Source organism: Cavia porcellus, unplaced genomic scaffold, assembly GCF_034190915.1.
Source record: "Cavia porcellus strain 051 isolate PalLab524CR breed Dunkin Hartley unplaced genomic scaffold, mCavPor4.1 scaffold_3, whole genome shotgun sequence".
NCBI lineage: Eukaryota > Metazoa > Chordata > Mammalia > Rodentia > Caviidae > Cavia > Cavia porcellus.
In genome coordinates, this window is record NW_026947486.1 from 3,898,870 (window position 1) to 3,970,958 (window position 72,089).

The following is a 72,089-nucleotide window of genomic DNA, read 5'->3' on the forward strand; positions in this document are numbered from 1 at the left end:
GATTATAGGCATGAGCGACCATGCCAAGCATGTGCACAGAGATTCTTACATAATTTGTGAAATCCCACTACTGGTCTATAGGTAGTTTCTGTGCTTCAGGCTTTAGGAATATGCCTCTCTTTGTTGTGGCTCCCCTTGTTCAGGTGTCCATTTCTATTGTGATAAGCTCCAAGGCCCCAGGCAAGGGAGTGGCTGCCCTTCCTCTGGTGTGTCCTTGGATGATTACAGCCCAGGTGAACAGGGTTCAAATATATTGGATCCTGTGCATTTGAAGAGGAAATGAGTAAAGATTCATGAGTTAATGTGGACATGCCAGGGAATTGAGGGGCCATGATAGAGACAAAACTTCAGGCCATGGACCCAAGGCTGAGGATTCTCTACCTCTAGCTTCTTGAATAGTGGGCCTGCTGAGCAATTGTGTGCTCTCAAATGTAATTTGATGGGTTTTGTTTTAATTTATTTTGTTTTTTGCTTTGGTTTTTTACATGGAAGGAACTGTACCATGGTTTAAAGAAGCTGGAGTGTCTTACCTAAGAGAAATTTGCAAAAAGGGACAATTCAGCAGCCAAGAATTTCTCAAATGCCCTTGGCGTTTTAAAAAAAGTGACATAAAGTTGAGCGTGTCATGTCCATGTCTCTTTACAAAAGATTTTACCTCCTATTTGATAGGAATTACTGTTTCTTTGAAAGGTCAACCTGCACTGAAATAAAGATAATCCCTCCTTTCCTCATTCTGCTTGAAACCACATTCTTTGTTAGTTATATTTTCTTACACAGAAACACTTGGAGATGACTACAGCAAGAGTTTCCCATTGGTGGAATTTCCACGGAGACACATGAAGTAATACTGCACAACTTTAAGTGAATTGCACTGTCCCTTGACAATGGCAAGTCTGGGCAAACCTCTAGTAACTGAAAATCTTAGAAAGTCTAAAAGTGAGTGAATGAAAATGGGCCTCTCCACATTTGGACAGGGCCTCTCCTGAAGCACACATTTGTGGAAAAAGTAATTATGAGAGACGCATGAACTCCCAAAACGGAATGGAAATTTTCTTGTTTAGGCCTGGAACGCTATGGCCTGGAGCCCTGTGTTTCTAACTGGATGAGCAAAGTGTGAGCAGAGATCAAAGTAAAACACACAGCATTTAGGGAACTCGATATTTAACCAGGTGTCCAGAGTAGTGGCAAACTGTACTTGTGTCAATTTGCTCAAATCCTGTCTTCACAAGAAAGTAAATTCCAGCACGACCAGTGACTAGAGGAGGACACATTTCAAAGGACTTGTAAAAAGTCCAACCCTGAAGTTAGGCCAACACTGAATTTAGATGAAAAGTAGCAGAGTCTGTTAGTCTTTCAAGTTTTAATAGGAGAAACTTATAGCATGTAATAGCTGTTACATGAATAACTTCAGAGCTTTTGGAGAGGTCGAAATCACTATGAGTGAGGGCTTCCCTGACTCACAAAGTTAAAAATAGTAAAACACACAATTTGAAAAACCAATCAACCAATTAAATACAAACACTAAGTCCAAAGGGTTTCACTGGTTTTAAAACCACTTATGGAATGCACAACAATTGATGAGGCTTACTCTGCATTCTGCTTTACCCAGGCCCGGTACATGAGCAACTGTGAAAGCAAAATTCAAAATGTTATGTGAAGTGACCATTTCATTGTTGAAACCATGACCCAATAGACATTTTCTCTTTTGAAACTTCGTACATTATCCATATATGTTCTCAAAGGGAAGGAATACACAGGATTTAGGCTGAATTTTTTTTTCAGTATTTTGTGTTCCACCAGATTTATTTGAAGATCTCCTGTCCTGCATCCACTGCCCAATGCAGAAGGCCACACATAGGACAACCCACATGAGAACTTCACTTCTACAGCCTGATTAAATCATCATGAGAATATAATTTTCCTTTCATCATCAAAGATTTTTACATCAGATTAACCAGCTCTCTTGCTTTCCCATGTTTTTCCCTGGTTTTTGTACCTTGAAATGGGTGTGCACTCTTCTCAGCCTTGATCTCCATCTTCCCCCGTATTTCCAAACATATTCATCTGGGAAACATGTAAAGATCTTATTCGGGGCTTGTTTCATTGTTTTCAAATATCTGCCCTTGAAATTCAACTTCCACCACTGTCTCTCCTATCCAAAGCTATGTACTTGCAGAGGATTTCTGCTGAGAAATTTCACAGAAAGCTCTTATACTGCAGGTGAATGATGCCAGCAAGTCTTGACTGAATAGCTTAGGGAACAGGACTCAGCCAAATGACAGACATGACAAGGGAAAAGCATATGCTCAAGGATAGGACATGGCAGAGATCATCGTCCAGGCCCTGGCATATTTCATATCCCATTGAAAGTACATCCATGTGTAGATTGGCTAGCATTTCCATCCACAAATTCTGAGCAGTGAAGCCTTCAGAGAGAATATTGTGGCATACCAGGCCAAGAATATTCATCCTATTTAAATATTGCCCTACAAGGTCCTCTGTGCCACTGAGGTCTCCATGGCAATGCCCAGCATTGTGACTCAGGTCTCCTACTGCACACTTGTATCCTAGAGCCTAAAGTCCAGCTCACAATGGTGCTCAGCCAATCACAGCCCATTGTGGTTTTCTGGCAACCACAAGCTTGTGGATTTCTGTGAACTGTTTCAGCCCAACTCTGCAGCTTTCCACCTCATACAACCACAGCCATTCCAATCATGCAGTATTTGATTAGCCTCTCTATGTTGCATCAGAATTTTTTTTTACAGTTGTAGTGATCAAGAAAATTTGACATATTTTGAGAAGTGGAGGGAAGTCATTGGAAAACCTTTTGGTATGTCTGAGGTCTATGGGTTCCAAACTTGACTACCCCAGTCTTTTAAATTTTCAAGCCTAGAGCCTAAAATCCCCCTCACAGTGATGTTCAGCCAATCTCAGCCCAGTGTGGTTGCCTGGCAACCACAAGCCTGTGGATTTCTGTGAACAGTTTCAGCCCAACTCTGCAGCTTTCCACCTCATACAACCACAGCCATTCCAATCATGCAGTATTTGATTAACCTCTCTAAGTTGCCTCAGAATTTTCTTTGAAGTTGTGGTGATCAAGCAAATTTGACATATTTTGACAAGTGGAGGGAAGTAATTGGGTCTGTCTTTAGCTCTGTTTGTGGTATATGGGGTCCAAACGTGACTAGCCCAGTCTATTCAATTATCAAACTTAGAAAGCCAAATGTTTCAAGGGAGGAAAGAAAATGCCACAATGATTTTGGTTCTACCAAGTTTCTGGTGGCTTGGGAAGCAAACCTGCAAACCATACATGCAGTCTCTGCTGGATTACTGCCACCATGGTAGTATCAGTTAGCACTAAAAGCCAGCAACCAGAAGATGAGACCCAAAATGAAAGTGAATCCTTGCAGTGCATGAATATGTGGAGTGCCTGCTTCAACTATCCAGCTTCCTTGTTCACTTGTCTGCAATCGCTATTTCAAGGAGGTCTGCAGCCATTCCAGCATAACCCTGAACACTAAACATGAGGTATTAGCACAATACCTTATCACCAGCAGGTTTTCCCAGAATTCAAATGTAACATGGTGAAAGGGAAACCCTTAGAAAAGGGATGCAAATGCCCCTTTCACTAAAAATCCCAGGTATTTTCTCATGGCATGGAATATTTAGACTCCACAACTCATGTAGTGAACCCAGGGACCTAGACCAAGTGTGTCTAGTTTAATGTTGTCCTCTTTTTGGAAACAGCATCTTATGTAGTTGTTGAAAGAGGCCTTGAGATAAATTCGTAGCCCAAGATGGACTGGAACTCCCAAGGATCCATCCACCTCAGCCCCCAGATTGCTGGGATTATAGGCATGAGCGACCATGCCAAGCATGTGCACAGAGATTCTTACATAATTTGTGAAATCCCACTACTGGTCTATAGGTAGTTTCTGTGCTTCAGGCTTTAGGAATATGCCTCTCTTTGTTGTGGCTCCCCTTGTTCAGGTGTCCATTTCTATTGTGATAAGCTCCAAGGCCCCAGGCAAGGGAGTGGCTGCCCTTCCTCTGGTGTGTCCTTGGATGATTACAGCCCAGGTGAACAGGGTTCAAATATATTGGATCCTGTGCATTTGAAGAGGAAATGAGTAAAGATTCATGAGTTAATGTGGACATGCCAGGGAATTGAGGGGCCATGATAGAGACAAAACTTCAGGCCATGGACCCAAGGCTGAGGATTCTCTACCTCTAGCTTCTTGAATAGTGGGCCTGCTGAGCAATTGTGTGCTCTCAAATGTAATTTGATGGGTTTTGTTTTAATTTATTTTGTTTTTTGCTTTGGTTTTTTACATGGAAGGAACTGTACCATGGTTTAAAGAAGCTGGAGTGTCTTACCTAAGAGAAATTTGCAAAAAGGGACAATTCAGCAGCCAAGAATTTCTCAAATGCCCTTGGCGTTTTAAAAAAAGTGACATAAAGTTGAGCGTGTCATGTCCATGTCTCTTTACAAAAGATTTTACCTCCTATTTGATAGGAATTACTGTTTCTTTGAAAGGTCAACCTGCACTGAAATAAAGATAATCCCTCCTTTCCTCATTCTGCTTGAAACCACATTCTTTGTTAGTTATATTTTCTTACACAGAAACACTTGGAGATGACTACAGCAAGAGTTTCCCATTGGTGGAATTTCCACGGAGACACATGAAGTAATACTGCACAACTTTAAGTGAATTGCACTGTCCCTTGACAATGGCAAGTCTGGGCAAACCTCTAGTAACTGAAAATCTTAGAAAGTCTAAAAGTGAGTGAATGAAAATGGGCCTCTCCACATTTGGACAGGGCCTCTCCTGAAGCACACATTTGTGGAAAAAGTAATTATGAGAGACGCATGAACTCCCAAAACGGAATGGAAATTTTCTTGTTTAGGCCTGGAACGCTATGGCCTGGAGCCCTGTGTTTCTAACTGGATGAGCAAAGTGTGAGCAGAGATCAAAGTAAAACACACAGCATTTAGGGAACTCGATATTTAACCAGGTGTCCAGAGTAGTGGCAAACTGTACTTGTGTCAATTTGCTCAAATCCTGTCTTCACAAGAAAGTAAATTCCAGCACGACCAGTGACTAGAGGAGGACACATTTCAAAGGACTTGTAAAAAGTCCAACCCTGAAGTTAGGCCAACACTGAATTTAGATGAAAAGAAGCAGAGTCTGTTAGTCTTTCAAGTTTTAATAGGAGAAACTTATAGCATGTAATAGCTGTTACATGAATAACTTCAGAGCTTTTGGAGAGGTCGAAATCACTATGAGTGAGGGCTTCCCTGACTCACAAAGTTAAAAATAGTAAAACACACAATTTGAAAAACCAATCAACCAATTAAATACAAACACTAAGTCCAAAGGGTTTCACTGGTTTTAAAACCACTTATGGAATGCACAACAATTGATGAGGCTTACTCTGCATTCTGCTTTACTCAGGCCCGGTACATGAGCAACTGTGAAAGCAAAATTCAAAATGTTATGTGAAGTGACCATTTCATTGTTGAAACCATGACCCAATAGACATTTTCTCTTTTGAAACTTCGTACATTATCCATATATGTTCTCAAAGTGAAGGAATACACAGGATTTAGGCTGAATTTTTTTTTCAGTATTTTGTGTTCCACCAGATTTATTTGAAGATCTCCTGTCCTGCATCCACTGCCCAATGCAGAAGGCCACACATAGGACAACCCACATGAGAACTTCACTTCTACAGCCTGATTAAATCATCATGAGAATATAATTTTCCTTTCATCATCAAAGATTTTTACATCAGATTAACCAGCTCTCTTGCTTTCCCATGTTTTTCCCTGGTTTTTGTACCTTGAAATGGGTGTGCACTCTTCTCAGCCTTGATCTCCATCTTCCCCCGTATTTCCAAACATATTCATCTGGGAAACATGTAAAGATCTTATTCGGGGCTTGTTTCATTGTTTTCAAATATCTGCCCTTGAAATTCAACTTCCACCACTGTCTCTCCTATCCAAAGCTATGTACTTGCAGAGGATTTCTGCTGAGAAATTTCACAGAAAGCTCTTATACTGCAGGTGAATGATGCCAGCAAGTCTTGACTGAATAGCTTAGGGAACAGGACTCAGCCAAATGACAGACATGACAAGGGAAAAGCATATGCTCAAGGATAGGACATGGCAGAGATCATCGTCCAGGCCCTGGCATATTTCATATCCCATTGAAAGTACATCCATGTGTAGATTGGCTAGCATTTCCATCCACAAATTCTGAGCAGTGAAGCCTTCAGAGAGAATATTGTGGCATACCAGACCAAGAATATTCATCCTATTTAAATATTGCCCTACAAGGTCCTCTGTGCCACTGAGGTCTCCATGGCAATGCCCAGCATTGTGACTCAGGTCTCCTACTGCACACTTGTATCCTAGAGCCTAAAGTCCAGCTCACAATGGTGCTCAGCCAATCACAGCCCATTGTGGTTTTCTGGCAACCACAAGCTTGTGGATTTCTGTGAACTGTTTCAGCCCAACTCTGCAGCTTTCCACCTCATACAACCACAGCCATTCCAATCATGCAGTATTTGATTAGCCTCTCTATGTTGCATCAGAATTTTTTTTTACAGTTGTAGTGATCAAGAAAATTTGACATATTTTGAGAAGTGGAGGGAAGTCATTGGAAAACCTTTTGGTATGTCTGAGGTCTATGGGTTCCAAACTTGACTACCCCAGTCTTTTAAATTTTCAAGCCTAGAGCCTAAAATCCCCCTCACAGTGATGTTCAGCCAATCTCAGCCCAGTGTGGTTGCCTGGCAACCACAAGCCTGTGGATTTCTGTGAACAGTTTCAGCCCAACTCTGCAGCTTTCCACCTCATACAACCACAGCCATTCCAATCATGCAGTATTTGATTAACCTCTCTAAGTTGCCTCAGAATTTTCTTTGAAGTTGTGGTGATCAAGCAAATTTGACATATTTTGACAAGTGGAGGGAAGTAATTGGGTCTGTCTTTAGCTCTGTTTGTGGTATATGGGGTCCAAACGTGACTAGCCCAGTCTATTCAATTATCAAACTTAGAAAGCCAAATGTTTCAAGGGAGGAAAGAAAATGCCACAATGATTTGGGTTCTACCAAGTTTCTGGTGGCTTGGGAAGCAAACCTGCAAACCATACATGCAGTCTCTGCTGGATTACTGCCACCATGGTAGTATCAGTTAGCACTAAAAGCCAGCAACCAGAAGATGAGACCCAAAATGAAAGTGAATCCTTGCAGTGCATGAATATTTGGAGTGCCTGCTTCAACTATCCAGCTTCCTTGGGGTTCACTTGTCTGCAATCGCTATTTCAAGGAGGTCTGCAGCCATTCCAGCATAACCCTGAACACTAAACATGAGGTATTAGCACTATACCTTATCGCCAGCAGGTTTTCCCAGAATTCAACTGTAACATGGTGAAAGGGAAACCCTTAGAAAAGGGATGCAAATGCCCCTTTCACTAAAAATCCCAGGTATTTTCTCATGGCATGAAATATTTAGACTCCACAACTCATGTAGTGAACCCAGGGACCTAGACCAAGTGTGTCTAGTTTAATGTTGTCCTCTTTTTGGAAACAGCATGTTATGTAGTTGTTGAAAGAGGCCTTGAGATAAATTCGTAGCCCAAGATGGACTGGAACTCCCAAGGATCCATCCACCTCAGCCCCCAGATTGCTGGGATTATAGGCATGAGCGACCATGCCAAGCATGTGCACAGAGATTCTTACATAATTTGTGAAATCCCACTACTGGTCTATAGGTAGCTTCTGTGCTTCAGGCTTTAGGAATATGCCTCTCTTTGTTTTGGCTCCCCTTGTTCAGGTGTCCATTTCTACTGTGATAAGCTCCAAGGCCCCAGGCAAGGGAGTGGCTGCCCTTCCTCTGGTGTGCCTTGCATGATTACAGCCCAGGTGAACAGGGTTCAAATATATTGGATCCTGTGCATTTGAAGAGGAAATGAGGAGAGATTCATGAGTTAATGTGGACATGCCAGGGAATTGAGGGGCCATGATAGAGACAAAACTTCAGGCCATGGACTGAAGGCTGAGGATTCTGTACCTCTAGCTTCTTGAATAGTGGGCCTGCTGAGCAATTGTGTGCTCTCAAATGTAATTTGATGGGTTTTGTTTTAATTTATTTTGTTTTTTGCTTTGGTTTTTTACATGGAAGGAACTGTACCATGGTTTAAAGAAGCTGGAGTGTCTTACCTAAGAGAAATTTGCAAAAAGGGACAATTCAGCAGCCAAGAATTTCTCAAATGCCCTTGGCGTTTTAAAAAAAGTGACATAAAGTTGAGCGTGTCATGTCCATGTCTCTTTACAAAAGATTTTACCTCCTATTTGATAGGAATTACTGTTTCTTTGAAAGGTCAACCTGCACTGAAATAAAGATAATCCCTCCTTTCCTCATTCTGCTTGAAACCACATTCTTTGTTAGTTATATTTTCTTACACAGAAACACTTGGAGATGACTACAGCAAGAGTTTCCCATTGGTGGAATTTCCACGGAGACTCATGAAGTAATACTACACAACTTCAAGTGAAGTGCACTGTCCCTTGACAATGGCAAGTCTGGGCAAACCTCTAGTAACTGAAAATCTTAGAAAGTCTAAAAGTGAGTGAATGAAAATGGGCCTCTCCACATTTGGACAGGGCCTCTCCTGAAGCACACATTTGTGGAAAAAGTAATTATGAGAGACGCATGAACTCCCAAAACGGAATGGAAATTTTCTTGTTTAGGCCTGGAACGCTATGGCCTGGAGCCCTGTGTTTCTAACTGGATGAGCAAAGTGTGAGCAGAGATCAAAGTAAAACACACAGCATTTAGGGAACTCGATATTTAACCAGGTGTCCAGAGTAGTGGCAAACTGTACTTGTGTCAATTTGCTCAAATCCTGTCTTCACAAGAAAGTAAATTCCAGCACGACCAGTGACTAGAGGAGGACACATTTCAAAGGACTTGTAAAAAGTCCAACCCTGAAGTTAGGCCAACACTGAATTTAGATGAAAAGTAGCAGAGTCTGTTAGTCTTTCAAGTTTTAATAGGAGAAACTTATAGCATGTAATAGCTGTTACATGAATAACTTCAGAGCTTTTGGAGAGGTCGAAATCACTATGAGTGAGGGCTTCCCTGACTCACAAAGTTAAAAATAGTAAAACAAACAATTTGAAAAACCAATCAACCAATTAAATACAAACACTAAGTCCAAAGGGTTTCACTGGTTTTAAAACCACTTATGGAATGCACAACAATTGATGAGGCTTACTCTGCATTCTGCTTTACTCAGGCCCGGTACATGAGCAACTGTGAAAGCAAAATTCAAAATGTTATGTGATGTGACCATTTCATTGTTGAAACCATGACCCAATAGACATTTTCTCTTTTGAAACTTCGTACATTATCCATATATGTTCTCAAAGGGAAGGAATACACAGGATTTAGGCTGAATTTTTTTTTTCAGTATTTTGTGTTCCACCAGATTTATTTGAAGATCTCCTGTCCTGCATCCACTGCCCAATGCAGAAGGCCACACATAGGACAACCAACATGAGAACTTCACTTCTACAGCCTGATTAAATCATCATGAGAATATAATTTTCCTTTCATCATCAAAGATTTTTACATCAGATTAACCAGCTCTCTTGCTTTCCCATGTTTTTCCCTGGTTTTTGTACCTTGAAATGGGTGTGCACTCTTCTCAGCCTTGATCTCCATCTTCCCCCGTATTTCCAAACATATTCATCTGGGAAACATGTAAAGATCTTATTCGGGGCTTGTTTCATTGTTTTCAAATATCTGCCCTTGAAATTCAACTTCCACCACTGTCTCTCCTATCCAAAGCTATTTACTTGCAGAGGATTTCTGCTGAGAAATTTCACAGAAAGCTCTTATACTGCAGGTGAATGATGCCAGCAAGTCTTGACTGAATAGCTTAGGGAACAGGACTCAGCCAAATGACAGACATGACAAGGGAAAAGCATATGCTCAAGGATAGGACATGGCAGAGATCATCGTCCAGGCCCTGGCATATTTCATATCCCATTGAAAGTACATCCATGTGTAGATTGGCTAGCATTTCCATCCACAAATTCTGAGCAGTGAAGCCTTCAGAGAGAATATTGTGGCATACCAGGCCAAGAATATTCATCCTATTTAAATATTGCCCTACAAGGTCCTCTGTGCCACTGAGGTCTCCATGGCAATGCCCAGCATTGTGACTCAGGTCTCCTACTGCACACTTGTATCCTAGAGCCTAAAGTCCAGCTCACAATGGTGCTCAGCCAATCACAGCCCATTGTGGTTTTCTGGCAACCACAAGCTTGTGGATTTCTGTGAACTGTTTCAGCCCAACTCTGCAGCTTTCCACCTCATACAACCACAGCCATTCCAATCATGCAGTATTTGATTAGCCTCTCTATGTTGCATCAGAATTTTTTTTTACAGTTGTAGTGATCAAGAAAATTTGACATATTTTGAGAAGTGGAGGGAACTCATTGGAAAACTTTTGGTATGTCTGAGGTCTATGGGTTCCAAACTTGACTACCCCAGTCTTTTAAATTTTCAAGCCTAGAGCCTAAAATCCCCCTCACAGTGATGTTCAGCCAATCTCAGCCCAGTGTGGTTGCCTGGCAACCACAAGCCTGTGGATTTCTGTGAACAGTTTCAGCCCAACTCTGCAGCTTTCCACCTCATACAACCACAGCCATTCCAATCATGCAGTATTTGATTAACCTCTCTAAGTTGCCTCAGAATTTTCTTTGAAGTTGTGGTGATCAAGCAAATTTGACATATTTTGACAAGTGGAGGGAAGTAATTGGGTCTGTCTTTAGCTCTGTTTGTGGTATATGGGGTCCAAACGTGACTAGCCCAGTCTATTCAATTATCAAACTTAGAAAGCCAAATGTTTCAAGGGAGGAAAGAAAATGCCACAATGATTTGGGTTCTACCAAGTTTCTGGTGGCTTGGGAAGCAAACCTGCAAACCATACATGCAGTCTCTGCTGGATTACTGCCACCATGGTAGTATCAGTTAGCACTAAAAGACAGCAACCAGAAGATGAGACCCAAAATGAAAGTGAATCCTTGCAGTGCATGAATATTTGGAGTGCCTGCTTCAACTATCCAGCTTCCTTGGGGTTCACTTGTCTGCAATCGCTATTTCAAGGAGGTCTGCAGCCATTCCAGCATAACCCTGAACACTAAACATGAGGTATTAGCACAATACCTTATCACCAGCAGGTTTTCCCAGAATTCAAATGTAACATGGTGAAAGGGAAACCCTTAGAAAAGGGATGCAAATGCCCCTTTCACTAAAAATCCCAGGTATTTTCTCATGGCATGGAATATTTAGACTCCACAACTCATGTAGTGAACCCAGGGACCTAGACCAAGTGTGTCTAGTTTAATGTTGTCCTTTTTTTGGAAACAGCATCTTATGTAGTTGTTGAAAGAGGCCTTGAGATAAATTCGTAGCCCAAGATGGACTGGAACTCCCAAGGATCCATCCACCTCAGCCCCCAGATTGCTGGGATTATAGGCATGAGCGACCATGCCAAGCATGTGCACAGAGATTCTTACATAATTTGTGAAATCCCACTACTGGTCTATAGGTAGTTTCTGTGCTTCAGGCTTTAGGAATATGCCTCTCTTTGTTTTGGCTCCCCTTGTTCAGGTGTCCATTTCTATTGTGATAAGCTCCAAGGCCCCAGGCAAGGGAGTGGCTGCCCTTCCTCTGGTGTGTCCTTGGATGATTACAGCCCAGGTGAACAGGGTTCAAATATATTGGATCCTGTGCATTTGAAGAGGAAATGAGTAAAGATTCATGAGTTAATGTGGACATGCCAGGGAATTGAGGGGCCATGATAGAGACAAAACTTCAGGCCATGGACCCAAGGCTGAGGATTCTCTACCTCTAGCTTCTTGAATAGTGGGCCTGCTGAGCAATTGTGTGCTCTCAAATGTAATTTGATGGGTTTTGTTTTAATTTATTTTGTTTTTTGCTTTGGTTTTTTACATGGAAGGAACTGTACCATGGTTTAAAGAAGCTGGAGTGTCTTACCTAAGAGAAATTTGCAAAAAGGGACAATTCAGCAGCCCAGAATTTCTCAAATGCCCTTGGCGTTTTAAAAAAAGTGACATAAAGTTGAGCGTGTCATGTCCATGTCTCTTTACAAAAGATTTTACCTCCTATTTGATAGGAATTACTGTTTCTTTGAAAGGTCAACCTGCACTGAAATAAAGATAATCCCTCCTTTCCTCATTCTGCTTGAAACCACATTCTTTGTTAGTTATATTTTCTTACACAGAAACACTTGGAGATGACTACAGCAAGAGTTTCCCATTGGTGGAATTTCCACGGAGACACATGAAGTAATACTGCACAACTTCAAGTGAAGTGCACTGTCCCTTGACAATGGCAAGTCTGGGCAAACCTCTAGTAACTGAAAATCTTAGAAAGTCTAAAAGTGAGTGAATGAAAATGGGCCTCTCCACATTTGGACAGGGCCTCTCCTGAAGCACACATTTGTGGAAAAAGTAATTATGAGAGACGCATGAACTCCCAAAACGGAATGGAAATTTTCTTGTTTAGGCCTGGAACGCTATGGCCTGGAGCCCTGTGTTTCTAACTGGATGAGCAAAGTGTGAGCAGAGATCAAAGTAAAACACACAGCATTTAGGGAACTCGATATTTAACCAGGTGTCCAGAGTAGTGGCAAACTGTACTTGTGTCAATTTGCTCAAATCCTGTCTTCACAAGAAAGTAAATTCCAGCACGACCAGTGACTAGAGGAGGACACATTTCAAAGGACTTGTAAAAAGTCCAACCCTGAAGTTAGGCCAACACTGAATTTAGATGAAAAGTAGCAGAGTCTGTTAGTCTTTCAAGTTTTAATAGGAGAAACTTATAGCATGTAATAGCTGTTACATGAATAACTTCAGAGCTTTTGGAGAGGTCGAAATCACTATGAGTGAGGGCTTCCCTGACTCACAAAGTTAAAAATAGTAAAACACACAATTTGAAAAACCAATCAACCAATTAAATACAAACACTAAGTCCAAAGGGTTTCACTGGTTTTAAAACCACTTATGGAATGCACAACAATTGATGAGGCTTACTCTGCATTCTGCTTTACTCAGGCCCGGTACATGAGCAACTGTGAAAGCAAAATTCAAAATGTTATGTGATGTGACCATTTCATTGTTGAAACCATGACCCAATAGACATTTTCTCTTTTGAAACTTCGTACATTATCCATATATGTTCTCAAAGGGAAGGAATACACAGGATTTAGGCTGAATTTTTTTTTTCAGTATTTTGTGTTCCACCAGATTTATTTGAAGATCTCCTGTCCTGCATCCACTGCCCAATACAGAAGGCCACACATAGGACAACCAACATGAGAACTTCACTTCTACAGCCTAATTAAATCATCATGAGAATATAATTTTCCTTTCATCATCAAAGATTTTTACATCAGATTAACCAGCTCTCTTGCTTTCCCATGTTTTTCCCTGGTTTTTGTACCTTGAAATGGGTGTGCACTCTTCTCAGCCTTGATCTCCATCTTCCCCCGTATTTCCAAACATATTCATCTGGGAAACATGTAAAGATCTTATTCGGGGCTTGTTTCATTGTTTTCAAATATCTGCCCTTGAAATTCAACTTCCACCACTGTCTCTCCTATCCAAAGCTATTTACTTGCAGAGGATTTCTGCTGAGAAATTTCACAGAAAGCTCTTATACTGCAGGTGAATGATGCCAGCAAGTCTTGACTGAATAGCTTAGGGAACAGGACTCAGCCAAATGACAGACATGACAAGGGAAAAGCATATGCTCAAGGATAGGACATGGCAGAGATCATCGTCCAGGCCCTGGCATATTTCATATCCCATTGAAAGTACATCCATGTGTAGATTGGCTAGCATTTCCATCCACAAATTCTGAGCAGTGAAGCCTTCAGAGAGAATATTGTGGCATACCAGGCCAAGAATATTCATCCTATTTAAATATTGCCCTACAAGGTCCTCTGTGCCACTGAGGTCTCCATGGCAATGCCGAGCATTGTGACTCAGGTCTCCTACTGCACACTTGTATCCTAGAGCCTAAAGTCCAGCTCACAATGGTGCTCAGCCAATCACAGCCCATTGTGGTTTTCTGGCAACCACAAGCTTGTGGATTTCTGTGAACTGTTTCAGCCCAACTCTGCAGCTTTCCACCTCATACAACCACAGCCATTCCAATCATGCAGTATTTGATTAGCCTCTCTATGTTGCATCAGAATTTTTTTTTACAGTTGTAGTGATCAAGAAAATTTGACATATTTTGAGAAGTGGAGGGAAGTCATTGGAAAACCTTTTGGTATGTCTGAGGTCTATGGGTTCCAAACTTGACTACTCCAGTCTTTTAAATTTTCAAGCCTAGAGCCTAAAATCCCCCTCACTGTGATGTTCAGCCAATCTCAGCCCAGTGTGGTTGCCTGGCAACCACAAGCCTGTGGATTTCTGTGAACAGTTTCAGCCCAACTCTGCAGCTTTCCACCTCATACAACCACAGCCATTCCAATCATGCAGTATTTGATTAACCTCTCTAAGTTGCCTCAGAATTTTCTTTGAAGTTGTGGTGATCAAGCAAATTTGACATATTTTGACAAGTGGAGGGAAGTAATTGGGTCTGTCTTTAGCTCTGTTTGTGGTATATGGGGTCCAAACGTGACTAGCCCAGTCTATTCAATTATCAAACTTAGAAAGCCAAATGTTTCAAGGGAGGAAAGAAAATGCCACAATGATTTGGGTTCTACCAAGTTTCTGGTGGCTTGGGAAGCAAACCTGCAAACCATACATGCAGTCTCTGCTGGATTACTGCCACCATGGTAGTATCAGTTAGCACTAAAAGCCAGCAACCAGAAGATGAGACCCAAAATGAAAGTGAATCCTTGCAGTGCATGAATATTTGGAGTGCCTGCTTCAACTATCCAGCTTCCTTGGGGTTCACTTGTCTGCAATCGCTATTTCAAGGAGGTCTGCAGCCATTCCAGCATAACCCTGAACACTAAACATGAGGTATTAGCACAATACCTTATCACCAGCAGGTTTTCCCAGAATTCAAATGTAACATGGTGAAAGGGAAACCCTTAGAAAAGGGATGCAAATGCCCCTTTCACTAAAAATCCCAGGTATTTTCTCATGGCATGGAATATTTAGACTCCACAACTCATGTAGTGAACCCAGGGACCTAGACCAAGTGTGTCTAGTTTAATGTTGTCCTCTTTTTGGAAACAGCATCTTATGTAGTTGTTGAAAGAGGCCTTGAGATAAATTCGTAGCCCAAGATGGACTGGAACTCCCAAGGATCCATCCACCTCAGCCCCCAGATTGCTGGGATTATAGGCATGAGCGACCATGCCAAGCATGTGCACAGAGATTCTTACATAATTTGTGAAATCCCACTACTGGTCTATAGGTAGTTTCTGTGCTTCAGGCTTTAGGAATATGCCTCTCTTTGTTTTGGCTCCCCTTGTTCAGGTGTCCATTTCTATTGTGATAAGCTCCAAGGCCCCAGGCAAGGGAGTGGCTGCCCTTCCTCTGGTGTGTCCTTGGATGATTACAGCCCAGGTGAACAGGGTTCAAATATATTGGATCCTGTGCATTTGAAGAGGAAATGAGTAAAGATTCATGAGTTAATGTGGACATGCCAGGGAATTGAGGGGCCATGATAGAGACAAAACTTCAGGCCATGGACCCAAGGCTGAGGATTCTCTACCTCTAGCTTCTTGAATAGTGGGCCTGCTGAGCAATTGTGTGCTCTCAAATGTAATTTGATGGGTTTTGTTTTAAATTATTTTGTTTTTTGCTTTGGTTTTTTACATGGAAGGAACTGTACCATGGTTTAAAGAAGCTGGAGTGTCTTACCTAAGAGAAATTTGCAAAAAGGGACAATTCAGCAGCCAAGAATTTCTCAAATGCCCTTGGCGTTTTAAAAAAAGTGACATAAAGTTGAGCGTGTCATGTCCATGTCTCTTTACAAAAGATTTTACCTCCTATTTGATAGGAATTACTGTTTCTTTGAAAGGTCAACCTGCACTGAAATAAAGATAATCCCTCCTTTCCTCATTCTGCTTGAAACCACATTCTTTGTTAGTTATATTTTCTTACACAGAAACACTTGGAGATGACTACAGCAAGAGTTTCCCATTGGTGGAATTTCCACGGAGACACATGAAGTAATACTGCACAACTTCAAGTGAAGTGCACTGTCCCTTGACAATGGCAAGTCTGGGCAAACCTCTAGTAACTGAAAATCTTAGAAAGTCTAAAAGTGAGTGAATGAAAATGGGCCTCTCCACATTTGGACAGGGCCTCTCCTGAAGCACACATTTGTGGAAAAAGTAATTATGAGAGACGCATGAACTCCCAAAACGGAATGGAAATTTTCTTGTTTAGGCCTGGAACGCTATGGCCTGGAGCCCTGTGTTTCTAACTGGATGAGCAAAGTGTGAGCAGAGATCAAAGTAAAACACACAGCATTTAGGGAACTCGATATTTAACCAGGTGTCCAGAGTAGTGGCAAACTGTACTTGTGTCAATTTGCTCAAATCCTGTCTTCACAAGAAAGTAAATTCCAGCACGACCAGTGACTAGAGGAGGACACATTTCAAAGGACTTGTAAAAAGTCCAACCCTGAAGTTAGGCCAACACTGAATTTAGATGAAAAGTAGCAGAGTCTGTTAGTCTTTCAAGTTTTAATAGGAGAAACTTATAGCATGTAATAGCTGTTACATGAATAACTTCAGAGCTTTTGGAGAGGTCGAAATCACTATGAGTGAGGGCTTCCCTGACTCACAAAGTTAAAAATAGTAAAACAAACAATTTGAAAAACCAATCAACCAATTAAATACAAACACTAAGTCCAAAGGGTTTCACTGGTTTTAAAACCACTTATGGAATGCACAACAATTGATGAGGCTTACTCTGCATTCTGCTTTACTCAGGCCCGGTACATGAGCAACTGTGAAAGCAAAATTCAAAATGTTATGTGATGTGACCATTTCATTGTTGAAACCATGACCCAATAGACATTTTCTCTTTTGAAACTTCGTACATTATCCATATATGTTCTCAAAGGGAAGGAATACACAGGATTTAGGCTGAATTTTTTTTTTCAGTATTTTGTGTTCCACCAGATTTATTTGAAGATCTCCTGTCCTGCATCCACTGCCCAATGCAGAAGGCCACACATAGGACAACCCACATGAGAACTTCACTTCTACAGCCTGATTAAATCATCATGAGAATATAATTTTCCTTTCATCATCAAAGATTTTTACATCAGATTAACCAGCTCTCTTGCTTTCCCATGTTTTTCCCTGGTTTTTGTACCTTGAAATGGGTGTGCACTCTTCTCAGCCTTGATCTCCATCTTCCCCCGTATTTCCAAACATATTCATCTGGGAAACATGTAAAGATCTTATTCGGGGCTTGTTTCATTGTTTTCAAATATCTGCCCTTGAAATTCAACTTCCACCACTGTCTCTCCTATCCAAAGCTATTTACTTGCAGAGGATTTCTGCTGAGAAATTTCACAGAAAGCTCTTATACTGCAGGTGAATGATGCCAGCAAGTCTTGACTGAATAGCTTAGGGAACAGGACTCAGCCAAATGACAGACATGACAAGGGAAAAGCATATGCTCAAGGATAGGACATGGCAGAGATCATCGTCCAGGCCCTGGCATATTTCATATCCCATTGAAAGTACATCCATGTGTAGATTGGCTAGCATTTCCATCCACAAATTCTGAGCAGTGAAGCCTTCAGAGAGAATATTGTGGCATACCAGGCCAAGAATATTCATCCTATTTAAATATTGCCCTACAAGGTCCTCTGTGCCACTGAGGTCTCCATGGCAATGCCCAGCATTGTGACTCAGGTCTCCTACTGCACACTTGTATCCTAGAGCCTAAAGTCCAGCTCACAATGGTGCTCAGCCAATCACAGCCCATTGTGGTTTTCTGGCAACCACAAGCTTGTGGATTTCTGTGAACTGTTTCAGCCCAACTCTGCAGCTTTCCACCTCATACAACCACAGCCATTCCAATCATGCAGTATTTGATTAGCCTCTCTATGTTGCATCAGAATTTTTTTTTACAGTTGTAGTGATCAAGAAAATTTGACATATTTTGAGAAGTGGAGGGAAGTCATTGGAAAACCTTTTGGTATGTCTGAGGTCTATGGGTTCCAAACTTGACTACCCCAGTCTTTTAAATTTTCAAGCCTAGAGCCTAAAATCCCCCTCACAGTGATGTTCAGCCAATCTCAGCCCAGTGTGGTTGCCTGGCAACCACAAGCCTGTGGATTTCTGTGAACAGTTTCAGCCCAACTCTGCAGCTTTCCACCTCATACAACCACAGCCATTCCAATCATGCAGTATTTGATTAACCTCTCTAAGTTGCCTCAGAATTTTCTTTGAAGTTGTGGTGATCAAGCAAATTTGACATATTTTGACAAGTGGAGGGAAGTAATTGGGTCTGTCTTTAGCTCTGTTTGTGGTATATGGGGTCCAAACGTGACTAGCCCAGTCTATTCAATTATCAAACTTAGAAAGCCAAATGTTTCAAGGGAGGAAAGAAAATGCCACAATGATTTGGGTTCTACCAAGTTTCTGGTGGCTTGGGAAGCAAACCTGCAAACCATACATGCAGTCTCTGCTGGATTACTGCCACCATGGTAGTATCAGTTAGCACTAAAAGCCAGCAACCAGAAGATGAGACCCAAAATGAAAGTGAATCCTTGCAGTGCATGAATATTTGGAGTGCCTGCTTCAACTATCCAGCTTCCTTGGGGTTCACTTGTCTGCAATCGCTATTTCAAGGAGGTCTGCAGCCATTCCAGCATAACCCTGAACACTAAACATGAGGTATTAGCACAATACCTTATCACCAGCAGGTTTTCCCAGAATTCAAATGTAACATGGTGAAAGGGAAACCCTTAGAAAAGGGATGCAAATGCCCCTTTCACTAAAAATCCCAGGTATTTTCTCATGGCATGGAATATTTAGACTCCACAACTCATGTAGTGAACCCAGGGACCTAGACCAAGTGTGTCTAGTTTAATGTTGTCCTCTTTTTGGAAACAGCATCTTATGTAGTTGTTGAAAGAGGCCTTGAGATAAATTCGTAGCCCAAGATGGACTGGAACTCCCAAGGATCCATCCACCTCAGCCCCCAGATTGCTGGGATTATAGGCATGAGCGACCATGCCAAGCATGTGCACAGAGATTCTTACATAATTTGTGAAATCCCACTACTGGTCTATAGGTAGTTTCTGTGCTTCAGGCTTTAGGAATATGCCTCTCTTTGTTTTGGCTCCCCTTGTTCAGGTGTCCATTTCTATTGTGATAAGCTCCAAGGCCCCAGGCAAGGGAGTGGCTGCCCTTCCTCTGGTGTGTCCTTGGATGATTACAGCCCAGGTGAACAGGGTTCAAATATATTGGATCCTGTGCATTTGAAGAGGAAATGAGTAAAGATTCATGAGTTAATGTGGACATGCCAGGGAATTGAGGGGCCATGATAGAGACAAAACTTCAGGCCATGGACCCAAGGCTGAGGATTCTCTACCTCTAGCTTCTTGAATAGTGGGCCTGCTGAGCAATTGTGTGCTCTCAAATGTAATTTGATGGGTTTTGTTTTAAATTATTTTGTTTTTTGCTTTGGTTTTTTACATGGAAGGAACTGTACCATGGTTTAAAGAAGCTGGAGTGTCTTACCTAAGAGAAATTTGCAAAAAGGGACAATTCAGCAGCCCAGAATTTCTCAAATGCCCTTGGCGTTTTAAAAAAAGTGACATAAAGTTGAGTGTGTCATGTCCATGTCTCTTTACAAAAGATTTTACCTCCTATTTGATAGGAATTACTGTTTCTTTGAAAGGTCAACCTGCACTGAAATAAAGATAATCCCTCCTTTCCTCATTCTGCTTGAAACCACATTCTTTGTTAGTTATATTTTCTTACACAGAAACACTTGGAGATGACTACAGCAAGAGTTTCCCATTGGTGGAATTTCCACGGAGACACATGAAGTAATACTGCACAACTTCAAGTGAAGTGCACTGTCCCTTGACAATGGCAAGTCTGGGCAAACCTCTAGTAACTGAAAATCTTAGAAAGTCTAAAAGTGAGTGAATGAAAATGGGCCTCTCCACATTTGGACAGGGCCTCTCCTGAAGCACACATTTGTGGAAAAAGTAATTATGAGAGACGCATGAACTCCCAAAACGGAATGGAAATTTTCTTGTTTAGGCCTGGAACGCTATGGCCTGGAGCCCTGTGTTTCTAACTGGATGAGCAAAGTGTGAGCAGAGATCAAAGTAAAACACACAGCATTTAGGGAACTCGATATTTAACCAGCTGTCCAGAGTAGTGGCAAACTGTACTTGTGTCAATTTGCTCAAATCCTGTCTTCACAAGAAAGTAAATTCCAGCACGACCAGTGACTAGAGGAGGACACATTTCAAAGGACTTGTAAAAAGTCCAACCCTGAAGTTAGGCCAACACTGAATTTAGATGAAAAGTAGCAGAGTCTGTTAGTCTTTCAAGTTTTAATAGGAGAAACTTATAGCATGTAATAGCTGTTACATGAATAACTTCAGAGCTTTTGGAGAGGTCGAAATCACTATGAGTGAGGGCTTCCCTGACTCACAAAGTTAAAAATAGTAAAACACACAATTTGAAAAACCAATCAACCAATTAAATACAAACACTAAGTCCAAAGGGTTTCACTGGTTTTAAAACCACTTATGGAATGCACAACAATTGATGAGGCTTACTCTGCATTCTGCTTTACTCAGGCCCGGTACATGAGCAACTGTGAAAGCAAAATTCAAAATGTTATGTGAAGTGACCATTTCATTGTTGAAACCATGACCCAATAGACATTTTCTCTTTTGAAACTTCGTACATTATCCATATATGTTCTCAAAGGGAAAGAATACACAGGATTTAGGCTGAATTTTTTTTCAGTATTTTGTGTTCCACCAGATTTATTTGAAGATCTCCTGTCCTGCATCCACTGCCCAATACAGAAGGCCACACATAGGACAACCAACATGAGAACTTCACTTCTACAGCCTGATTAAATCATCATGAGAATATAATTTTCCTTTCATCATCAAAGATTTTTACATCAGATTAACCAGCTCTCTTGCTTTCCCATGTTTTTCCCTGGTTTTTGTACCTTGAAATGGGTGTGCACTCTTCTCAGCCTTGATCTCCATCTTCCCCCGTATTTCCAAACATATTCATCTGGGAAACATGTAAAGATCTTATTCGGGGCTTGTTTCATTGTTTTCAAATATCTGCCCTTGAAATTCAACTTCCACCACTGTCTCTCCTATCCAAAGCTATTTACTTGCAGAGGATTTCTGCTGAGAAATTTCACAGAAAGCTCTTATACTGCAGGTGAATGATGCCAGCAAGTCTTGACTGAATAGCTTAGGGAACAGGACTCAGCCAAATGACAGACATGACAAGGGAAAAGCATATGCTCAAGGATAGGACATGGCAGAGATCATCGTCCAGGCCCTGGCATATTTCATATCCCATTGAAAGTACATCCATGTGTAGATTGGCTAGCATTTCCATCCACAAATTCTGAGCAGTGAAACCTTCAGAGAGAATATTGTGGCATACCAGGCCAAGAATATTCATCCTATTTAAATATTGCCCTACAAGGTCCTCTGTGCCACTGAGGTCTCCATGGCAATGCCCAGCATTGTGACTCAGGTCTCCTACTGCACACTTGTATCCTAGAGCCTAAAGTCCAGCTCACAATGGTGCTCAGCCAATCACAGCCCATTGTGGTTTTCTGGCAACCACAAGCTTGTGGATTTCTGTGAACTGTTTCAGCCCAACTCTGCAGCTTTCCACCTCATACAACCACAGCCATTCCAATCATGCAGTATTTGATTAGCCTCTCTATGTTGCATCAGAATTTTTTTTTACAGTTGTAGTGATCAAGAAAATTTGACATATTTTGAGAAGTGGAGGGAAGTCATTGGAAAACCTTTTGGTATGTCTGAGGTCTATGGGTTCCAAACTTGACTACTCCAGTCTTTTAAATTTTCAAGCCTAGAGCCTAAAATCCCCCTCACTGTGATGTTCAGCCAATCTCAGCCCAGTGTGGTTGCCTGGCAACCACAAGCCTGTGGATTTCTGTGAACAGTTTCAGCCCAACTCTGCAGCTTTCCACCTCATACAACCACAGCCATTCCAATCATGCAGTATTTGATTAACCTCTCTAAGTTGCCTCAGAATTTTCTTTGAAGTTGTGGTGATCAAGCAAATTTGACATATTTTGACAAGTGGAGGGAAGTAATTGGGTCTGTCTTTAGCTCTGTTTGTGGTATATGGGGTCCAAACGTGACTAGCCCAGTCTATTCAATTATCAAACTTAGAAAGCCAAATGTTTCAAGGGAGGAAAGAAAATGCCACAATGATTTGGGTTCTACCAAGTTTCTGGTGGCTTGGGAAGCAAACCTGCAAACCATACATGCAGTCTCTGCTGGATTACTGCCACCATGGTAGTATCAGTTAGCACTAAAAGCCAGCAACCAGAAGATGAGACCCAAAATGAAAGTGAATCCTTGCAGTGCATGAATATTTGGAGTGCCTGCTTCAACTATCCAGCTTCCTTGGGGTTCACTTGTCTGCAATCGCTATTTCAAGGAGGTCTGCAGCCATTCCAGCATAACCCTGAACACTAAACATGAGGTATTAGCACAATACCTTATCACCAGCAGGTTTTCCCAGAATTCAAATGTAACATGGTGAAAGGGAAACCCTTAGAAAAGGGATGCAAATGCCCCTTTCACTAAAAATCCCAGGTATTTTCTCATGGCATGGAATATTTAGACTCCACAACTCATGTAGTGAACCCAGGGACCTAGACCAAGTGTGTCTAGTTTAATGTTGTCCTCTTTTTGGAAACAGCATCTTATGTAGTTGTTGAAAGAGGCCTTGAGATAAATTCGTAGCCCAAGATGGACTGGAACTCCCAAGGATCCATCCACCTCAGCCCCCAGATTGCTGGGATTATAGGCATGAGCGACCATGCCAAGCATGTGCACAGAGATTCTTACATAATTTGTGAAATCCCACTACTGGTCTATAGGTAGTTTCTGTGCTTCAGGCTTTAGGAATATGCCTCTCTTTGTTTTGGCTCCCCTTGTTCAGGTGTCCATTTCTATTGTGATAAGCTCCAAGGCCCCAGGCAAGGGAGTGGCTGCCCTTCCTCTGGTGTGTCCTTGGATGATTACAGCCCAGGTGAACAGGGTTCAAATATATTGGATCCTGTGCATTTGAAGAGGAAATGAGTAAAGATTCATGAGTTAATGTGGACATGCCAGGGAATTGAGGGGCCATGATAGAGACAAAACTTCAGGCCATGGACCCAAGGCTGAGGATTCTCTACCTCTAGCTTCTTGAATAGTGGGCCTGCTGAGCAATTGTGTGCTCTCAAATGTAATTTGATGGGTTTTGTTTTAAATTATTTTGTTTTTTGCTTTGGTTTTTTACATGGAAGGAACTGTACCATGGTTTAAAGAAGCTGGAGTGTCTTACCTAAGAGAAATTTGCAAAAAGGGACAATTCAGCAGCCAAGAATTTCTCAAATGCCCTTGGCGTTTTAAAAAAAGTGACATAAAGTTGAGCGTGTCATGTCCATGTCTCTTTACAAAAGATTTTACCTCCTATTTGATAGGAATTACTGTTTCTTTGAAAGGTCAACCTGCACTGAAATAAAGATAATCCCTCCTTTCCTCATTCTGCTTGAAACCACATTCTTTGTTAGTTATATTTTCTTACACAGAAACACTTGGAGATGACTACAGCAAGAGTTTCCCATTGGTGGAATTTCCACGGAGACACATGAAGTAATACTGCACAACTTCAAGTGAAGTGCACTGTCCCTTGACAATGGCAAGTCTGGGCAAACCTCTAGTAACTGAAAATCTTAGAAAGTCTAAAAGTGAGTGAATGAAAATGGGCCTCTCCACATTTGGACAGGGCCTCTCCTGAAGCACACATTTGTGGAAAAAGTAATTATGAGAGACGCATGAACTCCCAAAACGGAATGGAAATTTTCTTGTTTAGGCCTGGAACGCTATGGCCTGGAGCCCTGTGTTTCTAACTGGATGAGCAAAGTGTGAGCAGAGATCAAAGTAAAACACACAGCATTTAGGGAACTCGATATTTAACCAGGTGTCCAGAGTAGTGGCAAACTGTACTTGTGTCAATTTGCTCAAATCCTGTCTTCACAAGAAAGTAAATTCCAGCACGACCAGTGACTAGAGGAGGACACATTTCAAAGGACTTGTAAAAAGTCCAACCCTGAAGTTAGGCCAACACTGAATTTAGATGAAAAGTAGCAGAGTCTGTTAGTCTTTCAAGTTTTAATAGGAGAAACTTATAGCATGTAATAGCTGTTACATGAATAACTTCAGAGCTTTTGGAGAGGTCGAAATCACTATGAGTGAGGGCTTCCCTGACTCACAAAGTTAAAAATAGTAAAACACACAATTTGAAAAACCAATCAACCAATTAAATACAAACACTAAGTCCAAAGGGTTTCACTGGTTTTAAAACCACTTATGGAATGCACAACAATTGATGAGGCTTACTCTGCATTCTGCTTTACTCAGGCCCGGTACATGAGCAACTGTGAAAGCAAAATTCAAAATGTTATGTGAAGTGACCATTTCATTGTTGAAACCATGACCCAATAGACATTTTCTCTTTTGAAACTTCGTACATTATCCATATATGTTCTCAAAGGGAAGGAATACACAGGACATAGGCTGAATTTTTTTTTCAGTATTTTGTGTTCCACCAGATTTATTTGAAGATCTCCTGTCCTGCATCCACTGCCCAATGCAGAAGGCCACACATAGGACAACCCACATGAGAACTTCACTTCTACAGCCTGATTAAATCATCATGAGAATATAATTTTCCTTTCATCATCAAAGATTTTTACATCAGATTAACCAGCTCTCTTGCTTTCCCATGTTTTTCCCTGGTTTTTGTACCTTGAAATGGGTGTGCACTCTTGTCAGCCTTGATCTCCATCTTCCCCCATATTTCCAAACATATTCATCTGGGAAACATGTAAAGATCTTATTCGGGGCTTGTTTCATTGTTTTCAAATATCTGCCCTTGAAATTCAACTTCCACCACTGTCTCTCATATCCAAAGCTATGTACTTGCAGAGGATTTCTGCTGAGAAATTTCACAGAAAGCTCTTATACTGCAGGTGAATGAAGCCAGCAAGTCTTGACTGAATAGCTTAGGGAACAGGACTCAGCCAAATGAAAGACATGACAAGGGAAAAGCGTATGCTCAAGGATAGGACATGGCAGAGATCATCTGTCGGGCCCTGGCATATTTCATATCCCATTGAAAGTACATCCATGTGTAGATTGGCTAGCATTTCCATCCACAAATTCTGAGCAGTGAAGCCTTCAGAGAGAATATTGTGGCATACCAGGCCAAGAATATTCATCCTATTTAAATCTTACCCTACAAGGTCCTCTGTGCCACTGAGGAGTCCATGGCAACGCCCAGCATTGTGACTCAGGTCTCCTACTGCACACTTGTATCCTAGAGCCTAAAGTCCAGCTCACAATGGTGCTCAGCCAATCACAGCCCATTGTGGTTGCCTGGCAACCACAAGCTTGTGGATTTCTGTGAACAGTTTGAGCCCAACTCTGCAGCTTTCCACCTCATACAACCACAGCCATTCCAATCATGCAGTATTTGATTAACCTCTCTAAGTTGCCACAGAATTTTCTTTGAAGTTGTGGTGATCAAGCAAATTTGACATATTTTGACAAGTGGAGGGAAGTAATTGTCTCTATCTTTAGCTGTGTTTGTGGTATATGGGGTCCAAAGTGACTAGCCCAGTATATTCAATTATCAAACTTAGAAAGCCAAATGTTTCAGGGAGGAAAGAAAATGCCACAAAGATTTGGGTTCTGCCAAGTTTCTGGTGGCTTGGGAAGCAAACCTGCAAACCATACATGCAGTCTCTACTGGATTACTGCCACCATGGTAGTATCAGTTCGCACCAAAAGCCAACAACCAGAAGATGAGACCCAAAATGAAAGTGAATCCTTGCAGTCCATGAATATTTGGAGTGCCTGCTTCAACTATCCAGCTTCCTCGGGGTTCACTTGTCTGCAATCGCTATTTCAAGGAGGTCTGAAGCCATTCCAGCATAACCCTGAACACTAAACATGAGGTATTAGCACTATACCTTATCGCCAGCAGGTTTTCCCAGAATTCAACTGTAACATGGTGAAAGGGAAACCCTTAGAAAAGGGATGCAAATGCCCCTTTCACTAAAAATCCCAGGTATTTTCTCATGGCATGAAATATTTAGACTCCACAACTCATGTAGTGAACCCAGGGACCTAGACCAAGTGTGTCTAGTTTAATGTTGTCCTCTTTTTGGAAACAGCATCTTATGTAGTTGTTGAAAGAGGCCTTGAGATAAATTCGTAGCCCAAGATGGACTGGAACTCCCAAGGATCCATCCACCTCAGCCCCCAGATTGCTGGGATTATAGGCATGAGCGACCATGCCAAGCATGTGCACAGAGATTCTTACATAATTTGTGAAATCCCACTACTGGTCTATAGGTAGCTTCTGTGCTTCAGGCTTTAGGAATATGCCTCTCTTTGTTTTGGCTCCCCTTGTTCAGGTGTCCATTTCTACTGTGATAAGCTCCAAGGCCCCAGGCAAGGGAGTGGCTGCCCTTCCTCTGGTGTGCCTTGCATGATTACAGCCCAGGTGAACAGGGTTCAAATATATTGGATCCTGTGCATTTGAAGAGGAAATGAGGAGAGATTCATGAGTTAATGTGGACATGCCAGGGAATTGAGGGGCCATGATAGAGACAAAACTTCAGGCCATGGACTGAAGGCTGAGGATTCTGTACCTCTAGCTTCTTGAATAGTGGCCCTGCTGAGCAATTGTGTGCTCTCAAATGTAATTTGATGGGTTTTGTTTTAATTTATTTTGTTTTTTGCTTTGGTTTTTTACATGGAAGGAACTGTACCATGGTTTAAAGAAGCTGGAGTGTCTTACCTAAGAGAAATTTGCAAAAAGGGACAATTCAGCAGCCAAGAATTTCTCAAATGCCCTTGGCGTTTTAAAAAAAGTGACATAAAGTTGAGCGTGTCATGTCCATGTCTCTTTACAAAAGATTTTACCTCCTATTTGATAGGAATTACTGTTTCTTTGAAAGGTCAACCTGCACTGAAATAAAGATAATCCCTCCTTTCCTCATTCTGCTTGAAACCACATTCTTTGTTAGTTATATTTTCTTACACAGAAACACTTGGAGATGACTACAGCAAGAGTTTCCCATTGGTGGAATTTCCACGGAGACACATGAAGTAATACTGCACAACTTCAAGTGAAGTGCACTGTCCCTTGACAATGGCAAGTCTGGGCAAACCTCTAGTAACTGAAAATCTTAGAAAGTCTAAAAGTGAGTGAATGAAAATGGGCCTCTCCACATTTGGACAGGGCCTCTCCTGAAGCACACATTTGTGGAAAAAGTAATTATGAGAGACGCATGAACTCCCAAAACGGAATGGAAATTTTCTTGTTTAGGCCTGGAACGCTATGGCCTGGAGCCCTGTGTTTCTAACTGGATAAGCAAAGTGTGAGCAGAGATCAAAGTAAAACACACAGCATTTAGGGAACTCGATATTTAACCAGGTGTCCAGAGTAGTGGCAAACTGTACTTGTGTCAATTTGCTCAAATCCTGTCTTCACAAGAAAGTAAATTCCAGCACGACCAGTGACTAGAGGAGGACACATTTCAAAGGACTTGTAAAAAGTCCAACCCTGAAGTTAGGCCAACACTGAATTTAGATGAAAAGTAGCAGAGTCTGTTAGTCTTTCAAGTTTTAATAGGAGAAACTTATAGCATGTAATAGCTGTTACATGAATAACCTCAGAGCTTTTGGAGAGGTCGAAATCACTATGAGTGAGGGCTTCCCTGACTCACAAAGTTAAAAATAGTAAAACACACAATTTGAAAAACCAATCAACCAATTAAATACAAACACTAAGTCCAAAGGGTTTCACTGGTTTTAAAACCACTTATGGAATGCACAACAATTGATGAGGCTTACTCTGCATTCTGCTTTACTCAGGTCCGGTACATGAGCAACTGTGAAAGCAAAATTCAAAATGTTATGTGAAGTGACCATTTCATTGTTGAAACCATGACCCAATACACATTTTCTCTTTTGAAACTTCATACATTATCCATATATGTTCTCAAAGGGAAGGAATACACAGGATTTAGGCTGAATTTTTTTTTCAGTATTTTGTGTTCCACCAGATTTATTTGAAGATCTCCTGTCCTGCATCCACTGCCCAATGCAGAAGGCCACACATAGGACAACCAACATGAGAACTTCACTTCTACAGCCTGATTAAATCATCATGAGAATATAATTTTCCTTTCATCATCAAAGATTTTTACATCAGATTAACCAGCTCTCTTGCTTTCCCATGTTTTCCCCTGGTTTTTGTACCTTGAAATGGGTGTGCACTCTTCTCAGCCTTGATCTCCATCTTCCCCCGTATTTCCAAACATATTCATCTGTGAAACATGTAAAGATCTTATTCGGGGCTTGTTTCATTGTTTTCAAATATCTGCCCTTGAAATTCAACTTCCACCACTGTCTCTCATATCCAAAGCTATGTACTTGCAGAGGATTTCTGCTGAGAAATTTCACAGAAAGCTCTTATACTGCAGGTGAATGAAGCCAGCAAGTCTTGACTCAATAGCTTAGGGAATAGGACTCAGCCAAATAAAAGACATGACAATGGAAAAGCGTATGCTCAAGGATAAGACATGGCAGAGATCATCTGCCGGGCCCTGGCATATTTCATATCCCATTGAAAGTACATCCATGTGTAGATTGGCTAGCATTTCCATCCACAAATTCTGAGCAGTGAAGCCTTCAGAGAGAATATTGTGGCATACCAGGCCAAGAATATTCATCCTATTTAAATCCTGCCCTACAAGGTCCTCTGTGCCACTGAGGTCTCCATGGCAATGCCCAGCATTGTGACTCAGGTCTCCTACTGCACACTTTTATCCTAGAGCCTAAAGTCCAGCTCACAATGGTGCTCAGCCACTCTCAGCCCATTGTGGTTGCCTGGCAACCACAAGCTTGTGGATTTCTGTGAACAGTTTGAGCCCAACTCTGCAGCTTTCCACCTCATACAACCACAGCCATTCCAATCATGCAGTATTTGATTAATCTCTCTAAGTTGCCTCAGAATTTTCTTTGAAGTTGTGGTGATCAAGCAAATTTGACATATTTTGACAAGTGGAGGGAAGTAATTGTCTCTATCTTTAGCTGTGTTTGTGGTATATGGGGTCCAAAGTGACTAGCCCAGTCTATTCAATTATCAAACTTAGAAAGCCAAATGTTTCAGGGAGGAAAGAAAATGCCACAAAGATTTGGGTTCTGCCAAGTTTCTGGTGGCTTGGGAAGCAAACCTGCAAACCATACATGCAGTCTCTACTGGATTACTGCCACCATGGTAGTATCAGTTCGCACCAAAAGCCAGTAACCAGAAGATGAGACCCAAAATGAAAGTGAATCCTTGCAGTGCATGAATATTTGGAGTGCCTGCTTCAACTATCCAGCTTCCTCGGGGTTCACTTCTCTGCAATCGCTATTTCAAGGAGGTCTGAAGCCATTCCAGCATAACCCTGAACACTAAACATGAGGTATTAGCACTATACCTTATCGCCAGCAGGTTTTCCCAGAATTCAACTGTAACATGGTGAAAGGGAAACCCTTAGAAAAGGGATGCAAATGCCCCTTTCACTAAAAATCCCAGGTATTTTCTCATGGCATGAAATATTTAGACTCCACAACTCATGTAGTGAACCCAGGGACCTAGACCAAGTGTGTCTAGTTTAATGTTGTCCTCTTTTTGGAAACAGCATCTTATGTAGTTGTTGAAAGAGGCCTTGAGACAAATGCGTAGCCCAAGATGGACTGGAACTCCCAAGGATCCATCCACCTCAGCCCCCAGATTGCTGGGATTATAGGCATGAGCGACCATGCCAAGCATGTGCACAGAGATTCTTACATAATTTGTGAAATCCCACTACTGGTCTATAGGTAGCTTCTGTGCTTCAGGCTTTAGGAATATGCCTCTCTTTGTTTTGGCTCCCCTTGTTCAGGTGTCCATTTCTACTGTGATAAGCTCCAAGGCCCCAGGCAAGGGAGTGGCTGCCCTTCCTCTGGTGTGCCTTGCATGATTACAGCCCAGGTGAACAGGGTTCAAATATATTGGATCCTGTGCATTTGAAGAGGAAATTAGGAGAGATTCATGAGTTAATGTGGACATGCCAGGGAATTGAGGGGCCATGATAGAGACAATACTTCAGGCCATGGACTGAAGGCTGAGGATTCTGTACCTCTAGCTTCTTGAATAGTGGGCCTGCTGAGCAATTGTGTGCTCTCAAATGTAATTTGATGGGTTTTGTTTTAATTTATTTTGTTTTTTGCTTTGGTTTTTTACATGGAAGGAACTGTACCATGGTTTAAAGAAGCTGGAGTGTCTTACCTAAGAGAAATTTGCAAAAAGGGACAATTCAGCAGCCAAGAATTTCTCAAATGCCCTTGGTGTTTTAAAAAAAGTGACATAAAGTTGAGCGTGTCATGTCCATGTCTCTTTACAAATGATTTTACCTCCTATTTGATAGGAATTACTGTTTCTTTGAAAGGTCAACCTGCACTGAAATAAAGATAATCCCTCCTTTCCTCATTCTGCTTGAAACCACATTCTTTGTTAGTTATATTTTCTTACACAGAAACACTTGGAGATGACTACAGCAAGAGTTTCCCATTGGTGGAATTTCCACGGAGACTCATGAAGTAATACTACACAACTTCAAGTGAAGTGCACTGTCCCTTGACAATGGCAAGTCTGGGCAAACCTCTAGTAACTGAAAATCTTAGAAAGTCTAAAAGTGAGTGAATGAAAATGGGCCTCTCCACATTTGGACAGGGCCTCTCCTGAAGCACACATTTGTGGAAAAAGTAATTATGAGAGACGCATGAACTCCCAAAACGGAATGGAAATTTTCTTGTTTAGGCCTGGAACGCTATGGCCTGGAGCCCTGTGTTTCTAACTGGATGAGCAAAGTGTGAGCAGAGATCAAAGTAAAACACACAGCATTTAGGGAACTCGATATTTAACCAGGTGTCCAGAGTAGTGGCAAACTGTACTTGTGTCAATTTGCTCAAATCCTGTCTTCACAAGAAAGTAAATTCCAGCACGACCAGTGACTAGAGGAGGACACATTTCAAAGGACTTGTAAAAAGTCCAACCCTGAAGTTAGGCCAACACTGAATTTAGATGAAAAGTAGCAGAGTCTGTTAGTCTTTCAAGTTTTAATAGGAGAAACTTATAGCATGTAATAGCTGTTACATGAATAACTTCAGAGCTTTTGGAGAGGTCGAAATCACTATGAGTGAGGGCTTCCCTGACTCACAAAGTTAAAAATAGTAAAACAAACAATTTGAAAAACCAATCAACCAATTAAATACAAACACTAAGTCCAAAGGGTTTCACTGGTTTTAAAACCACTTATGGAATGCACAAATATTGATGAGGCTTACTCTGCATTCTGCTTTACTCAGGCCCGGTACATGAGCAACTGTGAAAGCAAAATTCAAAATGTTATGTGATGTGACCATTTCATTGTTGAAACCATGACCCAATAGACATTTTCTCTTTTGAAACTTCGTACATTATCCATATATGTTCTCAAAGGGAAGGAATACACAGGATTTAGGCTGAATTTTTTTTTTCTGTATTTTGTGTTCCACCAGATTTATTTGAAGATCTCCTGTCCTGCATCCACTGCCCAATGCAGAAGGCCACACATAGGACAACCCACATGAGAACTTCACTTCTACAGCCTGATTAAATCATCATGAGAATATAATTTTCCTTTCATCATCAAAGATTTTTACATCAGATTAACCAGCTCTCTTGCTTTCCCATGTTTTTCCCTGGTTTGTGTACCTTGAAATGGGTGTGCACTCTTCTCAGCCTTGATCTCCATCTTCCCCCGTATTTCCAAACATATTCATCTGGGAAACATGTAAAGATCTTATTCGGGGCTTGTTTCATTGTTTTCAAATATCTGCCCTTGAAATTCAACTTCCACCACTGTCTCTCCTATCCAAAGCTATGTACTTGCAGAGGATTTCTGCTGAGAAATTTCACAGAAAGCTCTTATACTGCAGGTGAATGATGCCAGCAAGTCTTGACTGAATAGCTTAGGGAACAGGACTAAGCCAAATGACAGACATGACAAGGGAAAACCATATGCTCAAGGATAGGACATGGCAGAGATCATCATCCAGGCCCTGGCATATTTCATATCCCATTGAAAGTACATCCATGTGTAGATTGGCTAGCATTTCCATCCACAAATTCTGAGCAGTGAAGCCTTCAGAGAGAATATTGTGGCATACCAGGCCAAGAATATTCATCCTATTTAAATATTGCCCTACAAGGTCCTCTGTGCCACTGAGGTCTCCATGGCAATGCCCAGCATTGCGACTCAGGTCTCCTACTGCACACTTGTATCCTAGAGCCTAAAGTCCAGCTCACAATGGTGCTCAGCCAATCACAGCCCATTGTGGTTTTCTGACAACTACAAGCTTGTGGATTTCTGTGAACTGTTTCAGCCCAACTCTGCAGCTTTCCACCTCATACAACCACAGCCATTCCAATCATGCAGTATTTGATTAGCCTCTCTATGTTGCATCAGAATTTTTTTTTACAGTTGTAGTGATCAAGAAAATTTGACATATTTTGAGAAGTGGAGGGAAGTCATTGGAAAACCTTTTGGTATGTCTGAGGTCTATGGGTTCCAAACTTGACTACCCCAGTCTTTTAAATTTTCAAACCTAGAGCCTAAAATCCCCCTCACAGTGATGTTCAGCCAATCTCAGCCCAGTGTGGTTGCCTGGCAACCACAAGCCTGTGGATTTCTGTGAACAGTTTCAGCCCAACTCTGCAGCTTTGCACCTCATACAACCACAGCCATTCCAATCATGCAGTATTTGATTAACCTCTCTAAGTTGCCTCAGAATTTTCTTTGAAGTTGTGGTGATCAAGCAAATTTGACATATTTTGACAAGTGGAGGGAAGTAATTGGGTCTGTCTTTAGCTCTGTTTGTGGTATATGGGGTCCAAAGTGACTAGCCCAGTCTATTCAATTATCAAACTTAGAAAGCCAAATGTTTCAGGGAGGAAAGAAAATGCCACAAAAATTTGGGTTCTGCCAAGTTTCTGGTGGCTTGCGAAGCAAACCTGCAAACCATACATGCAGTCTCTGCTGGATTACTGCCACCATGGTAGTATCAGTTAGCACTAAAAGCCAGGAACCAGAAGATGAGACCCAAAATGAAAGTGAATCCTTGCAGTGCATGAATATTTGGAGTGCCTGCTTCAACTATCCAGCTTCCTCGGGGTTCACTTGTCTGCAATCGCTATTTCAAGGAGGTCTGCAGCCATTCCAGCATAACCCGGAACAATAAACATGAGGTATTAGCACAATACCTTATCACCAGCAGGTTTTCCCAGAATTCAACTGTAACATTTAGAAAGGGAAACCCTTAGAAAAGGGATGCAAATGCCCCTTTCACAAAAAATCCCAGGTATTTTCTCATGGCATGGAATATTTAGACTCCACAACTCATGTAGTGAACCCAGGGACCTAGACCAAGTGTGTCTAGATTAATGTTGTCCTCTTTTTGGAAACAGCATCTTATGTAGTTGTTGAAAGAGGCCTTGAGATAAATTCGTAGCCCAAGATGGACTGGAACTCCCAAGGATCCATCCACCACAGCCCCCAGATTGCTGGGATTATAGGCATGAGCGACCATGCCAAGCATGTGCACAGAGATTCTTACATAATTTGTGAAATCCCACTACTGGTCTATAGGTAGTTTCTGTGCTTCAGGCTTTAGGAATATGCCTCTCTTTGTTTTGGCTCCCCTTGTTCAGGTGTCCATTTCTATTGTGATAAGCTCCAAGGCCCCAGGCAAGGGAGTGGCTGCCCTTCCTCTGGTGTGTCCTTGGATGATTACAGCCCAGGTGAACAGGGTTCAAATATATTGGATCCTGTGCATTTGAAGAGGAAATGAGTAAAGATTCATGAGTTAATGTGGACATGCCAGGGAATTGAGGGGCCATGATAGAGACAAAATTTCAGGCCATGGACCCAAGGCTGAGGATTCTGTACCTCTAGCTTCTTGAATAGTGGGCCTGCTGAGTAATTGTGTGCTCTCAAATGTAATTTGATGGGTTTTGTTTTGATTTATTTTGTTTTTTGCTTTGGTTTTTTACATGGAAGGAGCTGTACCATGGTTTAAAGAAGCTGGAGTGTCTTACCTAAGAGAAATTTGCAAAAAGGGACAATTCAGCAGCCAAGAATTTCTCAAATGCCCTTGGCGTTTTCAAAAAAGTGACATAAAGTTGAGCGTGTCATGTCCATGTCTCTTTACAAAAGATTTTACCTCCTATTTTATAGGAATTACTGTTTCTTTGAAAGGTCAACCTGCACTGAAATAAAGATAATCCCTCCTTTCCTCATTCTGCTTGAAACCACATTCTTTGTTAGTTATATTTTCTTACACAGAAACACTTGGAGATGACTACAGCAAGAGTTTCCCATTGGTGGAATTTCCACGGAGACACATGAAGTAATACTGCACAACTTCAAGTGAAGTGCACTGTCCCTTGACAATGGCAAGTCTGGGCAAACCTCTAGTAACTGAAAATCTTAGAAAGTCTAAAAGTGAGTGAATGAAAATGGGCCTCACCACATTTGGACAGGGCCTCTCCTGAAGCACACATTTGTGGAAAAAGGAATTATGAGAGATGCATGAACTCCCAAAACGGAATGGAAATTTTCTTGTTTAGGCCTGGAACGCTATGGCCTGGAGCCCTGTGTTTCTAACTGGATGAGCAAAGTGTGAGCAGAGATCAAAGTAAAACACACAGCATTTAGGGAACTCGATATTTAACCAGCTGTCCAGAGTAGTGGCAAACTGTACTTGTGTCAATTTGCTCAAATCCTGTCTTCACAAGAAAGTAAATTCCAGCACGACCAGTGACTAGAGGAGGACACATTTCAAAGGACTTGTAAAAAGTCCAACCCTGAAGTTAGGCCAACACTGAATTTAGATGAAAAGTAGCAGAGTCTGTTAGTCTTTCAAGTTTTAATAGGAGAAACTTATAGCATGTAATAGCTGTTACATGAATAACTTCAGAGCTTTTGGAGAGGTCGAAATCACTATGAGTGAGGGCTTCCCTGACTCACAATGTTAAAAATAGTAAAGCAAACAATATGAAACACCAATCAACCAATTAAATACAAACACTAAGTCCAAAGGGTTTCACTGGTTTTAAAACCACTTATGGAATGCACAACTATTGATGAGGCTTACTCTGCATTCTGCTTTACTCAGGCCCGGTACATGAGCAACTGTGAAAGCAAAATTCAAAATGTTGTGTGAAGTGACCATTTCATTGTTGAAACCATGACCCAATAGACATTTTCTCTTTTGAAACTTCGTACATTATCCATATATGTTCTCAAAGGGAAGGAATACACAGGATTTAGGCTGAATTTTTTTTTCAGTATTTTGTGTTCCACCAGATTTATTTGAAGATCTCCTGTCCTGCATCCACTGCCCAATGCAGAAGGCCACACATAGGACAACCAACATGAGAACTTCACTTCTACAGCCTGATGAAATCATCATTAGAATATAATTTTCCTTTCATCATCAAAGATTTTTACATCAGATTAACCAGCTCTCTTGCTTGCCCATGTTTTTCCCTGGTTTTTGTACCTTGAAATGGGTGTGCACTCTTCTCAGCTTTGATCTCCATCTTCCCCCGTATTTCCAAACATATTCATCTGGGAAACATGTAAAGATCTTATTCGGGGCTTGTTTCATTGTTTTCAAATATCTGCCCTTGAAATTCAACTTCCACCACTGTCTCTCCTATCCAAAGCTATGTACTTGCAGAGGATTTCTGCTGAGAAATTTCACAGAAAGCTCTTATACTGCAGGTGAATGAAGCCAGCAAGTCTTGCCTGAATAGCTTAGGGAACAGGATTCAGCCAAATGAAAGACATGACAAGGGAAAAGCGTATGCTCAAGGATAGGACATGGCAGAGATCATCTGCCGGGCCCTGGCATATTTCATATCCCATTGAAAGTACATCCATGTGTAGATTGGCTAGCATTTCCATCCACAAATTCTGAGCAGTGAAGCCTTCAGAGAGAATATTGTGGCATACCAGGCCAAGAATATTCACCCTATTTAAATCTTGCCCTACAAGGTCCTCTGTGCCACTGAGGTCTCCATGGCAACGCCCAGCATTGTGACTCAGGTCTCCTACTGCACACTTGTATCCTAGAGCCTAAAGTCCAGCTCACAATGGTGCTCAGCCAATCACAGCCCATTGTGGTTGCCTGGCAACCACAAGCTTGTGGATTTCTGTGAACAGTTTGAGCCCAACTCTGCAGCTTTCCACCTCATACAACCACAGCCATTCCAATCATGCAGTATTTGATTAACCTCTCTAAGTTGCCTCAGAATTTTCTTTGAAGTTGTGGTGATCAAGCAAATTTGACATATTTTGACAAGTGGAGGGAAGTAATTGGCTCTGTCTTTAGCTCTGTTTGTGGTATATGGGGTCCAAAGTGACTAGCCCAGTCTATTCAATTATCAAACTTAGAAAGCCAAATGTTTCAGGGAGGAAAGAAAATGCCACAAAAATTTGGGTCCTGCCAAGTTTCTGGTGGCTTGGGAAGCAAACCTGCAAACCATACATGCAGTCTCTACTGGATTACTGCCACCATGGTAGTATCAGTTCGCACCAAAAGCCAGCAACCAGAAGATGAGACCCAAAATGAAAGTGAATCCTTGCAGTGCATGAATATTTGGAGTGCCTGCTTCAACTATCCAGCTTCCTCGGGGTTCACTTGTCTGCAATCGCTATTTCAAGGAGGTCTGAAGCCATTCCAGCATAACCCTGAACACTAAACATGAGGTATTAGCACTATACCTTATCGCCAGCAGGTTTTCCCAGAATTCAACTGTAACATGGTGAAAGGGAAACCCTTAGAAAAGGGATGCAAATGCCCCTTTCACTAAAAATCCCAGGTATTTTCTCATGGCATGAAATATTTAGACTCCACAACTCATGTAGTGAACCCAGGGACCTAGACCAAGTGTGTCTAGTTTAATGTTGTCCTCTTTTTGGAAACAGCATCTTATGTAGTTGTTGAAAGAGGCCTTGAGACAAATGCGTAGCCCAAGATGGACTGGAACTCCCAAGGATCCATCCACCTCAGCCCCCAGATTGCTGGGATTATAGGCATGAGCGACCATGCCAAGCATGTGCACAGAGATTCTTACATAATTTGTGAAATCCCACTACTGGTCTATAGGTAGCTTCTGTGCTTCAGGCTTTAGGAATATGCCTCTCTTTGTTTTGGCTCCCCTTGTTCAGGTGTCCATTTCTACTGTGATAAGCTCCAAGGCCCCAGGCAAGGGAGTGGCTGCTCTTCCTCTGGTGTGCCTTGCATGATTACAGCCCAGGTGAACAGGGTTCAAATATATTGGATCCTGTGCATTTGAAGAGGAAATTAGGAGAGATTCATGAGTTAATGTGGACATGCCAGGGAATTGAGGGGCCATGATAGAGACAATACTTCAGGCCATGGACTGAAGGCTGAGGATTCTGTACCTCTAGCTTCTTGAATAGTAGGCCTGCTGAGCAATTGTGTGCTCTCAAATGTAATTTGATGGGTTTTGTTTTAATTTATTTTGTTTTTTGCTTTGGTTTTTTACATGGAAGGAACTGTACCATGGTTTAAAGAAGCTGGAGTGTCTTACCTAAGAGAAATTTGCAAAAAGGGACAATTCAGCAGCCAAGAATTTCTCAAATGCCCTTGGTGTTTTAAAAAAAGTGACATAAAGTTGAGCGTGTCATGTCCATGTCTCTTTACAAATGATTTTACCTCCTATTTGATAGGAATTACTGTTTCTTTGAAAGGTCAACCTGCACTGAAATAAAGATAATCCCTCCTTTCCTCATTCTGCTTGAAACCACATTCTTTGTTAGTTATATTTTCTTACACAGAAACACTTGGAGATGACTACAGCAAGAGTTTCCCATTGGTGGAATTTCCACGGAGACTCATGAAGTAATACTGCACAACTTCAAGTGAAGTGCACTGTCCCTTGACAATGGCAAGTCTGGGCAAACCTCTAGTAACTGAAAATCTTAGAAAGTCTAAAAGTGAGTGAATGAAAATGGGCCTCTCCACATTGGGACAGGGCCTCTCCTGAAGCACACATTTGTGGAAAAAGTAATTATGACAGACGCATGAACTCCCAAAACGGAATGGAAATTTTCTTGTTTAGGCCTGGAACGCTATGGCCTGGAGCCCTGTGTTTCTAACTGGATGAGCAAAGTGTAAGCAGAGATCAAAGTAAAACACACAGCATTTAGGGAACTCGATATTTAACCAGGTGTCCAGAGTAGTGGCAAACTGTACTTGTGTCAATTTGCTCAAATCCTGTCTTCACAAGAAAGTAAATTCCAGCACGACCAGTGACTAGAGGAGGACACATTTCAAAGGACTTGTAAAAAGTCCAACCCTGAAGTTAGGCCAACACTGAATTTAGATGAAAAGTAGCAGAGTCTGTTAGTCTTTCAAGTTTTAATAGGAGAAACTTATAGCATGTAATAGCTGTTACATGAATAACTTCAGAGCTTTTGGAGAGGTCGAAATCACTATGAGTGAGGGCTTCCCTGACTCACAAAGTTAAAAATAGTAAAACAAACAATTTGAAAAACCAATCAACCAATTAAATACAAACACTAAGTCCAAAGGGTTTCACTGGTTTTAAAACCACTTATGGAATGCACAGCAATTGATGAGGCTTACTCTGCATTCTGCTTTACTCAGGCCCGGTACATGAGCAACTGTGAAAGCAAAATTCAAAATGTTATGTGAAGTGACCATTTCATTGTTGAAACCATGACCCAATAGACATTTTCTCTTTTGAAACTTCGTACATTATCCATATATGTTCTCAAAGGGAAGGAATACACAGGATTTAGGCTGAATTTTTTTTTTCTGTATTTTGTGTTCCACCAGATTTATTTGAAGATCTCCTGTCCTGCATCCACTGCCCAATGCAGAAGGCCACACATAGGACAACCCACATGAGAACTTCACTTCTACAGCCTGATTAAATCATCATGAGAATATAATTTTCCTTTCATCATCAAAGATTTTTACATCAGATTAACCAGCTCTCTTGCTTTCCCATGTTTTTCCCTGGTTTTTGTACCTTGAAATGGGTGTGCACTCTTCTCAGCCTTGATCTCCATCTTCCCCCGTATTTCCAAACATATTCATCTGGGAAACATGTAAAGATCTTATTCGGGGCTTGTTTCATTGTTTTCAAATATCTGCCCTTGAAATTCAACTTCCACCACTGTCTCTCCTATCCAAAGCTATGTACTTGCAGAGGATTTCTGCTGAGAAATTTCACAGAAAGCTCTTATACTGCAGGTGAATGATGCCAGCAAGTCTTGACTGAATAGCTTAGGGAACAGGACTCAGCCAAATGACAGACATGACAAGGGAAAACCATATGCTCAAGGATAGGACATGGCAGAGATCATCATCCAGGCCCTGGCATATTTCATATCCCATTGAAAGTACATCCATGTGTAGATTGGCTAGCATTTCCATCCACAAATTCTGAGCAGTGAAGCCTTCAGAGAGAATATTGTGGCATACCAGGCCAAGAATATTCATCCTATTTAAATATTGCCCTACAAGGTCCTCTGTGCCACTGAGGTCTCCAAGGCAATGCCCAGCATTGTGACTCAGGTCTCCTACTGCACACTTGTATCCTAGAGCCTAAAGTCCAGCTCACAATGGTGCTCAGCCAATCACAGCCCATTGTGGTTTTCTGGCAACTACAAGCTTGTGGATTTCTGTGAACTGTTTCAGCCCAACTCTGCAGCTTTCCACCTCATACAACCACAGCCATTCCAATCATGCAGTATTTGATTAGCCTCTCTATGTTGCATCAGAATTTTTTTTTACAGTTGTAGTGATCAAGAAAATTTGACATATTTTGAGAAGTGGAGGGAAGTCATTGGAAAACCTTTTGGTATGTCTGAGGTCTATGGGTTCCAAACTTGACTACCCCAGTCTTTTAAATTTTCAAACCTAGAGCCTAAAATCCCCCTCACAGTGATGTTCAGCCAATCTCAGCCCAGTGTGGTTGCCTGGCAACCACAAGCCTGTGGATTTCTGTGAACAGTTTCAGCCCAACTCTGCAGCTTTGCACCTCATACAACCACAGCCATTCCAATCATGCAGTATTTGATTAACCTCTCTAAGTTGCCTCAGAATTTTCTTTGAAGTTGTGGTGATCAAGCAAATTTGACATATTTTGACAAGTGGAGGGAAGTAATTGGGTCTGTCTTTAGCTCTGTTTGTGGTATATGGGGTCCAAAGTGACTAGCCCAGTCTATTCAATTATCAAACTTAGAAAGCCAAATGTTTCAGGGAGGAAAGAAAATGCCACAAAAATTTGGGTTCTGCCAAGTTTCTGGTGGCTTGGGAAGCAAACCTGCAAACCATACATGCAGTCTCTACTGGATTACTGCCACCATGGTAGTATCAGTTCGCACCAAAAGCCAGCAGCCAGAAGATGAGACCCAAAATGAAAGTGAATCCTTGCAGTGCATGAATATTTGGAGTGCCTGCTTCAACTATCCAGCTTCCTCGGGGTTCGCTTGTCTGCAATCGCTATTTCAAGGAGGTCTGCAGCCATTCCAGCATAACCCGGAACAATAAACATGAGGTATTAGCACAATACCTTATCACCAGCAGGTTTTCCCAGAATTCAACTGTAACATTTTGAAAGGGAAACCCTTAGAAAAGGGATGCAAATGCCCCTTTCACAAAAAATCCCAGGTATTTTCTCATGGCATGGAATATTTAGACTCCACAACTCATGTAGTGAACCCAGGGACCTAGACCAAGTGTGTCTAGTTTAATGTTGTCCTCTTTTTGGAAACAGCATCTTATGTAGTTGGTGAAAGAGGCCTTGAGATAAATTGGTAGCCCAAGATGGACTGGAACTCCCAAGGATCCATCCACCTCAGCCCCCAGATTGCTGGGATTATAGGCATGAGCGACCATGCCAAGCATGTGCACAGAGATTCTTACATAATTTGTGAAATCCCACTACTGGTCTATAGGTAGTTTCTGTGCTTCAGGCTTTAGGAATATGCCTCTCTTTGTTTTGGCTCCCCTTGTTCAGGTGTCCATTTCTATTGTGATAAGCTCCAAGGCCCCAGGCAAGGGAGTGGCTGCCCTTCCTCTGGTGTGTCCTTGGATGATTAAAGCCCAGGTGAACAGGGTTCAAATATATTGGATCCTGTGCATTTGAAGAGGAAATGAGTAAAGATTCATGAGTTAATGTGGACATGCCAGGGAATTGAGGGGCCATGATAGAGACAAAACTTCAGGCCATGGACCCAAGGCTGAGGATTCTCTACCTCTAGCTTCTTGAATAGTGGGCCTGCTGAGCAATTGTGTGCTCTCAAATGTAATTTGATGGGTTTTGTTTTAATTTATTTTGTTTTTTGCTTTGGTTTTTTACATGGAAGGAACTGTACCATGGTTTAAAGAAGCTGGAGTGTCTTACCTAAGAGAAATTTGCAAAAAGGGACAATTCAGCAGCCAAGAATTTCTCAAATGCCCTTGGCGTTTTAAAAAAAGTGACATAAAGTTGAGCGTGTCATGTCCATGTCTCTTTACAAAAGATTTTACCTCCTATTTTATAGGAATTACTGTTTCTTTGAAAGGTCAACCTGCACTGAAATAAAGATAATCCCTCCTTTCCTCATTCTGCTTGAAACCACATTCTTTGTTAGTTATATTTTCTTACACAGAAACACTTGGAGATGACTACAGCAAGAGTTTCCCATTGGTGGAATTTCCACGGAGACACATGAAGTAATACTGCACAACTTCAAGTGAAGTGCACTGTCCCTTGACAATGGCAAGTCTGGGCAAACCTCTAGTAACTGAAAATCTTAGAAAGTCTAAAAGTGAGTGAATGTAAATGGGCCTCACCACATTTGGACAGGGCCTCTCCTGAAGCACACATTTGTGGAAAAAGGAATTATGAGAGATGCATGAACTCCCAAAACGGAATGGAAATTTTCTTGTTTAGGCCTGGAACGCTATGGCCTGGAGCCCTGTGTTTCTAACTGGATGAGCAAAGTGTGAGCAGAGATCAAAGTAAAACACACAGCATTTAGGGAACTCGATATTTAACCAGCTGTCCAGAGTAGTGGCAAACTGTACTTGTGTCAATTTGCTCAAATCCTGTCTTCACAAGAAAGTAAATTCCAGCACGACCAGTGAGTAGAGGAGGACACATTTCAAAGGACTTGTAAAAAGTCCAACCCTGAAGTTAGGCCAACACTGAATTTAGATGAAAAGTAGCAGAGTCTGTTAGTCTTTCAAGTTTTAATAGGAGAAACTTATAGCATGTAATAGCTGTTACATGAATAACTTCAGAGCTTTTGGAGAGGTCGAAATCACTATGAGTGAGGGCTTCCCTGACTCACAAAGTTAAAAATAGTAAAACAAACAATTTGAAAAACCAATCAACCAATTAAATACAAACACTAAGTCCAAAGGGTTTCACTGGTTTTAAAACCACTTATGGAATGCACAACAATTGATGAGGCTTACTCTGCATTCTGCTTTACTCAGGCCCGGTACATGAGCAACTGTGAAAGCAAAATTCAAAATGTTATGTGAAGTGACCATTACATTGTTGAAACCATGACCCAATAGACATTTTCTCTTTTGAAACTTCGTACATTATCCATATATGTTCTCAAAGGGAAGGAATACACAGGATTTAGGCTGAATTTTTTTTTTAGTATTTTGTGTTCCACCAGATTTATTTGAAGATCTCCTGTCCTGCATCCACTGCCCAATGCAGAAGGCCACACATAGGACAACCAACATGAGAACTTCACTTCTACAGCCTGATGAAATCATCATTAGAATATAATTTTCCTTTCATCATCAAAGATTTTTACATCAGATTAACCAGCTCTCTTGCTTTCCCATGTTTTTCCCTGGTTTTTGTACCTTGAAATGGGTGTGCACTCTTCTCAGCCTTGATCTCCATCTTCCCCCGTATTTCCAAACATATTCATCTGGGAAACATGTAAAGATCTTATTCGGGGCTTGTTTCATTGTTTTCAAATATCTGCCCTTGAAATTCAACTTCCACCACTGTCTCTCATATCCAAAGCTATGTACTTGCAGAGGATTTCCGCTGAGAAATTTCACAGAAAGCTCTTATACTGCAGGTGAATGAAGCCAGCAAGTCTTGCCTGAATAGCTTAGGGAACAGGATTCAGCCAAATGAAAGACATGACAAGGGAAAAGCGTATGCTCATGGATAGGACATGGCAGAGATCATCTGCCGGGCCCTGGCATATTTCATATCCCATTGAAAGTACATCCATGTGTAGATTGGCTAGCATTTCCATCCACAAATTCTGAGCAGTGAAGCCTTCAGAGAGAATATTGTGGCATACCAGGCCAAGAATATTCATCCTATTTAAATCTTGCCCTACAAGGTCCTCTGTGCCACTGAGATCTCCATGGCAACGCCCAGCATTGTGACTCAGGTCTCCTACTGCACACTTGTATCCTAGAGCCTAAAGTCCAGCTCACAATGGTGCTCAGCCAATCTCAGCCCATTGTGGTTGCCTGGCAACCACAAGCTTGTGGATTTCTGTGAACAGTTTGAGCCCAACTCTGCAGCTTTCCACCTCTTACAACCACAGCCATTCCAATCATGCAGTATTTGATTAACCTCTCTAAGTTGCCTCAGAATTTTCTTTGAAGTTGTGGTGATCAAGCAAATTTGACATATTTTGACAAGTGGAGGGAAGTAATTGGCTCTGTCTTTAGCTCTGTTTGTGGTATATGGGGTCCAAAGTGACTAGCCCAGTCTATTCAATTATCAAACTTAGAAAGCCAAATGTTTCAGGGAGGAAAGAAAATGCCACAAAAATTTGGGTTCTGCCAAGTTTCTGGTGGCTTGGGAAGCAAACCTGCAAACCATACATGCAGTCTCTACTGGATTACTGCCACCATGGTAGTATCAGTTCGCACCAAAAGCCAGCAACCAGAAGATGAGACCCAAAATGAAAGTGAATCCTTGCAGTGCATGAATATTTGGAGTGCCTGCTTCAACTATCCAGCTTCCTCGGGGTTCACTTGTCTGCAATCGCTATTTCAAGGAGGTCTGAAGCCATTCCAGCATAACCCTGAACACTAAACATGAGGTATTAGCACTATACCTTATCGCCAGCAGGTTTTCCCAGAATTCAACTGTAACATGGTGAAAGGGAAACCCTTAGAAAAGGGATGCAAATGCCCCTTTCACTAAAAATCCCAGGTATTTTCTCATGGCATGAAATATTTAGACTCCACAACTCATGTAGTGAACCCAGGGACCTAGACCAAGTGTGTCTAGTTTAATGTTGTCCTCTTTTTGGAAACAGCATCTTATGTAGTTGTTGAAAGAGGCCTTGAGATAAATTCGTAGCCCAAGATGGACTGGAACTCCCAAGGATCCATCCACCTCAGCCCCCAGATTGCTGGGATTATAGGCATGAGCGACCATGCCAAGCATGTGCACAGAGATTCTTACATAATTTGTGAAATCCCACTACTGGTCTATACGTAGCTTCTGTGCTTCAGGCTTTAGCAATATGCCTCTCTTTGTTTTGGCTCCCCTTGTTCAGGTGTCCATTTCTACTGTGATAAGCTCCAAGGCCCCAGGCAAGGGAGTGGCTGCCTTTCCTCTGGTGTGCCTTGCATGATTACAGCCCAGGTGAACAGGGTTCAAATATATTGGATCCTGTGCATTTGAAGAGGAAATGAGGAGAGATTCATGAGTTAATGTGGACATGCCACGGAATTCAGGGGCCATGATAGAGACAAAACTTCAGGCCATGGGCTGAAGGCTGAGGATTCTGTACCTCTAGCTTCTTGAATAGTGGGCCTGCTGAGCAATTGTGTGCTCTCAAATGTAATTTTATTTGTTTTGTTTTAATTTATTTTGTTTTTTGCTTTGGTTTTTTACATGGAAGGAACTGTACCATGGTTTAAAGAAGCTGGAGTGTCTTACCTAAGAGAAATTTGCAAAAAGGGACAATTCAGCAGCCAAGAATTTCTCAAATACCCTTGGCGTTTTAAAAAAAGTGACATAAAGTTGAGCGTGGCATGTCCATGTCTCTTTACAAAAGATTTTACCTCCTATTTGATAGGAATTACTGTTTCTTTGAAAGGTCAACCTGCACTGAAATAAAGATAATCCCTCCTTTCCTCATTCTGCTTGAAACCACATCCTTTGTTAGTTATATTTTCTTACACAGAAACACTTGGAGATGACTACAGCAAGAGTTTCCCATTGGTGGAATTTCCACGGAGACACATGAAGTAATACTGCACAACTTCAAGTGAAGTGCACTGTCCCTTGACAATGGCAAGTCTGGGCAAACCTCTAGTAACTGAAAATCTTAGAAAGTCTAAAAGTGAGTGAATGAAAATGGGCCTCTCCACATTGGGACAGGGCCTCTCCTGAAGCACACATTTGTGGAAAAATTAATTATGAGAGACGCATGAACTCCCAAAACGGAATGGAAATTTTCTTGTTTAGGCCTGGAACGCTATGGCCTGGAGCCCTGTGTTTCTAACTGGATGAGCAAAGTGTGAGCAGAGATCAAAGTAAAACACACAGCATTTAGGGAACTCGATATTTAACCAGGTGTCCAGAGTAGTGGCAAACTGTACTTGTGTCAATTTGCTCAAATCCTGTCTTCACAAGAAAGTAAATTCCAGCACGACCAGTGACTAGAGGAGGACACATTTTAAAGGACTTGTACAAAGTCCAACCCTGAAGTTAGCCCAACACTGAATTTAGATGAAAAGTAGCAGAGTCTGTTAGTCTTTCAAGTTTTAATAGGAGAAACTTATAGCATGTAATAGCTGTTACATGAATAACTTCAGAGCTTTTGGAGAGGTCGAAATCACTATGAGTGAGGGCTTCCCTGACTCACAAAGTTAAAAATAGTAAAACAAACAATTTGAAAAACCAATCAACCAATTAAATACAAACACTAAGTCCAAAGGGTTTCACTGGTTTTAAAACCACTTATGGAATGCACAACAATTGATGAGGCTTACTCTGCATTCTGCTTTACTCAGGCCCGGTACATGAGCAACTGTGAAAGCAAAATTCAAAATGTTATGTGAAGTGACCATTTCATTGTTGAAACCATGACCCAATAGACATTTTCTCTTTTGAAACTTCGTACATTATCCATATATGTTCTCAAAGGGAAGGAATACACAGGATTTAGGCTGAATTTTTTTTTCAGTATTTTGTGTTCCACCAGATTTATTTGAAGATCTCCTGTCCTGCATCCACTGCCCAATGCAGAAGGCCACACATAGGACAACCAACATGAGAACTTCACTTCTACAGCCTGATGAAATCATCATTAGAATATAATTTTCCTTTCATCATCAAAGATTTTTATATCAGATTAACCAGCTCTCTTGCTTGCCCATGTTTTTCCCTGGTTTTTGTACCTTGAAATGGGTGTGCACTCTTCTCAGCCTTGATCTCCATCTTCCCCCGTATTTCCAAACATATTCATCTGGGAAACATGTAAAGATCTTATTCGGGGCTTGTTTCATTGTTTTTAAATATCTGCCCTTGAAATTCAACTTCCACCACTGTCTCTCATATCAAAGGCTATGTATTTGCAGAGGATTTCTGCTGAGAAATTTCACAGAAAGCTCTTATACTGCAGGTGAATGAAGCCAGCAAGTCTTGACTGAATAGCTTAGGGAACAGGACTCAGTCAAATGACAGACATGACAAGGGAAAAGCGTATGCTCAAGGATAGGACATGGCAGAGATCATCTGCAAGGCCCTGGCATATTTCATATCCCAATGAGAGTACATCCATGTGTAGATTGGCTAACATTTCCATCCACAAATTCTGAGCAGTGAAGCCTTCAGAGAGAATATTGTGGCATACCAGGCCAAGAATATTTATCCTATATAAATCTTGCCCTACAAGGTCCTCTGTGCCACTGAGGTCTCCATGGCAACGCCCAGCATTGTGACTCAGGTCTCCTACTGCACACTTGTATCCTAGAGCCTAAAGTCCAGCACACAATGGTGCTCAGCCAATCACAGCATATTATGGTTGCCTGGCAACCACAAGCTTGTGGATTTCTGTGAACTGTTTCATCCCAACTCTGCAGCTTTCCACCTCATACAACCACACCCATTCCAATCATGCAGTATTTGATTAACCTCTCTAAGTTGCCTCAGAATTTTCTTTGAAGTTGTGGTGATCAAGCAAATTTGACATATTTTGACAAGTGGAGGGAAGTAATTGGCTCTGTCTTTAGCTCTGTTTGTGGTATATGGGGTCCAAACGTGACTAGCCCAGTCTATTCAATTATCAAACTTAGAAAGCCAAATGTTTCAAGGGAGGAAGGAAAATGCCACAATGATTTGGGTTCTACCAATTTTCTGGTGGCTTGGGAAGCAAACCTGCAAACCATACATGCAGTCTCTGCTGGATTACTGCCACCATGGTAGTATCAGTTAGCACTAAAAGCCAGCAACCAGAAGATGAGACCAAAAATGAAAGTGAATCCTTGCAGTACATGAATATTTGGAGTGCCTGCTTCAACTATCCAGCTTCCCGGGGTTCACTTGTCTGCAATCGCTATTTCAAGGAGGTCTGCAGCCATTCCAGCATAACCCTGAACACTAAACATCAGGTATTAGCTCAATACCTTATCACCAGCGGGTTTTCCCAGAATTCAAATGTAACATGCTGAAAGGGAAACCCTTAGAAAAGGGATGCAAATGCCCTTTTCCCTAAAAATCCCAGGTATTTTCTCATGGCATGGAATATTTAGACTCCACAACTCATGTAGTGAACCTAGGGACCAAGACCAAGTGTGTCTAGTTTAATGTTGTCCTCTTTTTGGAAACAGCATCTTATGTAGTTGTTGAAAGAGGCCTTGAGATAAATTCGTAGCCCAAGATGGACTGGAACTCCCAAGGATCCATCCACTTCAGGCCCCAGATTGCTGGGATTATAGGCATGAGCGACCATGCCAAACATGTGCACAGAAATTCTTACATAATTTGTGAAATCCCACTACTGGTCTATAGGTAGCTTCTGTGCTTCAGGCTTTAGGAATATGCCTCTCTTTGTTTTGGCTCCCCTTGTTCAGGTGTCCATTTCTATTGTGATAAGCTCCAAGGCCCCAGGCAAGGGAGTGGCTGCCCTTCCTCTTGTGTGTCCTTGGATGAATACAGCCCAGGTGAACAGGGTTCAAATATATTGGATCCTGTGCATTTGAAGAGGAAATGAGTAAAGATTCATGAATTAATGTGGACATGCCAGGGATTTGAGGGGCCATGATAGAGACAAAACTTCAGGCCATGGGCCGAAGGCTGAGGATTCTGTACCTCTAGCTTCTTGAATAGTGGGCCTGCTGAGCAATTGTGTGTTCTCAAATGTAATTTGATGGTTTTGTTTTAATTTATTTTGATTTTTGCTTTGGTTTTTTACATGGAACGAACTGTACCATGGTTTAAAGAAGCTGGAGTGTCTTACCTAAGAGAAATTTGCAAGAAGGGACAATTCAGCAGCCAAGAATTTCTCAAATGCCCTTGGCGTTTTAAAAAATGTGACATAAAGTTGAGCGTGTCATGTCCATGTCTCTTTACAAAAGATTTTACCTCCTATTTGATAGGAATTACTGTTTCTTTGAAAGGTCAACCTGCACTGAAATAAAAATAATCCCTCCTTTCCTCATTCTGCTTGAAACCACATCCTTTGTTAGTTATATTTTCTTACACAGAAACACTTGGAGATGACTACAGCAAGAGTTTCCCATTGGTGGAATTTCCACGGAGACACATGAAGTAATACTGCACAACTTCAAGTGAAGTGCACTGTCCCTTGACAATGGCAAGTCTGGGCAAACCTCTAGTAACTGAAAATCTTAGAAAGTCTAAAAGTGAGTGAATGAAAATGGGCCTCTCCACATTGGGACAGGGCCTCTCCTGAAGCACACATTTGTGGAAAAAGTAATTATGAGAGACGCATGAACTCCCAAAACGGAATGGAAATTTTCTTGTTTAGGCCTGGAACGCTATGGCCTGGAGCCCTGTGTTTCTAACTGGATGAGCAAAGTGTGAGCAGAGATCAAAGTAAAACACACAGCATTTAGGGAACTCGATATTTAACCAGTTGTCCAGAGTAGTGGCAAACTGTACTTGTGTCAATTTGCTCAAATCCTGTCTTCACAAGAAAGTAAATTCCAGCACGACCAGTGACTAGAGGAGGACACATTTTAAAGGACTTGTACAAAGTCCAACCCTGAAGTTAGCCCAACACTGAATTTAGATGAAAAGTAGCAGAGTCTGTTAGTCTTTCAAGTTTTAATAGGAGAAACGTATAGCATGTAATAGCTGTTACATGAATAACTTCAGAGCTTTTGGAGAGGTCGAAATCACTATGAGTGAGGGCTTCCCTGACTCACAAAGTTAAAAATAGTAAAACAAACAATTTGAAAAACCAATCAACCAATTAAATACAAACACTAAGTCCAAAGGGTTTCACTGGTTTTAAAACCACTTATGGAATGCACAGCTATTGATGTGGCTTACTCTGCATTCTGCTTTACTCAGGCCCGGTACATGAGCAACTGTGAAAGCAAAATTCAAAATGTTATGTGAAGTGACCATTTCATTGTTGAAACCATGACCCAATAGACATTTTCTCTTTTGAAACTTCGTACATTATCCATATATGTTCTCAAAGGGAAGGAATACACAGGATTTAGGCTGAATTTTTTTTTCAGTATTTTGTGTTACACCAGATTTATTTGAAGATCACCTGTCCTGCATCCACTGCCAAATGCAGAAGGCCACACATAGGACAACCAACATGAGAACTTCACTTCTACAGCCTGATTAAATCATCATGAGAATATAATTTTCCTTTCATCATCAAAGATTTTTACATCAGATTAACCAGCTCTCTTGCTTTCCCATGTTTTTCCCTGGTTTTTGTACCTTGAAATGGGTGTGCACTCTTCTCAGCCTTGATCTCCATCTTCCCCCGTATTTCCAAACATATTCATCTGGGAAACATGTAAAGATCTTATTTGGGGCTTGTTTCATTGTTTTTAAATATCTGCCTTTGAAATTCAACTTCCACCACTGTCTCTCCTATCCAAAGCTATGTACTTGCAGAGGATTTCTGCTGAGAAATTTCACAGAAAGCTCTTATACTGCAGGTGAATGATGCCAGCAAGTCTTGACTGAATAGCTTAGGGAACAGGACTCAGCCAAATGACAGACATGACAAGGGAAAAGCGTATGCTCAATTATAGGACATGGCAGAGATCATCTGCCAGGCCCTGGCATATTTCATATCCCATTGAAAGTACATCCATGTGTAGATTGGCTAGCATTTCCATCCACAAATTCTGAGCAGTGAAGCCTTCAGAGAGAATATTGTGGCATACCAGGCCAAGAATATTCATCCTATTTAAATCTTGCCCTACAAGGTCCTCTGTGCCACTGAGGTCTCTATGGCAACGCCCAGCATTGTGACTCAGGTCTCCTACTGCACACTTGTATTCTAGAGCCTAAAGTCCAGCTCACAATGGTGCTCAGCCAATCACAGCCCATTGTGGTTGCCTGGCAACCACAAGCTTGTGGATTTCTGTGAACTGTTTCATCCCAACTCTGCAGCTTTCCACCTCATACAACCACAGCCATTCCAATCATGCAGTATTTGATTAGCCTCTCTATGTTGCCTCAGAATTTTTTTTACAGTTGTAGTCATCAAGAAAATTTGACATATTTTGAGAAGTGGAGGGAAGTCATTGGAAAACCTTTTGGTATTTCTGAGGTCTATGGGTTCCAAACTTGACTAGCTCAGTCTTTTAAATTTTCAAACCTAGAGCCTAAAATCCCCCTCACAGTGATGTTTAGCCAATCTGAGTCCAGTGTGGTTGCCTGGCATCCACAAGCCTGTGGATTTCTGTGAACTGTTTCAGCCCAACTCTGCAGCTTTCCACCTCATACAACCACAGCCATTCCAATCATGCAGTATTTGATTAACCTCTCTAAGTTGCCTCAGAATTTTCTTTGAAGTTGTGGTGATCAAGCAAATTTGACATATTTTGACAAGTGGAGGGAAGTAATTGGCTCTGTCTTTAGCTCTGTTTGTGGTATATGGGGTCCAAACTTGACTAGCCCAGTCTATTCAATTATCAAACATAGAAAGCCAAATGTTTCAAGGGAGGAAGGAAAATGCCACAATGATTTGGGTTCTGCCAAGTTTCTGGTGGCTTGGGAAGCAAACTTGCAAACCATACATGCAGTCTCTGCTGGATTACTGCCACCATGGTAGTATCAGTTAGCACTAAAAGCCAGCAACCAGAAGATGAGACCCAAAATGAAAGTGAATCCTTGCAGTGCATGAATATTTGGAGTGCCTGCTTCAACTATCCAGCTTCGCGGGGTTCACTTTTCTGCCATCGCTATTTCAAGGAGGTCTGCAGCCATTCCAGCATAACCCTGAACACTAAACATGAGGTATTAGCTCAATACCTTATCACCAGCGGGTTTTCCCAGAATTCAAATGTAACATGGTGAAAGGGAAACCCTTAGAAAAGGGTTGCAAATGCCCCTTTCACTAAAAATCCCAGGTATTTTCTCATGGCATGGAATATTTAGACTCCACAACTCATGTAGTGAACACAGGGACCAAGACCAAGTTTGTCTAGTTTAACGTTGTCCTATTTTTGGAAACAGCATCTTATGTAGTTGTTGAAAGAGGCCTTGAGATAAATTCGTAGCCCAAGATGGACTGGAACTCCCAAGGATCCATCCACCTCAGCCCCCAGATTGCTGGGATTATAGGCATGAGCGACCATGCCAAACATGTGCACAGAAATTCTTACATAATTTGTGAAATCCCACTACTGGTCTATAGGTACCTTCTGTGCTTCAGGCTTTAGGAATATGCCTCTCTTTGTTTTGGCTCCCCTTGTTCAGGTGTCCATTTCTATTGTGATAAGCTCCAAGGCCCCAGGCAAGGGAGTGGCTGCCCTTCCTCTGGTGTGTCCTTGGATGATTACAGCCCAGGTGAACAGGGTTCAAATAGATTGGATCCTGTGCATTTGAAGAGGAAATGAGTAAAGATTCATGAGTTAATGTGGACATGCCAGGGAATTGAGGGGCCATGATAGAGACAAACCTTCAGGCCATGGGCCGAAGGCTGAGGATTCTCTACCTCTAGCTTCTTGAATAGTGGGCCTGCTGAGCAATTCTGTGCTCTCAAATGTAATTTGATGGTTTTGTTTTAATTTATTTTGATTTTTGCTTTGGTTTTTTACATGGAACGAACTGTACCATGGTTTAAAGAAGCTGGAGTGTCTTACCTAAGAGAAATTTGCAAAAAGGGACAATTCAGCAGCCAAGAATTTCTAAAATGCCCTTGGCGTTTTAAAAAATTGACATAAAGTTGAGCGTGTCATGTCCGTGTCTCTTTACAAAAGATTTTACCTCCTATTTGATAGGAATTACTGTTTCTTTGAAAGGTCAACCTACACTGAAATAAAGATAATCCCTCCTTTCCTCATTCTGCTTGAAACCACATCCTTTGTTAGTTATATTTTCTTACACAGAAACACTTGGAGATGACTACAGCAAGAGTTTCCCATTGGTGGAATTTCCACGGAGACACATGAAGTAATACTGCACAACTTCAAGTGAAGTGCACTGTCCCTTGACAATGGCAAGTCTGGGCAAACCTCTAGTAACTGAAAATCTTAGAAAGTCTAAAAGTGAGTGAATGAAAATGGGCCTCTCCACATTGGGACAGGGCCTCTCCTGAAGCACACATTTGTGGAAAAAGTAATTATGAGAGACGCATGAACTCCCAAAACGGAATGGAAATTTTCTTGTTTAGGCCTGGAACGCTATGGCCTGGAGCCCTGTGTTTCTAACTGGATGAGCAAAGTGTGAGCAGAGATCAAAGTAAAACACACAGCATTTAGGGAACTCGATATTTAACCAGACGTCCAGAGTAGTGGCAAACTGTACTTGTGTCAATTTGCTCAAATCCTGTCTTCACAAGAAAGTAAATTCCAGCACGACCAGTGACTAGAGGAGGACACATTTCAAAGGACTTGTAAAAAGTCCAACCCTGAAGTTAGCCCAACACTGAATTTAGATGAAAAGTAGCAGAGTCTGTTAGTCTTTCACGTTTTAATAGGAGAAACTTATAGCATGTAATAGCTGTTACATGAATAACTTCAGAGCTTTGGAGAGGTCGAAATCACTATGAGTGAGGGCTTCCCTGACTCACAAAGTCAAAAATAGTAAAACAAACAATTTGAAAAACCAATCAACCAATTAAATACAAACACTAAGTCCAAAGGGTTTCACTGGTTTTAAAACCACTTATGGAATGCACAACAATTGATGAGGCTTACTCTGCATTCTGCTTTACTCAGGCCCGGTACATGAGCAACTGTGAAAGCAAAATTAAAAATGTTATGTGAAGTGACCATTTCATTGTTGAAACCATGACCCAATAGACATTTTCTCTTTTGAAACTTCGTACATTATCCATATATGTTCTCAAAGGGAAGGAATACACAGGATTTAGGCTGAATTTTTTTTTTCAGTATTTTGTGTTCCACCAGATTTATTTGAAGATCTCCTGTCCTGCATCCACTGCCCAATGCAGAAGGCCACACATAATACAACCCACATGAGAACTTCACTTCTACAGCCTGATGAAATCATCATTAGAATATAATTTTCCTTTCATCATCAAAGATTTTTATATCAGATTAACCAGCTCTCTTGCTTGCCCATGTTTTTCCCTGGTTTTTGTACCTTGAAATGGGTGTGCACTCTTCTCAGCCTTGATCTCCATCTTCCCCCGTATTTCCAAACATATTCATCTGGGAAACATGTAAAGATCTTATTCGGGGCTTGTTTCATTGTTTTCAAATATCTGCCCTTGAAATTCAACTTCCACCACTGTCTCTCCTATCCAAAGCTATGTACTTGCAGAGGATTTCTGCTGAGAAATTTCACAGAAAGCTCTTATACTGCAGGTGAATGATGCCAGCAAGTCTTGACTGAATAGCTTAGGGAACAGGACTCAGCCAAATGACAGACATGACAAGGGAAAACCATATGCTCAAGCATAGGACATGGCAGAGATCATCATCCAGGCCCTGGCATATTTCATATCCCATTGAAAGTACATCCATGTGTAGATTGGCTAGCATTTCCATCCACAAATTCTGAGCAGTGAAGCCTTCAGAGAGAATATTGTGGCATACAAGGCCAAGAATATTCATCCTATTTAAATATTGCCCTACAAGGTCCTCTGTGCCACTGAGGTCTCCATGGCAATGCCCAGCATTGTGACTCAGGTCTCCTACTGCACACTTGTATCCTAGAGCCTAAAGTCCAGCTCACAATGGTGCTCAGCCAATCACAGCCCATTGTGGTTTTCTGGCAACCACAAGCTTGTGGATTTCTGTGAACTGTTTCAGCCCAACTCTGCAGCTTTCCACCTCATACAACCACAGCCATTCCAATCATGCAGTATTTGATTAGCCTCTCTATGTTGCATCAGAATTTTTTTTTACAGTTGTAGTGATCAAGAAAATTTGACATATTTTGAGAAGTGGAGGGAAGTCATTGGAAAACCTTTTGGTATGTCTGAGGTCTATGGGTTCCAAACTTGACTACCCCAGTCTTTTAAATTTTCAAACCTAGAGCCTAAAATCCCCCTCACAGTGATGTTCAGCCAATCTCAGCCCAGTGTGGTTGCCTGGCAACCACAAGCCTGTGGATTTCTGTGAACAGTTTCAGCCCAACTCTGCATCTTTGCACCTCATACAACCACAGCCATTCCAATCATGCAGTATTTGATTAACCTCTCTAAGTTGCCTCAGAATTTTCTTTGAAGTTGTGCTGATCAAGCAAATTTGACATATTTTGACAAGTGGAGGGACGTAATTGGGTCTGTCTTTAGCTCTGTTTGTGGTATATGGGGTCCAAAGTGACTAGCCCAGTCTATTCAATTATCAAACATAGAAAGCCAAATGTTTCAGGGAGGAAAGAAAATGCCACAAAAATTTGGGTTCTGCCAAGTTTCTGGTGGCTTGCGAAGCAAACCTGCAAACCATACATGCAGTCTCTGCTGGATTACTGCCACCATGGTAGTATCAGTTAGCACTAAAAGCCAGGAACCAGAAGATGAGACCCAAAATGAAAGTGAATCCTTGCAGTGCATGAATATTTGGAGTGCCTGCTTCAACTATCCAGCTTCCTCGGGGTTCACTTGTCTGCAATCGCTATTTCAAGGAGGTCTGCAGCCATTCCAGCATAACCCGGAACAATAAACATGAGGTATTAGCACAATACCTTATCACCAGCAGGTTTTCCCAGAATTCAACTGTAACGTTTTGAAAGGGAAACCCTTAGAAAAGGGATGCAAATGCCCCTTTCACAAAAAATCCCAGGTATTTTCTCATGGCATGGAATATTTAGACTCCACAACTCATGTAGTGAACCCAGGGACCTAGACCAAGTGTGTCTAGTTTAATGTTGTCCTCTTTTTGGAAACAGCATCTTATGTAGTTGTTGAAAGAGGCCTTGAGATAAATTCGTAGCCCAAGATGGACTGGAACTCCCAAGGATCCATCCACCACAGCCCCCAGATTGCTGGGATTATAGGCATGAGCGACCATGCCAAGCATGTGCACAGAGATTCTTACATAATTTGTGAAATCCCACTACTGGTCTATAGGTAGTTTCTGTGCTTCAGGCTTTAGGAATATGCCTCTCTTTGTTTTGGCTCCCCTTGTTCAGGTGTCCATTTCTATTGTGATAAGCTCCAAGGCCCCAGGCAAGGGAGTGGCTGCCCTTCCTCTGGTGTGTCCTTGGATGATTACAGCCCAGGTGAACAGGGTTCAAATATATTGGATCCTGTGCATTTGAAGAGGAAATGAGTAAAGATTCATGAGTTAATGTGGACATGCCAGGGAATTGAGGGGCCATGATAGAGACAATACTTCAGGCCATGGACCCAAGGCTGAGGATTCTGTACCTCTAGCTTCTTGAATAGTGGGCCTGCTGAGCAATTGTGTGCTCTCAAATGTAATTTGATGGGTTTTGTTTTAATTTATTTTGTTTTTTGCTTTGGTTTTTTACATGGAAGGAACTGTACCATGGTTTAAAGAAGCTGGAGTGTCTTACCTAAGAGAAATTTGCAAAAAGGGACAATTCAGCAGCCAAGAATTTCTCAAATGCCCTTGGCGTTTTAAAAAAAGTGACATAAAGTTGAGCGTGTCATGTCCATGTCTCTTTACAAAAGATTTTACCTCCTATTTGATAGGAATTACTGTTTCTTTGAAAGGTCAACCTGCACTGAAATAAAGATAATCCCTCCTTTCCTCATTCTGCTTGAAACCACATTCTTTGTTAGTTATATTTTCTTACACAGAAACACTTGGAGATGACTACAGCAAGAGTTTCCCATTGGTGGAATTTCCACGGAGACACATGAAGTAATACTGCACAACTTCAAGTGAAGTGCACTGTCCCTTGACAATGGCAAGTCTGGGCAAACCTCTAGTAACTGAAAATCTTAGAAAGTCTAAAAGTGAGTGAATGAAAATGGGCCTCACCACATTTGGACAGGGCCTCTCCTGAAGCACACATTTGTGGAAAAAGTAATTATGAGAGACGCATGAACTCCCAAAACGGAATGGAAATTTTCTTGTTTAGGCCTGGAACGCTATGGCCTGGAGCCCTGTGTTTCTAACTGGATGAGCAAAGTGTGAGCAGAGATCAAAGTAAAACACACAGCATTTAGGGAACTCGATATTTAACCAGTTGTCCAGAGTAGTGGCAAACTGTACTTGTGTCAATTTGCTCAAATCCTGTCTTCACAAGAAAGTAAATTCCAGCACGACCAGTGACTAGAGGAGGACACATTTTAAAGGACTTGTACAAAGTCCAACCCTGAAGTTAGCCCAACACTGAATTTAGATGAAAAGTAGCAGAGTCTGTTAGTCTTTCAAGTTTTAATAGGAGAAACTTATAGCATGTAATAGCTGTTACATGAATAACTTCAGAGCTTTTGGAGAGGTCGAAATCACTATGAGTGAGGGCTTCCCTGACTCACAAAGTTAAAAATAGTAAAACAAACAATTTGAAAAACCAATCAACCAATTAAATACAAACACTAAGTCCAAAGGGTTTCACTGGTTTTAAAACCACTTATGGAATGCACAACAATTGATGAGGCTTACTCTGCATTCTGCTTTACTCAGGCCCGGTACATGAGCAACTGTGAAAGCAAAATTCAAAATGTTATGTGAAGTGACCATTTCATTGTTGAAACCATGACCCAATAGACATTTTCTCTTTTGAAACTTCGTACATTATCCATATATGTTCTCAAAGGGAAGGAATACACAGGATTTAGGCTGAATTTTTTTTTCAGTATTTTGTGTTCCACCAGATTTATTTGAAGATCTCCTGTCCTGCATCCACTGCCCAATGCAGAAGGCCACACATAGGACAACCAACATGAGAACTTCACTTCTACAGCCTGATGAAATCATCATTAGAATATAATTTTCCTTTCATCATCAAAGATTTTTATATCAGATTAACCAGCTCTCTTGCTTGCCCATGTTTTTCCCTGGTTTTTGTACCTTGAAATGGGTGTGCACTCTTCTCAGCCTTGATCTCCATCTTCCCCCGTATTTCCAAACATATTCATCTGGGAAACATGTAAAGATCTTATTCGGGGCTTGTTTCATTGTTTTTAAATATCTGCCCTTGAAATTCAACTTCCACCACTGTCTCTCATATCAAAGGCTATGTATTTGCAGAGGATTTCTGCTGAGAAATTTCACAGAAAGCTCTTATACTGCAGGTGAATGAAGCCAGCAAGTCTTGACTGAATAGCTTAGGGAACAGGACTCAGTCAAATGACAGACATGACAAGGGAAAAGCGTATGCTCAAGGATAGGACATGGCAGAGATCATCTGCAAGGCCCTGGCATATTTCATATCCCAATGAGAGTACATCCATGTGTAGATTGGCTAACATTTCCATCCACAAATTCTGAGCAGTGAAGCCTTCAGAGAGAATATTGTGGCATACCAGGCCAAGAATATTTATCCTATATAAATCTTGCCCTACAAGGTCCTCTGTGCCACTGAGGTCTCCATGGCAACGCCCAGCATTGTGACTCAGGTCTCCTACTGCACACTTGTATCCTAGAGCCTAAAGTCCAGCACACAATGGTGCTCAGCCAATCACAGCATATTATGGTTGCCTGGCAACCACAAGCTTGTGGATTTCTGTGAACTGTTTCATCCCAACTCTGCAGCTTTCCACCTCATACAACCACACCCATTCCAATCATGCAGTATTTGATTAACCTCTCTAAGTTGCCTCAGAATTTTCTTTGAAGTTGTGGTGATCAAGCAAATTTGACATATTTTGACAAGTGGAGGGAAGTAATTGGCTCTGTCTTTAGCTCTGTTTGTGGTATATGGGGTCCAAACGTGACTAGCCCAGTCTATTCAATTATCAAACTTAGAAAGCCAAATGTTTCAAGGGAGGAAGGAAAATGCCACAATGATTTGGGTTCTACCAATTTTCTGGTGGCTTGGGAAGCAAACCTGCAAACCATACATGCAGTCTCTGCTGGATTACTGCCACCATGGTAGTATCAGTTAGCACTAAAAGCCAGTTACCAGAAGATGAGACCAAAAATGAAAGTGAATCCTTGCAGTACATGAATATTTGGAGTGCCTGCTTCAACTATCCAGCTTCCCGGTGTTCACTTGTCTGCAATCGCTATTTCAAGGAGGTCTGCAGCCATTCCAGCATAACCCTGAACACTAAACATCAGGTATTAGCTCAATACCTTATCACCAGCGGGTTTTCCCAGAATTCAAATGTAACATGCTGAAAGGGAAACCCTTAGAAAAGGGATGCAAATGCCCTTTTCCCTAAAAATCCCAGGTATTTTCTCATGGCATGGAATATTTAGACTCCACAACTCATGTAGTGAACCTAGGGACCAAGACCAAGTGTGTCTAGTTTAATGTTGTCCTCTTTTTGGAAACAGCATCTTATGTAGTTGTTGAAAGAGGCCTTGAGATAAATTCGTAGCCCAAGATGGACTGGAACTCCCAAGGATCCATCCACTTCAGGCCCCAGATTGCTGGGATTATAGGCATGAGCGACCATGCCAAACATGTGCACAGAAATTCTTACATAATTTGTGAAATCCCACTACTGGTCTATAGGTAGCTTCTGTGCTTCAGGCTTTAGGAATATGCCTCTCTTTGTTTTGGCTCCCCTTGTTCAGGTGTCCATTTCTATTGTGATAAGCTCCAAGGCCCCAGGCAAGGGAGTGGCTGCCCTTCCTCTTGTGTGTCCTTGGATGAATACAGCCCAGGTGAACAGGGTTCAAATATATTGGATCCTGTGCATTTGAAGAGGAAATGAGTAAAGATTCATGAATTAATGTGGACATGCCAGGGATTTGAGGGGCCATGATAGAGACAAAACTTCAGGCCATGGGCCGAAGGCTGAGGATTCTGTACCTCTAGCTTCTTGAATAGTGGGCCTGCTGAGCAATTGTGTGCTCTCAAATGTAATTTGATGGTTTTGTTTTAATTTATTTTGATTTTTGCTTTGGTTTTTTACATGGAACGAACTGTACCATGGTTTAAAGAAGCTGGAGTGTCTTACCTAAGAGAAATTTGCAAAAAGGGACAATTCAGCAGCCAAGAATTTCTCAAATGCCCTTGGCGTTTTAAAAAATGTGACATAAAGTTGAGCGTGTCATGTCCATGTCTCTTTACAAAAGATTTTACCTCCTATTTGATAGGAATTACTGTTTCTTTGAAAGGTCAACCTGCACTGAAATAAAAATAATCCCTCCTTTCCTCATTCTGCTTGAAACCACATCCTTTGTTAGTTATATTTTCTTACACAGAAACACTTGGAGATGACTACAGCAAGAGTTTCCCATTGGTGGAATTTCCACGGAGACACATGAAGTAATACTGCACAACTTCAAGTGAAGTGCACTGTCCCTTGACAATGGCAAGTCTGGGCAAACCTCTAGTAACTGAAAATCTTAGAAAGTCTAAAAGTGAGTGAATGAAAATGGGCCTCTCCACATTGGGACAGGGCCTCTCCTGAAGCACACATTTGTGGAAAAAGTAATTATGAGAGACGCATGAACTCCCAAAACGGAATGGAAATTTTCTTGTTTAGGCCTGGAACGCTATGGCCTGGAGCCCTGTGTTTCTAACTGGATGAGCAAAGTGTGAGCAGAGATCAAAGTAAAACACACAGCATTTAGGGAACTCGATATTTAACCAGTTGTCCAGAGTAGTGGCAAACTGTACTTGTGTCAATTTGCTCAAATCCTGTCTTCACAAGAAAGTAAATTCCAGCACGACCAGTGACTAGAGGAGGACACATTTTAAAGGACTTGTACAAAGTCCAACCCTGAAGTTAGCCCAACACTGAATTTAGATGAAAAGTAGCAGAGTCTGTTAGTCTTTCAAGTTTTAATAGGAGAAACGTATAGCATGTAATAGCTGTTACATGAATAACTTCAGAGCTTTTGGAGAGGTCGAAATCACTATGAGTGAGGGCTTCCCTGACTCACAAAGTTAAAAATAGTAAAACAAACAATTTGAAAAACCAATCAACCAATTAAATACAAACACTAAGTCCAAAGGGTTTCACTGGTTTTAAAACCACTTATGGAATGCACAACAATTGATGAGGCTTACTCTGCATTCTGCTTTACTCAGGCCCGGTACATGAGCAACTGTGAAAGCAAAATTCAAAATGTTATGTGAAGTGACCATTTCATTGTTGAAACCATGACCCAATAGACATTTTCTCTTTTGAAACTTCGTACATTATCCATATATGTTCTCAAAGGGAAGGAATACACAGGATTTAGGCTGAATTTTTTTTTCAGTATTTTGTGTTCCACCAGATTTATTTGAAGATCTCCTGTCCTGCATCCACTGCCCAATGCAGAATGCCACACATAGGACAACCAACATGAGAACTTCACTTCTACAGCCTGATGAAATCATCATTAGAATATAATTTTCCTTTCATCATCAAAGATTTTTATATCAGATTAACCAGCTCTCTTGCTTGCCCATGTTTTTCCCTGGTTTTTGTACCTTGAAATGGGTGTGCACTCTTCTCAGCCTTGATCTCCATCTTCCCCCGTATTTCCAAACATATTCATCTGGGAAACATGTAAAGATCTTATTCGGGGCTTGTTTCATTGTTTTTAAATATCTGCCCTTGAAATTCAACTTCCACCACTGTCTCTCATATCAAAGGCTATGTATTTGCAGAGGATTTCTGCTGAGAAATTTCACAGAAAGCTCTTATACTGCAGGTGAATGAAGCCAGCAAGTCTTGACTGAATAGCTTAGGGAACAGGACTCAGTCAAATGACAGACATGACAAGGGAAAAGCGTATGCTCAAGGATAGGACATGGCAGAGATCATCTGCAAGGCCCTGGCATATTTCATATCCCAATGAGAGTACATCCATGTGTAGATTGGCTAACATTTCCATCCACAAATTCTGAGCAGTGAAGCCTTCAGAGAGAATATTGTGGCATACCAGGCCAAGAATATTTATCCTATATAAATCTTGCCCTACAAGGTCCTCTGTGCCACTGAGGTCTCCATGGCAACGCCCAGCATTGTGACTCAGGTCTCCTACTGCACACTTGTATCCTAGAGCCTAAAGTCCAGCACACAATGGTGCTCAGCCAATCACAGCATATTATGGTTGCCTGGCAACCACAAGCTTGTGGATTTCTGTGAACTGTTTCATCCCAACTCTGCAGCTTTCCACCTCATACAACCACACCCATTCCAATCATGCAGTATTTGATTAACCTCTCTAAGTTGCCTCAGAATTTTCTTTGAAGTTGTGGTGATCAAGCAAATTTGACATATTTTGACAAGTGGAGGGAAGTAATTGGCTCTGTCTTTAGCTCTGTTTGTGGTATATGGGGTCCAAACGTGACTAGCCCAGTCTATTCAATTATCAAACTTAGAAAGCCAAATGTTTCAAGGGAGGAAGGAAAATGCCACAATGATTTGGGTTCTACCAATTTTCTGGTGGCTTGGGAAGCAAACCTGCAAACCATACATGCAGTCTCTGCTGGATTACTGCCACCATGGTAGTATCAGTTAGCACTAAAAGCCAGCAACCAGAAGATGAGACCAAAAATGAAAGTGAATCCTTGCAGTACATGAATATTTGGAGTGCCTGCTTCAACTATCCAGCTTCCCGGTGTTCACTTGTCTGCAATCGCTATTTCAAGGAGGTCTGCAGCCATTCCAGCATAACCCTGAACACTAAACATCAGGTATTAGCTCAATACCTTATCACCAGCGGGTTTTCCCAGAATTCAAATGTAACATGCTGAAAGGGAAACCCTTAGAAAAGGGATGCAAATGCCCTTTTCCCTAAAAATCCCAGGTATTTTCTCATGGCATGGAATATTTAGACTCCACAACTCATGTAGTGAACCTAGGGACCAAGACCAAGTGTGTCTAGTTTAATGTTGTCCTCTTTTTGGAAACAGCATCTTATGTAGTTGTTGAAAGAGGCCTTGAGATAAATTCGTAGCCCAAGATGGACTGGAACTCCCAAGGATCCATCCACTTCAGGCCCCAGATTGCTGGGATTATAGGCATGAGCGACCATGCCAAACATGTGCACAGAAATTCTTACATAATTTGTGAAATCCCACTACTGGTCTATAGGTAGCTTCTGTGCTTCAGGCATTAGGAATATGCCTCTCTTTGTTTTGGCTCCCCTTGTTCAGGTGTCCATTTCTATTGTGATAAGCTCCAAGGCCCCAGGCAAGGGAGTGGCTGCCCTTCCTCTTGTGTGTCCTTGGATGAATACAGCCCAGGTGAACAGGGTTCAAATATATTGGATCCTGTGCATTTGAAGAGGAAATGAGTAAAGATTCATGAATTAATGTGGACATGCCAGGGATTTGAGGGGCCATGATAGAGACAAAACTTCAGGCCATGGGCCGAAGGCTGAGGATTCTGTACCTCTAGCTTCTTGAATAGTGGGCCTGCTGAGCAATTGTGTGCTCTCAAATGTAATTTGATGGTTTTGTTTTAATTTATTTTGATTTTTGCTTTGGTTTTTTACATGGAACGAACTGTACCATGGTTTAAAGAAGCTGGAGTGTCTTACCTAAGAGAAATTTGCAAAAAGGGACAATTCAGCAGCCAAGAATTTCTCAAATGCCCTTGGCGTTTTAAAAAATGTGACATAAAGTTGAGCGTGTCATGTCCATGTCTCTTTACAAAAGATTTTACCTCCTATTTGATAGGAATTACTGTTTCTTTGAAAGGTCAACCTGCACTGAAATAAAAATAATCCCTCCTTTCCTCATTCTGCTTGAAACCACATCCTTTGTTAGTTATATTTTCTTACACAGAAACACTTGGAGATGACTACAGCAAGAGTTTCCCATTGGTGGAATTTCCACGGAGACACATGAAGTAATACTGCACAACTTCAAGTGAAGTGCACTGTCCCTTGACAATGGCAAGTCTGGGCAAACCTCTAGTAACTGAAAATCTTAGAAAGTCTAAAAGTGAGTGAATGAAAATGGGCCTCTCCACATTGGGACAGGGCCTCTCCTGAAGCACACATTTGTGGAAAAAGTAATTATGAGAGACGCATGAACTCCCAAAACGGAATGGAAATTTTCTTGTTTAGGCCTGGAATGCTATGGCCTGGAGCCCTGTGTTTCTAACTGGATGAGCAAAGTGTGAGCAGAGATCAAAGTAAAACACACAGCATTTAGGGAACTCGATATTTAACCAGTTGTCCAGAGTAGTGGCAAACTGTACTTGTGTCAATTTGCTCAAATCCTGTCTTCAAAGAAAGTAAATTCCAGCACGATCAGTGACTAGAGGAGGACACATTTTAAAGGACTTGTAAAAAGTCCAACCCTGAAGTTAGGCCAACACTGAATGTAGATGAAAAGTAGCAGAGTCTGTTAGTCTTTCAAGTTTTAATAGGAGAAACGTATAGCATATAATAGCTGTTACATGAATAACTTCAGAGCTTTTGGAGAGGTCGAAATCACTATGAGTGAGGGCTTCCCTGACTCACAAAGTTAAAAATAGTAAAACAAACAATTTGAAAAACCAATCAACCAATTAAATACAAACACTAAGTCCAAAGGGTTTCACTGGTTTTAAAACCACTTATGGAATGCACAGCTATTGATGAGGCTTACTCTGCATTCTGCTTTACTCAGGCCCGGTACATGAGCAACTGTGAAAGCAAAATTCAAAATATTATGTGAAGTGACCATTTCATTGTTGAAACCATGACCCAATAGACATTTTCTCTTTTGAAACTTCGTACATTATCCATATATGTTCTCAAAGGGAAGGAATACACAGGATTTAGGCTGAATTTTTTTTTTCAGTATTTTGTGTTCCACCAGATTTATTTGAAGATCTCCTGTCCTGCATCCACTGCCAAATGCAGAAGGCCACACATAATACAACCCACATGAGAACTTCACTTCTACAGCCTGATTAAATCATCATGAGAATATAATTTTCCTTTCATCATCAAAGATTTTTACATCAGATTAACCAGCTCTCTTGCTTTCCCATGTTTTTCCCTGGTTTTTGTACCTTGAAATGGGTGTGCACTCTTCTCAGACTTGATCTCCATCTTCCCCCGTATTTCCAAACATATTCATCTGGGAAACATGTAAAGATCTTATTTGGGGCTTGTTTCATTGTTTTTAAATATCTGCCTTTGAAATTCAACTTCCACCACTGTCTCTCATATCCAAAGCTATGTACTTGCAGAGGATTTCTGCTGAGAAATTTCACAGAAAGCTCTTATACTGCAGGTGAATGATGCCAGCAAGTCTTGACTGAATAGCTTAGGGAACAGGACTCAGCCAAATGACAGACATGACAAGGGAAAAGCGTATGCTCAAGGATAGGACATGGCAGAGATCATCTGCCAGGCCCTGGCATATTTCATATCCCATTGAAAGTACATCCATGTGTAGATTGGCTAGCATTTCCATCCACAAATTCTGAGCAGTGAAGCCTTCAGAGAGAATATTGTGGCATACCAGGCCAAGAATATTCATCCTATTTAAATCTTGCCCTACAAGGTCCTCTGTGCCACTGAGGTCTCCATGGCAACGCCCAGCATTGTGACTCAGGTCTCCTACTGCACACTTGTATTCTAGAGCCTAAAGTCCAGCTCACAATGGTGCTCAGCCAATCACAGCCCATTGTGGTTGCCTGGCAACCACAAGCTTGTGGATTTCTGTGAACTGTTTCATCCCAACTCTGCAGCTTTCCACCTCATACAACCACAGCCATTCCAATCATGCAGTATTTGATTAGCCTCTCTATGTTGCCTCAGAATTTTTTTTACAGTTGTAGTCATCAAGAAAATTTGACATATTTTGAGAAGTGGAGGGAAGTCATTGGAAAACCTTTTGGTATTTCTGAGGTCTATGGGTTCCAAACTTGACTAGCTCAGTCTTTTAAATTTTCAAACCTAGAGCCTAAAATCCCCCTCACAGTGATGTTTAGCCAATCTGAGCCCAGTGTGGTTGCCTGGCATCCACAAGCCTGTGGATTTCTGTGAACTGTTTCAGCCCAACTCTGCAGCTTTCCACCTCATACAACCACAGCCATTCCAATCATGCAGTATTTGATTAACCTCTCTAAGTTGCCTCAGAATTTTCTTTCAAGTTGTGGTGATCAAGCAAATTTGACATATTTTGACAAGTGGAGGGAAGTAATTGGCTCTGTCTTTAGCTCTGTTTGTGGTATATGGGGTCCAAACGTGACTAGCCCAGTCTATTCAATTATCAAACTTAGAAAGCCAAATGTTTCAAGGGAGGAAGGAAAATGCCACAATGATTTGGGTACTGCCAAGTTTCTGGTGGCTTGGGAAGCAAACTTGCAAACCATACATGCAGTCTCTGCTGGATTACTGCCACCATGGTAGTATCAGTTAGCACTAAAAGCCAGCAACCAGAAGATGAGACCCAAAATGAAAGTGAATCCTTGCAGTGCATGAATATTTGGAGTGCCTGCTTCAACTATCCAGCTTCCCGGGGTTCACTTGTCTGCCATCGCTATTTCAAGGAGGTCTGCAGCCATTCCAGCATAACCCTGAACACTAAACATGAGGTATTAGCTCAATACCTTATCACCAGCGGGTTTTCCCAGAATTCAAATGTAACATGGTGAAAGGGAAACCCTTAGAAAAGGGTTGCAAATGCCCCTTTCACTAAAAATCCCAGGTATTTTCTCATGGCATGGAATATTTAGACTCCACAACTCATGTAGTGAACACAGGGACCAAGACCAAGTGTGTCTAGTTTAACGTTGTCCTATTTTTGGATACAGCATTTTATGTAGTTGTTGAAAGAGGCCTTGAGATAAATTCGTAGCCCAAGATGGACTGGAACTCCCAAGGATCCATCCACCTCAGCCCCCAGATTGCTGGGATTATAGGCATGAGCGACCATGCCAAACATGTGCACAGAAATTCTTACATAATTTGTGAAATCCCACTACTGGTCTATAGGTACCTTCTGTGCTTCAGGCTTTAGGAATATGCCTCTCTTTGTTTTGGCTCCCCTTGTTCAGGTGTCCATTTCTATTGTGATAAGCTCCAAGGCCCCAGGCAAGGGAGTGGCTGCCCTTCCTCTGGTGTGTCCTTGGATGATTACAGCCCAGGTGAAGAGGGTTCAAATATATTGGATCCTGTGCATTTGAAGAGGAAATGAGCAAAGATTCATGAGTTAATGTGGACATGCCAGGGAATTGAGGGGCCATGATAGAGACAAAACTTCAGGCCATGGGCCGAAGGCTGAGGATTCTGTACCTCTAGCTTCTTGAATAGTGGGCCTGCTGAGCAATTCTGTGCTCTCAAATGTAATTTGATGGTTTTGTTTTAATTTATTTTGATTTTTGCTTTGGTTTTTTACATGGAACGAACTGTACCATGGTTTAAAGAAGCTGGAGTGTCTTACCTAAGAGAAATTTGCAAAAAGGGACAATTCAGCAGCCAAGAATTTCTAAAATGCCCTTGGCGTTTTAAAAAAGTGACATAAAGTTGAGCGTGTCATGTCCATGTCTCTTTACAAAAGATTTTACCTCCTATTTGATAGGAATTACTGTTTCTTTGAAAGGTCAACCTACACTGAAATAAAGATAATACCTCCTTTCCTCATTCTGCTTGAAACCACATCCTTTGTTAGTTATATTTTCTTACACAGAAACACTTGGAGATGACTACAGCAAGAGGTTCCCATTGGTGGAATTTCCACGGAGACACATGAAGTAATACTGCACAACTTCACGTGAAGTGCACTGTCCCTTGACAATGGCAAGTCTGGGCAAACCTCTAGTAACTGAAAATCTTAGAAAGTCTAAAAGTGAGTGAATGAAAATGGGCCTCTCCACATTGGGACAGGGCCTCTCCTGAAGCACACATTTGTGGAAAAAGTAATTATGAGAGACGCATGAACTCCCAAAACGGAATGGAAATTTTCTTGTTTAGGCCTGGAACGCTATGGCCTGGAGCCCTGTGTTTCTAACTGGATGAGCAAAGTGTGAGCAGAGATCAAAGTAAAACACACAGCATTTAGGGAACTCGATATTTAACCAGACGTCCAGAGTAGTGGCAAACTGTACTTGTGTCAATTTGCTCAAATCCTGTCTTCACAAGAAAGTAAATTCCAGCACGACCAGTGACTAGAGGAGGACACATTTCAAAGGACTTGTAAAAAGTCCAACCCTGAAGTTAGCCCAACACTGAATTTAGATGAAAAGTAGCAGAGTCTGTTAGTCTTTCAAGTTTTAATAGGAGAAACTTATAGCATGTAATAGCTGTTACATGAATAACTTCAGAGCTTTGGAGAGGTCGAAATCACTATGAGTGAGGGCTTCCCTGACTCACAAAGTTAAAAATAGTAAAACAAACAATTTGAAAAACCAATCAACCAATTAAATACAAACACTAAGTCCAAAGGGTTTCACTGGTTTTAAAACCACTTATGGAATGCACAACAATTGATGAGGCTTACTCTGCATTCTGCTTTACTCAGGCCCGGTACATGAGCAACTGTGAAAGCAAAATTAAAAATGTTATGTGAAGTGACCATTTCATTGTTGAAACCATGACCCAATAGACATTTTCTCTTTTGAAACTTCGTACATTATCCATATATGTTCTCAAAGGGAAGGAATACACAGGATTTAGGCTGAATTTTTTTTTCAGTATTTTGTGTTCCACCAGATTTATTTGAAGATCTCCTGTCCTGCATCCACTGCCCAATGCAGAAGGCCACACATAATACAACCCACATGAGAACTTCACTTCTACAGCCTGATGAAATCATCATTAGAATATAATTTTCCTTTCATCATCAAAGATTTTTATATCAGGTTAACCAGCTCTCTTGCTTGCCCATGTTTTTCCCTGGTTTTTGTACCTTGAAATGGGTGTGCACTCTTCTCAGCCTTGATCTCCATCTTCCCCCGTATTTCCAAACATATTCATCTGGGAAACATGTAAAGATCTTATTCGGGGCTTGTTTCATTGTTTTTAAATATCTGCCCTTGAAATTCAACTTCCACCACTGTCTCTCATATCAAAGGCTATGTATTTGCAGAGGATTTCTGCTGAGAAATTTCACAGAAAGCTCTTATACTGCAGGTGAATGAAGCCAGCAAGTCTTGACTGAATAGCTTAGGGAACAGGACTCAGTCAAATGACAGACATGACAAGGGAAAAGTGTATGCTCAAGGATAGGACATGGCAGAGATCATCTGCAAGGCCCTGGCATATTTCATATCCCAATGAGAGTACATCCATGTGTAGATTGGCTAACATTTCCATCCACAAATTCTGAGCAGTGAAGCCTTCAGAGAGAATATTGTGGCATACCAGGCCAAGAATATTTATCCTATATAAATCTTGCCCTACAAGGTCCTCTGTGCCACTGAGGTCTCCATGGCAACGCCCAGCATTGTGACTCAGGTCTCCTACTGCACACTTCTATCCTAGAGCCTAAAGTCCAGCACACAATGGTGCTCAGCCAATCACAGCATATTATGGTTGCCTGGCAACCACAAGCTTGTGGATTTCTGTGAACTGTTTCATCCCAACTCTGCAGCTTTCCACCTCATACAACCACAGCCATTCCAATCATGCAGTATTTGATTAACCTCTCTAAGTTGCCTCAGAATTTTCTTTGAAGTTGTGGTGATCAAGCAAATTTGACATATTTTGACAAGTGGAGGGAAGTAATTGGCTCTGTCTTTAGCTCTGTTTGTGGTATATGGGGTCCAAACGTGACTAGCCCAGTCTATTCAATTATCAAACTTAGAAAGCCAAAAGTTTCAAGGGAGGAAGAAAAATGCAACAATGATTTGGGTTCTGCCAAGTTTCTGGTGGCTTGGGAAGCAAACCTGCAAACCATACATGCAGTCTCTGCTGGATTACTGCCACCATGGTAGTATCAGTTAGCACTAAAAGCCAGCAACCAGAAGATGAGACCAAAAATGAAAGTGAATCCTTGCAGTGCATGAATATTTGGAGTGCCTGCTTCAACTATCCAGCCTCCCGGGGTTCACTTGTCTGCAATCGCTATTTCAAGGAGGTCTGCAGCCATTCCAGCATAACCCTGAACACTAAACATGAGGTATTAGCACAATACCTTATCACCAGCAGGTTTTCCCAGAATTCAAATGTAACATGGTGAAAGGGAAACCCTTAGAAAAGGGATGCAAATGCCCTTTTCACTAAAAATCCCAGGTATTTTCTCATGGCATGGAATATTTAGACTCCACAACTCTTGTAGTGAACCTAGGGACCAAGACCAAGTGTGTCTAGTTTAATGTTGTCCTCTTTTTGGAAACAGCATCTTATGTAGTTGTTGAAAGAGGCCTTGAGATAAATTCGTAGCCCAAGATGGACTGGAACTCACAAGGATCCATCCACTTCAGCCCCCAGATTGCTGGGATTATAGGCATGAGCGACCATGCCAAACATGTGCACAGAAATTCTTACATAATTTGTGAAATCCCACTACTGGTCTATAGGTAGCTTCTGTGCTTCAGGCTTTAGGAATCTGCCTCTCTTTGTTTTGGCTCCCCTTGTTCAGGTGTCCATTTCTATTGTGATAAGCTCCAAGGCCCCAGGCAAGGGAGTGGCTGCCCTTCCTCTGGTGTGTCCTTGGATGAATACAGCCCAGGTGAACAGGGTTCAAATATATTGGATCCTGTGCATTTGAAGAGGAAATGAGTAAAGATTCATGAGTTAATGTGGACATGCCAGGGAATTGAGGGGCCATGATAGAGACAAATCTTCAGGCCATGGGCCGAAGGCTGAGGATTCTGTACCTCTAGCTTCTTGAATAGTGGGCCTGCTGAGCAATTGTGTGCTCTCAAATGTAATTTGATGGTTTTGTTTTAATTTATTTTGATTTTTGCTTTGGTTTTTTACATGGAAGGAACTGTACCATGGTTTAAAGAAGCTGGAGTGTCTTACCTAAGAGAAATTTGCAAAAAGGGACAATTCAGCAGCCAAGAATTTCTCAAATGCCCTTGGCGTTTTAAAAAATGTGACATAAACTTGAGCGTGTCATGTCCATGTCTCTTTACAAAAGATTTTACCTCCTATTTGATAGGAATTACTGTTTCTTTGAAAGGTCAACCTGCACTGAAATAAAAATAATCCCTCCTTTCCTCATTCTGCTTGAAACCACATCCTTTGTTAGTTATATTTTCTTACACAGAAACACTTGGAGATGACTACAGCAAGAGTTTCCCATTGGTGGAATTTCCACGGAGACACATGAAGTTATACTGCACAACTTCAAGTGAAGTGCACTGTCCCTTGACAATGGCAAGTCTGGGCAAACCTCTAGTAACTGAAAATCTTAGAAAGTCTAAAAGTGAGTGAATGAAAATGGGCCTCTCCACATTGGGACAGGGCCTCTCCTGAAGCACACATTTGTGGAAAAAGTAATTATGAGAGACGCATGAACTCCCAAAACGGAATGGAAATTTTCTTGTTTAGGCCTGGAACGCTATGGCCTGGAGCCCTGTGTTTCTAACTGGATGAGCAAAGTGTGAGCAGAGATCAAAGTAAAATACACAGCATTTAGGGAACTCGATATTTAACCAGGTGTCCAGAGTAGTGGCAAACTGTACTTGTGTCAATTTGCTCAAATCCTGTCTTCACAAGAAAGTAAATTCCAGCACGACCAGTGACTAGAGGAGGACACATTTTAAAGGACTTGTACAAAGTCCAACCCTAAAGTTAGCCCAACACTGAATTTAGATGAAAAGTAGCAGAGTCTGTTAGTCTTTCAAGTTTTAATAGGAGAAACTTATAGCATGTAATAGCTGTTACATGAATAACTTCAGAGCTTTTGGAGAGGTCGAAATCACTATGAGTGAGGGCTTCCCTGACTCACAAAGTTAAAAATAGTAAAACAAACAATTTGAAAAACCAATCAACCAATTAAATACAAACACTAAGTCCAAAGGGTTTCACTGGTTTTAAA